We start from the raw sequence: 52,150 nt of genomic DNA, 5'->3' as shown, positions 1-52,150 counted from the left end.
TTTAAGGAAAATCCGGCAGAGTACCGGCTAAAAATGGAGAAAACAGTTCTTCGGAACCTGTTAAAAACACTTCCAATATACAATTTCATTCATTCTCCACTCCAATATCATCAATAAAATTCAATATCAATATCTCAGTAATTTGTCAATTTCAGGTCTCAACAACCTTTTCATTTTTCAAAACATCCCTTTCTCAGGGTTCTCATATATAAACAACCATTAAATACTCAAATTAATACCATACATAACCATAAATCTTTATTATTTACATGAACCTCAAAATACATTACATAAATCCTAAATACATATGAGAAAATAAAAAGTTAATTACAAGATGACAAAATGGCATCTAGTGCCCTACCGATGCAATCGCAGTAGTGAGGTGACACGGACATCGAGCGGAATCGGATGGACTCACCTACCGTGGTCTCCGGGCTCACAATCGGGATCTCCAGTACCTACGCGTGGCAAAAGCAACGCGCTAAGCAATAATGCTTAGTGGTGCAATAATATAATAGAAGAAAATAGCAAGAAAATAAATGTGTATACAATGTGTATGCTTTCTTTGTTTGATCTTGGTATATTCATTAATTCATTAACTTTGTTCACTTTTATTCATTTGGTTGCCCCAAGTAACCTACACTAGACGACTGGACTGGATAATGGGTAAACTGGCACTGGGTACCTAGTACCTCGGGCCGTCACACCATCGGTCACATATGCATCTCCGGCAGGCAATGAGCGCTAACAAGTCAGAATGATATCGTGCACAAGGCCAAGTCTCAATGCAAAGTCGAATGGCTAAAAGCCATGAAATCAGAATGACATTTTTGCCATGTGCGATCGCTAATCGAACCCTATTGGCATGCCAAACTATCCAAACCAATCTTGTTAGGTATACTAGGGCATTTGAAACTCTTAAATTCGTCAATTTGTGAATTTCAACTTTTTTAGTGTTACTATTCATCATTGGTCAACAAAAATGTTGACTTTTAGCATAAAAATGTGTACATCAACTTTGGCACTCCCAACATACCACATTTGGTGTTTAAAACTTGTTGGCATTAAGTGTTTTTGCAATTTCAAAGTGTAACCCACACTAGCAGAAAATTTCAGTTTTGGTGCCCTAATTTCACTGTTCCATTGGACACTGTTACTGTTGGAATTTGAAGAAATGTAAAACATGAAAGTTGTTCCTTATTTTGTCTAGTTGAATTTCCTTTTTTGAATCACTCCATTTGGAGTTTTGTAGCTCCAGATATGGCCCAAAAACCCAAGCTGCCCGGATTGCATTCTGCAGAAAATTACCATATCTACAGTGCATGAACAGTGACTTGAGTCACTTGGTTGAATGGGTTCTGGCCATAATTTGGGGTAGGTTCCTTCATGAAAGTTGTTTGTCTATGTCTTAACTTGTTGCTGTAAAAATTTCAGACCAATTGACCAAATATACAGTGACTTATGGCCAAATGAACAGTTACTGTTCATTTGGCAAATTCTGCAGAATTCAGTGCAGGGTATCCGGATTGGAGCTGGGTTTTGACCCTTTTGCTTTGGTCTTTTGGGCATGGTTTCTTCAGCAAAAATGTGCCATTATAAGCCTAGTTTCATGTCCAATTGGCCAAACATCAATTGGACAAGCACAGCCCAAGTTATGGCAGTGCAAAGTGACTGAAATTTCAGTCCCTATGCTGCTGTCCATAGGGCAGTTTATACCTTCACCTTTCCATCCCATTTTTCAGTTCTAATTAGGGTCAACCTACCTAAAATGGTCACTAATTGACCATTAAAAAGTCCTCTAACCATTTCCAAGGCTAATTCACAATTTCACCATCCTAAACCCTAATGTTCAACTAAATTTACTCATACACTTTGATTAACATACTTACTTAAGTCTCCATGCATGTTAATACTTTAACCATGATTTCCAACCATTCTAAGCTTATCAAACAATCAACCTCAATCTCCCATAGGGCTGCCTAAATTCTTGGTAGAGATACACATGGATTTGTTTCATTATTTCACAATTTTTCATTCATTGCAAGCATAGATCATGGAACTAATGAGTTTTAAACTTCATATATGCACTAACCTCACTTAGGGCATATTTTTCCAAGCTTCTAAACCTCACTTTCCTTCTTCTTCTTGGCTGCCAAGAGCTTCTCCAAGTGATATGGTCAAGGTTTAATGAAAGGGGTTAGGGTTTAGTGGTGAAATGAAGGAAGAAAGTAAGCTTTGGTTGAAAATCAATGGAAGTTTGGCTATGGGATTTGAGAGCTACGGGTGAGCTCTTTGTGAAGGTGAGGGCTGCTGGAAATTTTAGTGATTTTGGTCTTATTTTGACTCTTTTAAGTGGTTTAAGAAGGCTTGTCAAATTTTGATTGGTTGGGGGTATGTTAATGACATCACATTATGTCAAAATTGGCTTTTTATTTCATTTTTCTTTCCTTTTCTTTTCTACCACATTTCAATATAATTTTTAGCAATATTTATTCATATTTTGGGTCATAATAATTATTTACTTAACTGGACAAGTCGGCCAAAAATCACCTCTGAAGGCGAAATGACCAAAATGCCCTCCGTTTGGCTTAACGGGTCAAAATTGTCTGTACCGATTGAAAAATTTTTCTAGGTATTTTCTTGGCATTCTAATGCCATGGAAACCTTAATAACCTTTCTCTGGAGTCCCAAAAATTAATTTATAATTTTTCCCCCAGGTCTAGGGTTCCTCGTTAGAAGCAAGAACTTCCCTCCGGTTACCCATCGCTTGGGCACCGGCTCGTTTTGCTTGGTTGTATTTTATTTCTAAAATTTTTACTAAATTTTTCTTATTAATATTTGAGTTAATTATGATTCCCGACTTTAATTTAAATATTTTTCCGAACGTTCTAGCTGTCCGGACCGACACCGGTCACCGGAACAGTAGAATGTACGGAGTGGTTACCGGGAGGGTGTTACAACTCTTCCCCTCTTATTTAAATTTCGTCCTCGAAATTTACCTGATGCAAACAGTTGAGGGAACTGTTGCCTCATCGTCTCTTCATTTTCCCAAGTTGCCTCCTCGGTGTTGTGGTGCCTCCAAAGCACTTTCACCAATGGAATCTGTTTGTTCCTCAACTCTTTCACTTCCCGAGCTAGGATCCGTAGAGGTTCTTCTTCATATGTCAAATCCGGCTGTATTTCAATTTCTTCTCTGGAGATGACATGTGAAGGGTGCAGCGTACCTTTCCGAGCATGGACACGTGGAACACATTGTGGATCTTGTCCAGCTCTGGTGGTAAAGCTAGCCTATAGGCCACTGGACCCACACGTTCAATGACTTCATATGGGCCAATGAACCTAGGGCTCAACTTACCTTTTCTTCCAAACCTCAACACTTTCTTCCATGGTGACACCTTGAGGAACACTTTGTCGCCAACCATATATTCTATCTCTTTTCTCTTGGTCGGCATAAGATTTACATGCATCGAGGCAACCTTCAAGTTGGCTTTGATTGATTTCACCTTCTCCTCGGCTGTTTCACTGTGTCCGCCCTACCGATTGTCTTCGCCCAATTCAGTCCAAAGACACTGGAGTTCTACATTTTCTCCCATACAGCGCTTAATAGGGGGCCATTTGAATGCTAGCTTGGTAGCTATTGTTGTATGCAAATTCTGCCAGTGGGAGGTATCTATCACAACTTCCCTCAAACTCAATGACACAACTCCTCAGCATATCCTCAAGGACCTGGCAAGTATTTCACGTTTTTGTTATCATTTCAATTCAATCTTTGTATCAATTTCATGGGTTTCAATTGTTTACTGGATTACTCTTTACGATTGCCCATCCGTCTCGAGGATGGAAAGTCATCTTTGAAATGGAGTTGTGTACCCAAGGATTCATGCAACTTCTTCCAAAATCTCGATGTAAACCTTGGGACTCGATCAGATATGATGGAAAGTGGGATTCCATGCAGTCTAACTATCTCACTAATATACAATTATGCTAACCTCTCTAGTGAGTAGTCATCCTAAGCGCGTAAAGTGTGCTGACTTTGTCAATCTATCAACTATCACCCATGCTGCATCATGTTTCTTCTGGGTGAGAGGCAAACCACTTACAAAATCCATGGTGACCCGATCCCACTTCCATTCAGGTATGCGTATAGGCTGTAGCAATCCTGATGGAACTTGATGTTCTGCCTTGACTTGCTGACATGTCAAGCATTTAGTCACATAGTCACCGATATCTCTCTTCATACCAGGCCACCAATACTGGAGTTTCAGATCATGATACATCTTTGTACTTCCTGGGTGCATAGCATATACACTGGTGTGTGCCTCTTTTAGAATACTGGTCTTCAATTCCCCATCATCTGGTACACACAGTCTTCCTTTGTAATACAGACACCCATCTGCTTTCACCCCATAGTCAACTGCTTTTCCCCCTGGGATCTTGCTCATAATAGCCATTAACTTTTCATCTGCCTTTTGCCCATCTAAAATGCCATGTTGAGTTTGGCCTCACTTGCAACTCAGCCAAAATAGCTCCATCTCGAACCAAGGATAGACGGGCATTCAATGATCTCAAGGCTGTCATGGATTTTCTGCTCAAAGCATCAGCAACTACATTTGCCTTCCCAGGATGGTAGTCAATTACACAGTCATAATCCTTCAGGAACTCAATCCATCGCCTCTGTCTAAGGTTGAGCTCCTTCTGGGTTGGCAAATATTTCAGGCTTTTGTGGTCTGTGTAAATGTAGCACTTTTCACCATACAAGTAATGCCTCCATATCTTCAGTGCGAAGATAATTGCTACAAGCTCTAGATCATGGGTAGGGTAGTTCTGCTCATGTGGCCTTAGCTGCCTGGAAGCATAGGCGATCACTTTCCCCTCTTGCATCAACACACACCCTAACCCATTATGAGAGGCATCACTGTAGACCACAAAGTCCTTCCCTGACACTGGCTGTGTTAACACTGGTGCCTCTGTCAACATAGCCTTCAATTTCTCAAAACTGGTCTGACACTTTTCATTCCAACAAATCGACATTCTTGTGTAACAACTTGGTCATTGGAGCACTATTAGGGAAAATCCTTCACAAATCTCTGTAATACCTACTAACCCCAAGAAGCTTCGACCTCGGTTGTATTCTGGGAGGCTTCCATTCCATCATCGCTTCTATTTTCTTGGGATCCACCTAATCCCATCAGTGGTGACACTATGTGTCCAAGGAATGCAATCTCATTCACCAAAAGTCACACTTGGACAACTTAGCATACTGACTTCTTTTCCCGCAGGTTTGCGAACAATCCTCAAATGTTCATCATGTTCTTCCTGGTCTTGGAGTACACGAATGTCATCAATAAAAACCACTACGAACCGATCTAGGTATGGATGGAAGATACGGTTCATAAGGTCCATGAACGCCATGGTGCATTTGTTAGGCCAAAGGGCATCACGAAACTCATAATGCCCATACCGGGTCTGAATGCGATCTTGGGCACATCTACATCTTTCACCCTCGGTGATGATACCACGATCCGAGATCAATCTTAGAAAATACTCTGCTCCTTCGGTGATCAAGCAGATCATCAATTCTAGGCAACGGATACTTGTTCTTCAGTCCACTTTATTCAACCGCCAGAATCAATACATAGCCTCAAAGTCCCATCCTTCTTCTTTACAAATAGCACCGAGCTCCCCATGGTGACACCTTTGGGCGTATGAACCCCTTATCAAGCAACTCTTGCAACCGAGTTTTCAACTCCTCAATTCTGGGTGCCATCCTATAAGGAGCAATGGAAATGGGTGTCAGTGCCGCAGTTGTCTCAATAGCAAATTCGACTTCCCTTTCTGGTGGCAAACCAGGTAACTCTTCAGGAAATACCTCTGGGAAGTCTCTCACTGTGGGTATGTCACTCAGGTTTGGCTTAGCCTGCCTAGTATCCACCACATGTGCTAGGTAGGCTTCACAGCCTTTTCTCATCATTCTTCTTGCAACAGTGGCTGAGATGACATTGGACAAGAAATCTGTCCTTTCCCCCACAACTGTGATCTCATTACCCTCTGAAGTTTTTAGAGAAATCCTCTTCAATTTGCAATCAACTATTGCCTGATGACGTGACAACCAGTCCATTCCCAAAATCACGTCAAACTCATGGAAGGGTAACTCAATCAGGTCTGCCAAGAATTCATACCCCTGAATCCTTAACGGGCAACCCTTGTATACCTTGTTCACTACCACACTGTGACCCAATGGATTAGTGACCAGAATGTCTTGGTCACTCTCCCCTACCAGTATCCCCCTTTCTACGGGTAGATTGATGCAGATGTATGAGTGAGTGGATCCTGGATCCACCAATGCATGCACAGGAGTAGTGTAGAGGGAGAACGTACCCCTGATGACGTCCGGGGCATCTTGCTCCTCCTGAGCTCTAATAGCATAAGCCCTTGCTGGTGGTCTACTGTCAGGCCTCTCACGGCTCAGATGCAGGCCTCTGTGATGGTCCTACAGCCTCAGACTTGCCAGATTTTCTACCCCTCTGTGGTGCAGGAGCAGGTCTGTCTGCTTGTGTTGGAGCAGCTGTAGTAGTTTTACGCGGACAGTTTCTCAGCTGATGCTCTGTTGACCCACACCTCAAGCAAGCACCAGTCACTCTCCAACACTCCCCCTTATGCCATCTTTGACAGTGTGGACATGCAGAAGATGCCGGGGCTGGTCCCCTGAACCCCATCCCTGGAGAGCTGCCCACTGATGGTGTGGACTGACCTCTCCTAGGGGTGAACTGTGGCTGGGCCCCGAGGTGACCACGGCCCCGTGGTCGACCCGAACTCTGTGCAGGAGGACCCTTGAACTTCTTCCCTGATGCAGGAGCTGAACTCGACTGACCCGGTCCCCTCTTCTGCTGCCTCTCTCTTCTAGTCCACTCACTAATTCTCACTTTTTCAACCTTTATGGCAGCTTCCACTAACTTGGTAAATTCTGTGATTCCCAAGGCAGTGAGCTGGATCTTGATGTTGTCATTTAGTCCCTCTTCAAATCTCTTGCATCTTTCAGCTTCATTTGGGACTATCTCCCTTCCGTAGCGGCTTAATCGGACGAATTCTTTCTCATACTCAGCCACTGACAATTGTCTCTGCCTCAGGTTAATAAATTCTCTTCTTCTCTCTTCCAAATATACAGTACCCACATACTTCTTCTTGAACTCAGAGAGAAAGAAATCCCAAGTTACAGCTTCTGGCTGCACTTCACTGGACACAGTGTCCCACCATTCATAGGCATCATCTTGCAACAAAGAGATGGCAGCTTCCAGGTTTTGCTCTGGAGTACAGTGGAGCTGTTTTAGTACTCTGCCCGTTCTGTTCAACCAGTTCTCGGCTGCAACAGAGTCATCTTCTCTCTTGCCATAGAAATCCACAGCTCCAAACTTCCTTAACCTTTCCAGGTGTGATTTCTGCTGTGGAGCTGGTGGTGGTGGTGGTGGTGCTGGCATTACCCCAGCCATCTGTCTAAAGAAGTCGGCCATTTGTTGGAACATGGCCTGTGGAGGCTGAGGTGCTCGCTCGAGCCGGGTGGAGCAGATTCTCTCATGCCCCCGGGCCTCACCGCTGCAAGTGGAGCATGACTCTCCACTTCCTCCTCAACGGCTCTCTGAGAGGAAGGATCCATATCCTATTCAAAATAAGAAAGATAAACAGATCTGCGTTAGTGTCACCTCGACTCTTACAAATGCAATGCATGGTATGGACTCAATCTAGGCCCAGAAACGCCTAAACCAGGCTATGATACCACTAAATGTGACACCCCTTACTCGTGTACAGTATACCCGAATAAGTAATGCCACACGGTGTACTGGCACACTCTAATATACCTTACTTAATTTGTGTCATGCTTTTGAAATTAATTTATGAAATATGATTTATTTTAACCATTTATCAAAAGTATTATTTCATTTGAGGTTCAAGATTTTAAGGAAAATCCATGAGTACCTGGCTAAAAATGGAGAAAACAGTTCTTCGGAACCTGTTAAAAACACTTCCAATATACAATTTCATTCATTCTCCACTCCAATATCATCAATAAAATTCAATATCAATATCTCAGTAATTTGTCAATTTCAGGTCTCAACAACCTTTTCATTTTTCAAAACATCCCTTTCTCAGGGTTCTCATATATAAACAACCATTAAATACTCAAATTAATACCATACATAACCATAAATATTTATTATTTACATGAACCTCAAAATACATTACATAAATCCTAAATACATATGAGAAAATAAAAAGTTAATTACAAGATGACAAAATGGCATCTAGTGCCCTACCGATGCACTGCAGGTAGTGAGGTGACACGGACATCGAGCGTAATCGGATGGACTCACGGTCACTGTGGTCTACTGGGCTCACGATCGGGATCTCGGTACCTACGCGTGGCAAAGCAACGCGCTAAGCAATAATGCTTAGTGGTGCAATAATATAATAGAAGAAAATAGCAAGAAAATAAATGTGTATACAATGTGTATGCTTTCTTTGTTTGATCTTGGTATATTCATTAATTCATTAACTTTGTTCACTTTTATTCATTTGGTTGCCCCAAGTAACCTACACTAGACGACTGGACTGGATAATGGGTAACCGCACCGGGTACCTAGTACCTCGGGCCGTCACACCATCGGTCACATATGCATCTCCCGGCAGGCAATGTAACGGCTAACAAGTCAGAATGATATCAGGCACAAGGCCAAGTCTCAATGCAAAGTCAGAATGGCTAAAAGCCATGAAATCACAGAATGACATTTTTGCCATGTGCAGTACTGCTAACTGAACCCTATTGGCATGCCAAACTATCCAAACCAATCTTGTTAGGTATACTAGGGCATTTGAAACTCTTAAATTCGTCAATTTGTGAATTTCAACTTTTTTAGTGTTACTATTCATCATTGGTCAACAAAAATGTTAACTTTTAGCATAAAAATGTGTACATCAACTTTGGCACTCCCAACATACCACATTTGGTGTTTAAAACTTGTTGGCATTAAGTGTTTTTGCAATTTCAAAGTGTAACCCACACTAGCAGAAAATTTCAGTTTTGGTGCCCTAATTTCACTGTTCCATTGGACACTGTTACTGTTGGAATTTGAAGAAATGTAAAACATGAAAGTTGTTCCTTATTTTGTCTAGTTGAATTTCCTTTTTTGAATCACTCCATTTGGAGTTTTGTAGCTCCAGATATGGCCCAAAAACCCAAGCTGCCCGGATTGCATTCTGCAGAAAATTACCATATCTACAGTGCATGAACAGTGACTTGAGTCACTTGGTTGAATGGGTTCTGGCCATAATTTGGGGTAGGTTCCTTCATGAAAGTTGTTTGTCTATGTCTTAACTTGTTGCTGTAAAAATTTCAGACCAATTGACCAAATATACAGTGACTTATGGCCAAATGAACAGTTACTGTTCATTTGGCAAATTCTGCAGAATTCAGTGCAGGGTATCCGGATTGGAGCTGGGTTTTGACCCTTTTGCTTTGGTCTTTTGGGCATGGTTTCTTCAGCAAAAATGTGCCATTATAAGCCTAGTTTCATGTCCAATTGGCCAAACATCAATTGGACAAGCACAGCCCAAGTTATGGCAGTGCAAAGGGACTGAAATTTCAGTCCCTATGCTGCTGTCCATAGGGCAGTTTATACCTTCACCTTTCCATCCCATTTTTCAGTTCTAATTAGGGTCAACCTACCTAAAATGGTCACTAATTGACCATTAAAAAGTCCTCTAACCATTTCCAAGGCTAATTCACAATTTCACCATCCTAAACCCTAATGTTCAACTAAATTTACTCATACACTTTGATTAACATACTTACTTAAGTCTCCATGCATGTTAATACTTTAACCATGATTTCCAACCATTCTAAGCTTATCAAACAATCAACCTCAATCTCCCATAGGGCTGCCTAAATTCTTGGTAGAGATACACATGGATTTGTTTCATTATTTCACAATTTTTCATTCATTGCAAGCATAGATCATGGAACTAATGAGTTTTAAACTTCATATATGCACTAACCTCACTTAGGGCATATTTTTCCAAGCTTCTAAACCTCACTTTCCTTCTTCTTCTTGGCTGCCAAGAGCTTCTCCAAGTGATATGGTCAAGGTTTAATGAAAGGGGTTAGGGTTTAGTGGTGAAATGAAGGAAGAAAGTAAGCTTTGGTTGAAAATCAATGGAAGTTTAGCTATGGGATTTGAGAGCTACGGGTGAGCTCTTTGTGAAGGTGAGGGCTGCTGGAAATTTTAGTGATTTTGGTCTTCTTTTGACTCTTTTAAGTGGTTTAAGAAGGCTTGTCAAATTTTGATTGGTTGGGGGTATGTTAATGACATCACATTATGTCAAAATTGGCTTTTTATTTCATTTTTCTTTCCTTTTCTTTTCTACCACATTTCAATATAATTTTTAGCAATATTTATTCATATTTTGGGTCATAATAATTATTTACTTAACTGGACAAGTCGGCCAAAAATCACCTCTGAAGGCGAAATGACCAAAATGCCCTCCGTTTGGCTTAACGGGTCAAAATTGTCTGTACCGATTGAAAAATTTTTCTAGGTATTTTCTTGGCATTCTAATGCCATGGAAACCTTAATAACCTTTCTCTGGAGTCCCAAAAATTAATTTATAATTTTTCCCCCAGGTCTAGGGTTCCTCGTTGCGAGAACCGCAACTTCCCTCCGGTTACCCATCGCTTGGGCACCGGCTCGTTTTACTTGGTTGTATTTTATTTCTAAAATTTTTACTAAATTTTTCTTATTAATATTTGAGTTAATTATGATTCCCGACTTTAATTTAAATATTTTTCCGAACGTTCTAGCTGTCCGGACCGACACCGGTCACCGGAACAGTAGAATGTACGGAGTGGTTACCGGGAGGGTGTTACAAATATTGCCAAAGAAAAAATTGTGGGAGAAGTTGATGGACCCCAACGCTTTAAGATTTGTAATTTCCATTGGAATCTCCCCATCTAAATTGTTGTAGGAAACATCTATGCTTCTTACCAATTTCAATATGGTGTTATATTCAACAGTCCTTCCTTGCATCACAAGCAGGGCATTTTCAATGAATGATTCTCCACCACCAAAAAAAATGTAAATTTGATTTTCACGATCATTCCTTGTAACTATGGCAGTAAAATTATTGATACAGCTCGGCAAGGATTCATTGAGGTAGTTATCATGAAGGTCCAGAATTTGTAAAGAGCTTAAATAGCAAAGCTCCTTAGGTATAGGGCCTTGAAACTTATTTCCATGGAGATCAAGAATAATCATCTTTGAATATCTTTCTCCCATCCATGTTGGAATATTTCCAACCAATTCATTTTCACTGAAATCCAATGAAACTAGTTGAGAACAATTCTGAAGTGATGCTGGTAATTCACCTGATAGGGGGTTATTGCCAAGATGCAATGACTTGAGAAGACTCTGTTACAATTATTTAATTGGAAAAGTTATATTTTTATTGAACTTCAAATTGCAAATATATAGAGTTACAGCAGAACTGAAAATAGCTAAAAATACTGCTATCATAGCTAAAAAATCGTGACCTCTACTGCCACTATTTGCTTATGTAAATATAAAATATCTTCTCAAAAAAATGACTAAAGACTAGGACAAACTAAAGACCAGAACCATTGCAGAACAGGTCATGATCCACTCGTCAACATTCTCCTCCTGGATCAGGAACTGCATACTCCCAGCTTCTCCCTGAGAAATTCAAATCTGCTAACATGAAGTGACTTTGTACATATGTCTGCGATCTGATTTTCTGTTTTGCAGTACACTAACATCACTTCACCATTCTTCTGGACTTCTCTTAAGTAATAAAACTTAATATTGAAATGCTTAGTCCTTCCATGGAACACTGGATTTTGAGATATAGCTATGGCAGCTTGATTATCAACAAATATCACAGTGCTATCATCTTGTTTCAGCTGTAAATCCACCATAATCTTCCTGAGCCATAGTGCTTGATTAGCAGCAGCTGTTGCTGCTACAAATTCTGCTTCAACTGTTGACTCTGCCACTATTTCTTGTTTCTTTGAGCACCATGAAAAACACCCTGATCCAAAAGTAAAACAATAACCAGAAGTGCTTTTCATATCATCAAAGGACCCTGCCCAATCACTGTCAGAATATCCATGAAGCTTGAAATTCTGACTTTTGCTGAACTTGATGCCATAGGTTTGAGCTCCTTTGAGATATCTAACAACACGTTTGGCTGCCATCATGTGCAATTTGCTAGCACAATTTAGAAACCTGGATAAGACACTTACAGGATACAAGATGTCAGGTCTTGTTGCTGTAAGATACACTAAGCATCCAATTAGGCTTCTATACACACCTTCATCAACTCATTCAGCTCCATCTTCTTTCTGCAACTTCTCCTTTTGATTCATCGGAGTGCTCACACTCTTGCATTCATCCATTCTGAATCTTTTTAGAATTTCCTTCAAGTACTTCTTTTGGCATATAAAAACTTCATTCTGAGCTTGCTTGATCTCCATACCAAGAAAGTAATTCATTTCTCCAAGATCTGTCATGTCAAAAACCTTCATCATCTCCTTCTTGAATTCTTCAATCTTTACAACATTATTTCCTGTGACGAGTAAATCATCTACATAAAGAGAGATAATAACAATGTTAGAGCCAGCTTTCTTGACATACAGAGTTGATTCACTTAAGCTTTTTTCAAAGCCTAGCTTCAGCAAATGATCATCTATCCTGCTGTACCAAGCTCTTGGAGCTTGTTTTAGCCCATAAAGAGCTTTCTTTAACAAGCAAACCTTCTCTTCATGTCCTGGCACACTGAAACCTTCTGGCTACTCAACAAAAATTTCTTCCTGCAATGAACCATTCAAGAAGGTTGATTTCACATCCAGCTGAAAAATCTTCCATCCTTGTTGTGCTGCCAATGCCAACAACATTCTGATTGTGTCCAACCTTGCTACTGGAGCAAAGGTTTCGGAGAAATCCACTCCCCACACTTGTGCGTAGCCTTTCACTACTAACCTCGCTTTGTGTTTGTTCACTGAGCCATCAGGATTGAGCTTTGTCCTGAAAACCCATTTCACTCCAATTACTTTTCTGTCTTGAGGTCTTTCTACTAGCTCCCATGTCTGATTCTTTTCAATCATGGCCAGCTCCTCCTTCATTGCCTCTATCCAATTTTGGTCTGTTTTCGCTTCCTCATATCCAGCTGGTTCAAAAACAGCAACATTGCATCTTTGATAAATATCTGAGAGTGTCCTCGTTCCCCTGACAGGTTGATCATCTACAGATTCATCAGGAACAAGAGACACAATCTGCTTTTTGGTTTGAGACTCCTCATTCCAGTCCCACTGTTCATGTTCAAGAAATTGAACATCTCTGCTGGTTATAATCTTCCCTGTCTGAGGTTGAAAAATTCTGTAGGCTTTCGAAACTGAACTATAACCAACAAAAATTCCTTGCTCAGCCTTCTCATCAAGTTTGTCTCTCTTCACCTGTGGAACATGTGAAAAACATAAACAACCAAAAATTTTAAGATTGTTTAGGTTAGGTTTGACACCATGCCAAGCTTCAAATGGAGTCTTCTTTCCCACTGCTCTTGTAGGCAGCCTATTCAGCAAGAAAACGGCAGTATTTGCTGCTTCTGCCCAAAACCTTTTTTGAAGATTCTTCTCATGTAACAAGCACCTAGTCATCTCCATAATGGTTCTGTTCTTCCTCTCACTAACCCCATTTTGCTGTGGAGAGTAAGGGACAGTGAGCTGGTGCTCAATTCCAGCCTCTTCGCAAAATAAATTGAATCTTTCTGATGTATATTCAGTGCCATTATCCGATCTAATGACCTGAATCCTGCAGCCACTTTGGTTTTCAATCCAGTTTTTGAACTTCATGAAAATTCCAGCAACTTCCGATTTAAACTTCATAAAGTATATCCAGCACATTCTTGTTAAATCATCAATAAAAACTATGTAATACCTGCTGCCATTTAGTGAAGGAGTTGACTGCGGACCACATAGATCAGTATGGATTAGCTGCAATTTCTCTGTAGCTCTCCATGTAGACGTTATGAATGGAAGTCTAATTTGCTTCCCAAGCATACAAGCCTTGCAGCTTGTGAGATGCTCCTCCAGGTTTTGTAGACCTCTTACAAGATTATTTCTTTGCATGAACAGCAAAGCTTGATGATGAAAATGCCCCATCCGTTTGTGCCAAGTGTCTGTGGAAGTGAGTTGACATGAAAATGCCACTTGCTCCTCCTCCAAAGGATTCAGAGAAAAACTTCTTTGCCGCATCTTAATTCTGAATAATTCTTGACCGCTTGGATCAAAGATCAAACACATTTTATCTTCAAACAAAAGTTTGAATCCTTTCTCCAGTAACTGTCCCACTATCAGCAAATTCTGATCAATTTCAGGAACATACAAAACTTCAGAGATTATTTTTATACCTGAAAGACTTTCTCCATTGAATTTGTTTTTGCTTAATTTTATGACTTCTAAACTTCGCCAATTCCTCCAGCATTCCGGTATCTCACCAGAAAATAGATTTTCTTCAAGGTTGAGAAATTGCAAAGTCTTCAACTCTTGCTTCTTGGAACATAACAAGGTAGATATGGACCCTGAAAATGAATTTTTGGAAAAACCTACTGCGCTCACATTGTAGAAAATATAAGGTAGAGGCCCCTCCAAGTGATTCGAACTAAAGTCTATTAATGAAAAATCATAAGAAGTGGCACTAACTGTTAACAAGTGGATCATGACCTGTTCTGCAGTGGTCCTGGTCTTTAGTTTGTCCTAGTCTTTAGCTGTTTTTCAGCAAGATATTTTATATTTCTGTTAAGCAAATAGTGGCAGTAGAGGTCACGATTTTTTAGCTATGATAGCAGTATTTTTAGCTATTTTGATTCTCTTTGTAACTCTATATATTTGCAATTTGAAGTTCAATAAAAATATAACTTTTCCAATTAAATAATTGTAACATTGGTATCAGAGCCCTATTTTCTTAAGGGACCTGTGAGAGACTTGTGAGTTTTTTGACTGAGTGTTTACCCAAAACATTAACCAATCCTCGCTCAGAAACACCTTTGAAAATGGAAGGTGAGAGTTCTTTTCGTAGTGGCTCCACCAAAGGTTTGATGGAGAAGACTACCAAGTGTGGGCAGTGAGAATGGAAGCTTTTTGGATGCGTGTGATTTGTGGGAAGCTGTAGAGGAAGATTATGAGGTACCTCCTTTACCAGGAAATCCAACAATGGCTCAGATCAAAACACACAAGGAGAAAAAGACCAAAAAATCCAAAGCAAAGAATTGTCTCTTTGCTGCAGTTTCTCCTACCATCTTCAGCAAGATCATGTCGCTTGGCTCAGCTAAAGCTATCTGGGATTTTCTCAAGAATGAGTATAAAGGAGATGAAAGAATTAGAGGAATGAAGGTGTTGAATCTGGTTAGAGAATTTGAAATGTAGCATATGAAGGAATCAGAAACCGTCAAGGTGTATGTAGAAAGGCCATCTGGCATTGCAAATAAGGTAAGGATACTTGAGTGAACTTCTCGACAATAGAATTGTTCAAAAAATACTTGTATCCTTGCCTGAAAGATATGAGGCAACCATTGCTTCTTTGGAAAACACTAAAGATCTGTCAAAGATCAGTTTGGCAGAATTAGTAAGTGCACTGCAGGCACAGGAACAAAGAAGAATGATGAGGCAAGAAGGAACTACTGAGGGAGCCTTGCAAGCCAAATGGCAGCAAAATTCTGGAGACAAAAACAAGAAGTGGAAAGGAAAGAAAGGAGCAGCAGGCAGTTCAGAAAATGCAGCTACTGAAAGCAACTCCAACACTAGCAGCAAAGGAGGAAAATATTCTCCTTGTCAATATTGTGGCAGAAAGAATCATCCTCACTACAAGTGTTGGAGAAAACCTGACATGAGATGTAGAAAATGCAAGAAACTTGGGCATGCAGAGATAATTTGCAAAGAGAAGGAGACACAGCAGCAGGGTGAGGCTCAAGTTGCAACTCAACAAGAGCCAGAACAACTCTTTGTTGCTTCATGTTTCACGTCAAAGATATCAAGCAAAAACTGGCTTGTTGATAGTGGTTGTACAAACCATATGACCAATAATGAGGAGCTATTCAGAGAGCTCGACAAATCTGCAAGTTCAAGGGTCAGAATTGGAAATGGAAAATACATCACAGTAGAAGGAGAGGGGACAGTAGCCATTGAAAGTCTTTCAGGTATAAAAATAATCTCTGAAGTTTTGTATGTTCCTGAAATTGATCAGAATTTGCTGAGTGTGGGACAGTTACTGGAGAAAGGATTCAAACTTTTGTTTGAAGATAAAATGTGTTTGATCTTTGATCCAAGCGGTCAAGAATTATTCAAAATTAAGATGCGGCAAAGAAGTTTTTCTCTGAATCCTTTGGAGGAGGAGCAAGTGGCATTTTCATGTCAACTCACTTCCACAGACACTTGGCACAAACGGATGGGGCATTTTCATCATCAAGCTTTACTGTTCATGCAAAGAAATAATCTTATAAGAGGTCTACCAAACCTGGAGGAGCATCTCACAAGCTGCAAGGCTTGTATGCTTGGGAAGCAAATTAGACTTCCATTCAGAACGTCTACATGGAGAGCTACAGAGAAATTGCAGCTAATCCATACTGATCTATGTGGTCCGCAGTCAACTCCTTCACTAAATGGCAGCAGGATTCAGGTCATTAGACCGGATAATGGCACTGAATATACATCAGAAAGATTCAATTTATTTTGCAAAGAGGCTGGAATTGAGCACCAGCTCACTGTCCCTTACTCTCCACAGCAAAATGGGGTTAGTGAGAGGAAGAACAGAACCATTATGGAGATGACTAGGTGCTTGTTACATGAGAAGAATCTTCAAAAAAGGTTTTGGCGTATAGCGACAAATCGCTGCTTTTCTTTTTGAATAGGTCGCCTACAAGACCAGTGGGAAAGAAGACTCCATTTGAAGCTTGGCATGGTGTCAAACCTAACCTAAACAATCTTAAAATTTTTGGTTGTTTATGTTTTTCACATGTTCCACAGGTGAAGAGAGACAAACTTGATGAGAAGGCTGAGCAAGGAATTTTTGTTGGTTATAGTTCAGTTTCGAAAGCCTACAGAATTTTTCAACCTCAGACAGGGAAGATTATAACCAGCAGAGATGTTTAATTTCTTGAACATGAACAGTGGGACTGGAAGGAGGAGTCTCAAACCAAAAAGCAGATTGTGTCTCTTGTTCCTGATGAATCTGTAGATGATCAACCTGTCAGGGGAACGAGGACACTCTCAGATATTTATCAAAGATGCAATGTTGCTGTTTTTGAACCAGCTGGATATGAGGAAGCGAAAACAGACCAAAATTGGATAGAGGCAATGAAGGAGGAGCTGGCCATGATTGAAAAGAATCAGACATGGGAGCTAGTAGAAAGACCTCAAGACAGAAAAGTAATTGGAGTGAAATGGGTTTTCAGGACAAAGCTCAATCCTGATGGCTCAGTGAACAAACACAAAGCGAGGTTAGTAGTGAAAGGCTACGCACAAGTGTGGGGAGTGGATTTCTCCAAAACCTTTGCTCCAGTAGCAAGGTTGGACACGATCAGAATGTTGTTGGCATTGGCAGCACAACAAGGATGGAAGATTTTTCGGCTGGATGTGAAATCAACCTTCTTGAATGGTTCATTGCAGGAAGAAATTTTTGTTGAGCAGCCAGAAGGTTTCAGTGTGCCAGGACATGAAGAGAAGGTTTGCTTATTAAAGAAAGCTCTTTATGGGCTAAAACAAGCTCCAAGAGCTTGGTACAACAGGATAGATGATCATTTGCTGAAGCTAGGCTTTGAAAAAAGCTTAAGTGAATCAACTCTGTATGTCAAGAAAGCTGGCTCTAACATTGTGATTATCTCTCTTTATGTAGATGATTTACTCGTCACAGGAAATAATGTTGTAAAGATTGAAGAATTCAAGAAGGAGATGATGAAGGTCTTTGACATGACAGATCTTGGAGAAATGAATTACTTTCTTGGTATGGAGATCAAGCAAGCTCAGAATGAAGTTTTTATATGCTAAAAGAAGTACTTGAAGGAAATTCTGAAAAGATTCAGAATGGATGAATGCAAGAGTGTGAGCACTCCGATGAATCAAAAAGAGAAGTTGCAGAAAGAAGATGGAGCTGAACGAGTTGATGAAGGTGTGTATAGAAGCCTAATTGGATGCTTAATGTATCTTACAGCAACAAGACCTGACATCTTGTATCCTGTAAGTGTCTTATCCAGGTTTCTAAATTGTGCTAGCAAATTGCACATGATGGCAGCCAAACGTGTTGTTAGATATCTCAAAGGAGCTCAAACCTATGGCATCAAGTTCAGCAAAAGTCAGAATTTCAAGCTTCATGGATATTCTGACAGTGATTGGGCAGGGTCCTTTGATGATATGAAAAGCACTTCTGGTTATTGTTTTACTTTTGGATCAGGGTGTTTTTCATGGTGCTCAAAGAAACAAGAAATAGTGGCACAGTCAACAGCTGAAGCAGAATTTGTAGCAGCAACAGCTGCTGCTAATCAAGCACTATGGCTCAGGAAGATTATGGTGGATTTACAGCTGAAACAAGATGACAGCACTGTGATATTTGTTGATAATCAAGCTGCCATAGCTATATCTCAAAATCCAGTGTTCCATGGAAGGACTAAGCATTTCAATATTAAGTTTTATTACTTAAGAGAAGTCCAGAAGAATGGTGAAGTGATGTTAGTGTACTGCAAAACAGAAAATCAGATCGCAGACATATTTACAAAGTCACTTCATGTTAGCAGATTTGAATTTCTCAGGGAGAAGCTGGGAGTATGCAGTTCCTGATCCAGGAGGAGAATGTTGACAAGTGGATCATGACCTGTTCTGCAGTGGTCCTGGTCTTTAGTTTGTCCTAGTCTTTAGCTGTTTTTCAGCAAGATATTTTATATTTCTGTTAAGCAAATAGTGGCAGTAGAGGTCACGATTTTTTAGCTATGATAGCAGTATTTTTAGCTATTTTCAGTTCTGCTGTAACTCTATATATTTGCAATTTGAAGTTCAATAAAAATATAACTTTTCCAATTAAATAATTGTAACACTAAAATTAACTGTTTTTGGAATCACTCCATGAATTTGATTGTGAGAGATATTCAGGTGGTCAATTCGATAAAACAGGTTCCAAAACCAAACCGGAATGGTACTTGAGATTCCTGAGTTTGACAAATCTAAATATAACAAATACCTCAGAGAGTGAAGCCACATGGGGAATTGAGGTCCAATTTGCCAGGATCCTAATCCTATTTCTTCAACAAGTTGAAAAGAAGGAACCCAACCAGGACTAACTCTCAATGTTAGTTTGTTCCCAGAAGCAAAAAACATATCCAAGTTTGTGAGATTTGCGAAGTGGGTTTCAGAAACATCACCCTCCATTGAATTGTAAGAAAAATATGCAGACACTAAGCTTCTAAGCCCTCCAAATGAGATGGGAAGAGTTCCATTCAGCTTGTTATGGGATACATCAATAGCTCTTAAGGAATGCAACTCTCCTAGAGAGAAAGGAATTGGACCAGAAATCATATTGTCTGATAGAGAAAGAGGGAGCAGATTCTTGAATTGCCCAAGATGGTCGGTCAAATGACCAAACAATTGACAATTATCCAAGACCAATGAATCTAGCTCAGGTAAAGCACATCCTGACAAAATTTCGAAGATCTCAGATATGCTTTGATTCAATTTAACATATGACAGAAAAAATGACCTTAAATTGCAAAAATTCCTGAAGGTTCCTGGAATCCCTCCCACAAGTTCGAGTTGATTATAAGTTGACAAGTCAAGATGCATCAAAGAAGTCATGTTATCAATAGCATTTGAGATTTCGCCTTTCAAGAAATTACCGCCAAGGTCGAGGAAATCAAGACGGCTAAAACTATAAAACCAATGGGGTATCGAAGAATTAATTTCATTAGAAGACAGATCGAGTTCCCTAACTGATGAAGTCACGTTCTGAAGACCACTGGGAATTGGTCCTTGAAATTTATTATTTGCTAGTTTAAGAGGAGTTTGAGATGAAAAATCCAACTGGGTGCAGAAGAGGGAATATCAAAGCTGCTCTACAAATCAAGGATGGAGAGGGACGAAAGGTTAACGTCGAGGAGTGGAGGAGACTGAGGAAGTTGACAATTGGACAAATGTAACTCTTCTAGAGAATGAACGCTGTTTATGGTCTTCAGCCAATTGAAGGCTTTGCTGAGGTTCAAATAGGACAAATCAAGAAATTTTAATGAAGAAAGACCAGAAAGCCAATTGATGTTTTCAACAAATAAGCCACAGTTATTACCACAATGGAGATCAAGATAAAACAGGCTTGAGAGATTTCCAAGTTGAGGAGAAACCATTCCTGAAAATCCAGCTCCATAGAGGTTAAGATATCTTAGACTTCTCATAAAGCCAAGGAATTGGGGAATGGGAATTCCTCCAAAATCATTGTTACTCAAATCCAAGTACCTCACACGTTTCAAATTGATCAAATAAGGATTAATCTTACCGCTGAATATGTAAGCTGCATGGGGAGTGGTGGGATTGGAGGCAACATATTCCAAGAAAGAAAGACTTCTAAGGTGGAGCTCAAGGACTTGGCCAGTTAAATTATTGCAAACAACCAGACCATGAACACCAATTATCTCCATCACCAATCCAAGATGCAAGCCGGTTTGAAGGATCAGAGAGATCATGCTTGAACTGCATAAGTGCTTCTCTTACACTTTGGATGCTACTCTCACTAAAGATTCCATTGCCAAGACTACTGATGGCAGCGAAGAGCAAACAGTAGAAGTTGGCAGTACTCATCGGTCTTTTCATGACCTGAGCTTGAAAGTTGAAAGTATTGAGTAATATGTGGCTGTAAGTAACAACCTTAATTGCCAATGTAGTGATATTTATAATGCTTTCCACAGAATAATTCTAAGATTTTTTGCACTTTTCTTACGGACATATTCCTAATTGCTGGGCACTGCCAATTGCTACAGACCGAGTTTTTATGAATACAAGAAAAATCCGAGTCTTTACTTGATTTCCAGGCAGTGGGCAGCCAGCTTCCTTCATTCTGATTGTCCTGATATGAAAAGAGAACCTCCTGTTTAATCATGTTTGGATTCCATCAGAGTCTCTTAATTTTTTTTTTTTTTCTTTCGATAAGCAGAGAAATTTTATTATGCGTTCAATCTGTAAGCAATACTAGATTAATCATCTTGATTCAAATGCTAGGATCTTTTCTTTCTTTTGCTTAAATTGATTATTTTAGGGGGGTCGATCTTACAATGTGTGAGATTTTTATTTAGATTTAATATATCAATCACTCTACATATTATTCATAAGGACAACTAAAAATCAAATTAATATATAATTATATAAATATGAAAAAATAATTAATAATTAAATTATCCAAACTCAAAATATGGACTAATAATACTTGTACTGAATTTTCCATATAACTCAATAAGACAAACACCAATAGAAGTATCATCTACATAAACTTTACTATTGTCCTTATATCAATAAAGTTTATGGTTGTCGCATTCAAATAGAGCCATTTTAACTAAATAAAATAAAATTTATGAAAATCTCAATAATTAGTATAAACATTACTTTTAAAAGTATAAAAATTCAGAAAAATATAATACCAAAAGTATAGTAGTATAATGTGAAAATTAAACCAGTCTATAATCGAATTAATTAGATTACAACATCCTTATGTGAGAATATAAAGCCTTGTGATCAATAAGTCACCCCAACAATCTAACCAATAATGTTAATTTCAGAGAAATTATGTGATTCTATATTAGCATATGATATGAAATGATAAATAGATATATAAGCAAATTATATAATATCACTATCCTCTGGACTATCCATAATGAAATCATCAGATTTCAGGCAGGATATATATGCGTGAAATTTCTCCCACTTACATATACTTCATGGATACACAAAGAAATCAATATTAGCATGATTAGATTTGTGGAAATAACCTTTATGTTTGGAAAATGACTGAATGTTTAATTTCATCCTATGCTTATATTGGATAGTTCAATTTAATCTATTTTTAACTTTTATCAAAATTAATGTAAAAATTTTAATTTAAACTCAATTTAATTCAAAAATTAAAATTTTTAGGTTAAATTTCTTACTTTCTTGATTTAGAACAAAAATCAGTAAGTTTAATTTATTGATTTCTTAGTTAAATTTCTTAATTTTTTAATTTAACACAAAAATTAAGAAATTTAATTTTTTAATTTTTGAATTAAATTAATTTTAAATTAAAATTTCTAAATTAATATAGATAAACAAGTAGAAGGATAGAGTTGAGCATTAAGCCTTTAGAAATTGTTGAATATAAACCGCATTAGAGCTCCGTGTTCTTGTCTTGAAGCATTTTAGTATAGTTGAATTTGGTTCGTATGAATTGGAGAATTACAATTATCATTCCAAAAACAATATAAATAAAACATAAATGTCTCTTTCAAAAAAGGAAAAACCATAAATGTCACCAATTAGGATAATTTAACTGCCCAATATCTTAATTTTAAGATTAATTGATAAGGAGTTTCAATTTGACTACTTATAAAAATTATAATATTTAAGTGATTTATATTTAAAATAAATTAAAAAATATGAGAGTGCTTTACAACTAATCAATTATCAATGAAGACTTCTTCGATAACTTAAATAAATAAATTATTAATGATGACTGATAATGACATGCCCTTAATCAATGGTATTATTTTACTAAATAATATTTCTTAACGATATAATCTGTTTCACATTCTTAACCTATTAAAAAACTTTAAAAAAAATTTAAATAAATAAAACTATAAGAATTCAATAAAGAAAAATATTAAAATTGAGGGACCAAAGTAAAATTATATTATGAGTACATACTTTGAACTTTTATAACAGCGCTCAAGCACAACAAAAACTAAATGCGAAGTTATCCATAGAGATGCTTGAGCCTATAGAGTGGACTAGGGTGGTCCACTCCTCTTCCATGATTGCTATATCTTTCTGCTATACCTTCCCCTATTTCAGCATTTTCAACTAGGCCTGCCATTTGCCCATCCTCTTCATGCCTCCTCACCACCACCCATCAAAAATTACTCCATAATTTTAATCTAAATATAAATCTATCTAAATATATATAAACTTCATTAATGTAATATTCCTTGTTTAAATATGAAATAAGTCACTTGCCTCTCATGTTATCTAAGGGAGGTCTTCCTCCTCACTATTGAGTGAGATGTAACTAGTATTTTGTTAGGTTATTTAATTGTAAATTTGAATCTTCCTTCTTATCATTGAGTGAGATATAACTAGTATTTTGTTTGGTTATTTAATTGTAGATCTAAGATTAGAAGAAAGAATCTTGTTTGCTCGATATGTTTATGTTACTTTTTTTCTCCTTGTGCAGATGAGAGCTTTGGTATCTGAGGTTAATTCTCCCATTGGTGAATTCGATTCGAAGGAAGTGGGATATTGAGGGTAGACGTGCTAGCCACCTGTCTGTATATCATGGCTATCCCTCTGTCTACATGAGAGTTAGGGGTACTTCAATATGTAGTATTCCCATCCGATGATGGTCTTCAATGATGATGCGAATCTCCTTCTACAACAATGAGTTTCATTGAAGATGTGGGTTTTGGTTTTGGGCATAATTACTCTTTCCTAACTCGGGTTTCTATTCAGGGGTGTACATTATTCAGTTATAATCAAATAATCGAATTAAACCAGTAAAATTCAGTTATTATAAATTCGATTCGATGTGGTTTCAGTTAAGAATAATAAATTTTTTTTGTTTTTGATTATCGATTTGATTGTCTTTATAACCGAAATAATCAAAATTCAATTAATTAATTTATTAATTATAATTTTATTAATATTATATTATTTATAATTATTATGTTTATAATTTTATAATAATATTTAATTTATAATTATTATCTTATTAATATTAAATTATATTTATTATTTTTTTAGAAATAAAAAAGAATATAAATATATTTTTATTAATATTTTATTAAATATAATTTATTTTTTTATTAATTCGATTATAATCAATAATCGATTAAATATTTTTTATTTTGATTAATTTTAATTTTTTTTTAATTTTAATTCGGTTAACTAAATGCTCTTTTGGATCAATTTTATAGGTTGGGGTGGGTTGTTGGTGCTAAGATTGTATTAAAACTCTGAGCCTGTCTATGTTGGGCCTTTTATTTTATGTTTATGTGAATGTAAATTATTTTATGTTTATTTTATGTCTATGAGCCTGTCCAAGATTGTATTATTTTATGTTTATTTTATGTCTATGTTTATGTTTATATGATGGGCTTTAAGCCCAGTTTTCCAAGGAAACAATTCCATCTTTCAAAAAAAAAAAAAGTCTAGGGAGGCTACATAAGATACGTAATCATCATCATCAAGAATGCAAGTTAGCATTAAATCTTTTCTCAGATAGAAAACAATAAATCCATAGGAAATAATCGTTGAAGTTGTAGTCTTTACAAGTAGAAATAGTTCAGTCCACAGGAACAGAGTCCTAGTAGCAAAAGCAACTTCTGCAAAAAAAAATCTCCTCTCTCACTATAATTATTTCATGTTACGTTGGCAGCTTATCTATCTTTATCGCTAGATTGACATTACATTTTCATGTTCGCTTTGTATATGTATCCAAACACTTCATTTATCAATCCAATCCACCAACTGTGGCCACCCCAACTCGAACTGCTCTCTCCACCACCACCAAAACAAAGCCACCGCCTCCACCACCCACCACCACCTTCTTCACACCTGACCACACAAACATGTTAGGCCTCCACAATGTTTTCCTCACAGCTCCACCGCCTTATTCTTCTTCTTTCCAACAACAACCCATTTCCTCTTCTCACCAAATAAATAGTACCATCCATGACCAGTGCAACATTTCCAACAATCAAGATTCTTGGACGACTTTTAAGAGATATCATCAGCAAGAATCAAGCTTTGCTAAAGGACATGCGTTTAATGTTGGTGAGGATAATGAAAATACCACTAATACCTCTTCTAGAGTCTGCGGAGGTTGTGGAAATAGAGCCAAAAAGGAGTGTGAGTATAGAAGATGCAGAACTTGTTGCAAGAGTAGAGGGTATGATTGTGCCACTCACATTAAGAGCACGTGGGTTCCTGCGGCGAGGCGGCGAGAGAGGCAGGGAACTGAGGGTGGCGGTGCTGGTGGCTCATCCGGTTCTTCTTCTGGTGGTGCTGGTAATAAAAGGCCAAGAGAGAATGTGACCACTAAATCTAATAGTTTTAGCACTTCTCATAACAATGCTGCTGCTTCTTTCAGTTTTGACAACGGCTCTAATTACCAGGGTACTCTCTCTATCTCTGTTTGATTATGATTTGAATCTTAAGTCAAGATTGAGTCTTTCTTGTTCTCTCTTCTCTTTCTAATCATTTCTCATGTATTCCCTTATAAATTCAAATAGAAAATTGTTTTTTTGTTGAGCTTTTGATGCAATACTGGCTTTGTTTTCCTTTCCCTGGTCTCTGTTTTAGGTATTTGTTGCTGAGAATGGAATTATGACACTGAAATTTTGCTGATTTTTTGTTGGGTTACAGATGCAAGCTTCAAGCAGTCCTTACCAAACCAAGTTCGAGCACCGGGAGTTTTCAGGTGCATTAGAGTAACCGCCATTAGTGGTGGCGAAGCAGAGGTTGCATACCAGGCTATCGTAAATATAAGCGGCCATGTTTTTAAGGGCTTTCTCTATGATCAAGGGATTGATGAGAAAAATTTATTTCCATGTATTTCAAAGATTCCCCCCGTTCGAAGAAAAAGAGATTCTACTTCTCCAATTGTTGATCCTCCATATGCCTATCCAGCCTCTGCCAGCTATAGATTCCTGGAAGGTATAGCCTATTCTGCCCAATGATTTTAAATTTTCTTCTGGGTTAATGACTTAATGCTTGATCAAATTGATATAATAATAATAATAATAATAATAATAATAATAATAATAACTTGTTTAGAAGCAACACTGATCAAAATGATGTTAGTTAGTGAATAAGCAACACTGTGGCATTTGCAACCCTCTCCAGTTCCATGTTAACTAGATGGTTGTTACTAATTATCAAACAGAGGATTAGCTTAATGCTTCTTAGGTAAGCAAGGGTCATTGTTGCAATGTCTCTATCATTCTTGGCAAAACAGAAGAGCATTGATGGTGCATTCCATACAGTACTTCAATGTTTCACAACTCCCTCTTATTCCAATCCATAAGCATTTCATCTATGATGCCCTTGCTTTTGGTTTTGCTTTTAACTCAATTCAGAAAAAAACTTTAGGGCCTTGTAATAACAAGCATTTACCCACTTGTATTTTTTGCTTTTTTTCAGGATTTATACTTCCAAGAATAAATTTTGCTTATCTACAAGTTTCCCATTTTGTGTTTTGTTGTGCTTTTGCACGTGAAGGAAAACAGAATTAATCGTTCTCCTTTTTTTTTTTTAATTTTTTTTTCAGCAGGTAATGAATGAAATATTCTCCTGATATTAATTTTGCTCATAATATTCAATTGGGAAGAATTGGCATGCTCTTCTCTGCTTCAAGGACAGAGTCACTGGTTTTTGCTTGCAATATGAAGCATTGTTGGCTTTTATTAATCCATATTTGTGCTCCCGGTGTTTACCCTTCTATTTGTGGGCAGAGTATAATTCTTGGGATATCATACGTGTTAGAAGTTCATTTTAAAGAAAATATATGTTAGAATTCAATTAGCAAAACTGTTCTACTATGTGAGGAATTGGGGTTTTAGAATTTGAGTGCTCATGTATTGTATACATGATAAAATTATTAAGATTGAGAGGGACAAAGAAAGAAAAAGAGTATTTCAAGCTTATTATGGGTGTGTTTGGTATTATTGTTAGTTTGTTGAAGTTAATGACAAAAAATTAAAAATTAATTTAAAATTAAATTTAACATATTTTAGTTATAAAGATTTTAAAATAATTAGAATGAATTTTTTTTAAAAGATCATTTTTGGTCTCTTAACCCTAATTTCAACGGGGCCTATGTCTCCTATTAGAAAAATAACATGTCAAAAAACATATTTTACATTTTTTTCATCGAGAGCTCATAACTTTAGAGATGATGATTCTAATATTATTGAACTAAAGCTTAGCAGCAATTTAGGTTGATTGTAGTCAAGGAAATGAAAGATTATTGCACCAACATAAACAAAATTAAATTTATTGGACTGACCAATTTTTTAGCAATTTATTTCATCATTTCTTGGAATAAATTTCTATGGATTTTGCGTGAGAAGGAAACAAAAACTATGCAACCCATTAAAATCCAGATCAATACCATATTGATGTGTCCGCTGATGGCACAATTAGGGGTGTAAATGAATTAAGTCACTCGTGAGCTATTTGAGGTTCGGCTCGATAAAAGCTCGGTTTGGTTCGGCTCGATAAAAATGAGCCGAACTCGAGCTCGAATTTTAAGTTTGTTTAATAAATGAGCCGAATTCGAGTTCAGCAGTATTTCACTCAAGCTCGAGTTCGAGCTCAGCTCGTTTATAAATTTTCAAGCTGACTCGTTGAACAGGTTCTTGAGTTATCTCGTTAAATAAGCTCGTGAGCCTGCTCATTGAACAGATTCACGAGCTAGTTCGTTTACAAAAACATTTATATTAATTATTATATTTTTATAATATTATAAATATATTTATTTTGTTTATGATTATTTTTAAAATAATATATTCTTTAAAAATATGATATAAATAATATATAAAATATATTTATAATTATATAGTTATTCATGCTTTAGATTTTTTTTTTAAAAGTTAATTTTTATATGAAAATAAATTTAGAATATTGGATAATAAATACATAAAAATTATTATGAACTATTTTATCTATATTAAATTACTAAAGAAATTAAAATTACATAATTTTTGGCGTTAGTGTGATTTGAAACATGAAACATATATCTCTCCCTCTCTATTAAAATTTTAAACTTTTAAAAAATTAAGTTTCAAAATTAATATTAATATATCTAATCATTATTATTACTTTCTTTCTACATGTAGTCTCACTTTCAATCTCTTGATTAGTTTTTTTATTTATGTGAATTTTAAACTTTTAAAAGATTAATATTCAATTTTGATACTAAACTATTTATCCATTATTATTATTCTTTTCTTTCTCTAAGCACTTTCTCTTTATGCATAGTTTAAAATTTTCTCTCCTAAATTTTTTCCTACTTAATATTATCCACTTATTCCCTAAAAATTAAATTGTTAATATATTAAATTTAAATTATAATACTATTGAATTTAGTTAAGAGTCATGAAATTAGATTATATATATATATATATATATACATACATTTATGTAATTGAGTTTATTATAATTGTCATTAATATATTGATATCATATAATATATTGTATTTATATTACATAGTAATCTTTTTAATTAAATCATAATACTATTGAGTTTAGTTAGGTGTCATGAGATTAGATTGTATGTGTATATACATACACATGTAATTGAGTTAATTATAATTATAATTAATATATTGATACCATATAATATCTTGAATTTGTATCATATGTTAATCTTTTTAATTAAATCATAATAATATTGAGTTTAATTAAAAGGCATAAAATTAGATTAAGCATGTGTATAATATAAATATGATTTTTAATCAAATTTAAACCTTAAAAATTTTTAAATACAATAATAAATATAATAAAATTTTAATTATATATTATATTATGCTATTAGGCTTTTATTATAGTAAATTATTTAAATAAAATAAAAGTAAGTTAAAATTTAAAAATAAAAGTTAATAAATTAAAAGAAAAAAAAATAAAAATCTGACGTGGGTTGTCCCACGTCGAATAGAAAAGGGGGTGGGGACCCCCCAACTTAAATGCCTTTTTTTAATTGGCTAACAAGCCAACATGTGTGGTCTAAATGGGCTCTTTAGTATTTTTTTTTTAATTTTAAATTTATTTTAATTAAGATTAAATATATTTTAATTATAATTAATTTAATTTTTAATTTACTTTTATTTAAAATAAATTTTATTTTAATATAATAATATTAACAAACTTGAGTCGAGCTCGAATTCGAGCTTGAGTTTAGTTTGTAAAGGAGTTGAACTTGAGCTTTGTTCGTTTATATTATAAATAAGTTTAATACGAGCCGAGCTCGAATTTAATATATATGTAATGAGCCGAGTTCAAGTTTGAATATTAAAGCTCGAATCGAGCTCGAACTTGAAAAAAAATATAACGAGCCGAGCTTGAACTATTCAAAGCTCAGCTCGGCTCGGTTCGTTTACACCCCTAGACATAATCAATTAAGAACAAGTTCTCTTCTTAAAAGTGGATGCCACTTCGCACGTGCAGTGAGGAAATGGTTGACTAAGGATCAAATAATCAATGCTTTGTTCTCTTTACTCAACGACAGAAATTAAGACCATGATCTGCACCCATGCTCGCCAAATTTGGACTTTGATGGAGCAAATGTTTCCTTGCTATTAGGAAATGGTTTTCTTCACATGCCACGTCTGGGTTAAACAGATGTTAGTTTTGTGTTCGCTTGGAAACTTAAAAGAAAAAGAGGCTCTACACACTGCTTGTAACCCATCAGCAGACCATTGTTTCACATGCAGTCCAGCTCAACATCATACACTGATACAAAGCGGACCAAGGTAAACCCATATCTCAGTAATGTTGATGGCAAACTAGAGATTGATGATTAGCTAGAGAATTGCCAAGTTTTGTTTACTCGCATTTGGAAAGAAGGAAATTTTAATTTCTGCTGCAGTGCTGCTGATTTACAAAAATGTAGTCTTCGCAACTAAACTTCAGTTAAGAGTTCCGACACCATAGGATCAGTGATGATAGTGACAAAAAGCTTTATATGAAAGAAAAATGGATAATGATGCACATTCATCAACAAAGAATTTCTATAAAGATTAAAAGAAGCCAAAAGCTGTTCCCTTACAATTCCTTCTGTACATAGTATTTAATGCTGACACCCAAGAATCCTCGCTTTGTGGGAGAAAAAGAATATATATTGGCACAAAAAGAATCAATTTCAAGATAGATCCTCCACCTGGTTAACTCATTTACAACTGAAACAAGCTCAAGTAATTCTGGTTACAACACTAATCTATACCTTTCCTAGGACATCATATGTTTGTAACTGTAAACAAACAGAAATGATGAGGGGAAAACTGCTATGCTGAACTAGAAAAGCAAGTTCCTGGCAGCTGCAAATCATTCCCAATGGTAACCTTTTGACTGAAAGAACTGTTATCCCCCAAAATAGTGGCTATACACAAATGGTCACAGGTTGCAAGTTTGAATATTCAGGTCGATCTATATCGTCAAGTGTCTTCTACAAAAACTCTCAAAATGAAATCTCGAAAACGCCTTGAATATTGCTTTGGATCAACAGCAGAGATTGAAGTAGGGTCATATTGCATTGATTTGTATGCATGCTCAAGCTTTTTGCTAATATCATAGTCTTGTAATATGTCTATTATACCAAAAAATAGAATGATTTCATACAAGTCTCCAGTTGCTTCTCCAATCAGACTTCCTTCAAAATCACTTCTTCTGACCATCTTTTCTGCCCGTGCTGGCATGTTGATGCCCAGTTTTATGGAAGACCACCTGCGTAATTCATTTAAAGAGAATAAGAAAAGCATAGTTATTGTACGAATGGGAATAGCAGTAAGTAATTTATAAGTGCGCGAACAGAGTTTGGAAATAAGGAGATAGCAAATTCAGCATTATAATAAGTCAGCAAGATTGCCAATTAGCCATGGAAGCACCACGGAACATGCAAACAAAAATCAACGGATTGTTGATTTATGCAACAATGAGCTGACATATGAGATCTTTTGAGCAGCTTAGAACTATTTCTCACGTCTACTGAATTTTAACTAGTCCACAACTTACTGTTTCACACATGATAAAATTGGATTGCTAATTAACCAATTCTTTATTAATTAGCAGTCAAAACATCCACAGAAGAGAGAGAGAGAGATGAATTTTGGTTATGTAAGCTTATTTTACCGAGCAGGGTCAAAAATAATCTTATCCATGTCTACTCTAGAAAGGCGCGGGAGTGCTCCAAATTCATTATCTGGGTCTGCATTTCCTGCTGGAAGGAACAAAAAGGACATAATTTCATCAGTTCAGCAGGACTGGTTCAGAAATTACAAAGTGGAGCAAATTAGATGACTAGAAATAACCAGTAGGAGTTCTAAGTCCAGTGGGTGTGAGAAGTCCAGTTGGAGTGCGAAGGCCAGTGGGGGTCCTAACTCCAGATGTACGAGGTGGTGTCATGGTATCCTTATATGAAGCTTCTCGAAAGTGAACACCAACCAAAAGACTGTAATCCATAATTCTCTCTTGTTCAAGGAAGTCACAATCTCTGTCCACTTGCCTGCATGAGAGAACACTTTAATTTGATAAAAACAACAGATGATGCTTTTTATGATAAGATTAACAGGATAAATGATAAAAAATCTGTGTTTCCCATGAGAATAAAAGGATTTCAATATATTTGCCATAATAAATTGAGGGCAGAACAGATTCTGATGCTTGTGTCTCTCACATTGCACCATTTTCTAGCTAATTGCAGTTTTAATTTTGATAATATCATATGGAAGTTAAATTTGCAGCTAGTCAAATGCGTGCATTAACCCATAACAGCATAGTAAGATTTTTTTTCCTACACTCCCATACATTCTTATCCTGAACAAAGATATTGATAGATGAAATGTATTGCTGAGAGGCATCCTAACACCCAACCTTGACACAAGGACAAAAACAAAGGCAGAATATAACTGTAGAAGGGAATGCAGAAAGAAGACAGAGACAATGTATTCACCTGCAAAAATCTTGGAACCAAACTTTCTGCAATCGAAATATGTAATTGAGATCAAGATCCTTGAGGGTTGTTGTCGGATCAATTTCTGATTCAGGTTTAGCAGTTGTGCGACCATGGGAAGAACCTTTCAAGTCAAAGCGCCTATGAATGGTATACTCAGCACAGAACAGATTCCCCATTATGACAAATCGCACCTAATTCATATGAAGAAAATTCATGACCATGAAGAATTTTCCTACACAAAAAATCGTGGTTTTATGCCTATCACATTACCTTCTTCTGGTTCGGACCAGCTAATTTCACACAATGAAGACCATAAAATTTGGTTACTAGAGTGTGCTCAAATGCGCGAACATGATTGTAGTAAGCTGGCAGCATCCTTAAGAGCACCTGCAATAACATCAGCCAATTGGTGTTTGTAAATTTAAACTCACAAGGCAATGAGAAGAAGAAGTAGGAGAGGCTTGTTCTCAAATTATGCAATCAAGCAGAAAAACTCTGCAAATTCAAGATAAAAATAAATTGCTCATAAAACTCAATATGTTTGAAGAACTATAATTCCGGAGGGACAAATTCATTATTCACCTTAAGTTACAATAAAGATTTTCAACAAGCAATTCAGAATGAAGGAGAAGTTGAATGTAATGCTTCAAATAGAAGAATAAACTAGAACAATGAGAAGACTAACTTTTACTTCTGCCTTCTTCATCGTCTTTATCATGTAGCGGTCATCATTTGTTAAGTAAAAGAAGCTTCCACTTTTGCCCGGGGATGAGAGCTCCCTAAGGGCATCATTCCCACATATAGATAGCATGTAATCAGCTGCATCCACATTGAACAATTTCCTGAGAGTCCTGAAAATTGGGTAGTGAAAGTCAGGCAACAATTACATTAACTAAAGTTGGAACAATAATGCTATGAAATGCATATGGCATGTTTGGACATCCAGTACCATTATAAAGTTTCCCACAGAAAATATAAGATTATTATGAAAATTGCGTAGAAAACTGAACTTCTATCAGCAGATTCTTACTAGAAATAATACTACAAGAGTCTATGTCCCAAATAGATAAAATGCAGATGTAATTTCAAATAATTTTTCAGAAATATGGCTTCTGTTTGGCACTGTAGCAGTTTGGTTGAAATAAAATGATTCCTGCTAAAAGAGGCTTAGCCTTTGTATATAAAGTAGCGGTTTTCAAGCTGTAACCTGAAAACCAGAGGGCAGTAATCCTTCCATTTGAACTCACTAGACTGGTGAGGTGGAGTGTACTTGGATCCTTCTGGAGGAAATTTAGTCCAAACTTTTTCCTTGGGATCAAAAGCTGAAGCCTTCAGATCAAGAGATATAGCCGGAGCAGGTCGTCCCACTGAATGTCTGTGCAACCAGACCAGAAATGACTTAGAGGTATGAATTAGTGATTGCTGCAAACCATGTGGGGAAAAGATGCAACTTGCAGACCCTTTGAAACAGAACAATGGTTCAAAATTTGATCAACCATAAGCATAAGCTATATTTTGAAAAATTGAATCTCAAATACATAATCAGTATATCAAGTTGAAGACTCCACAACACACAGAACGTGATAAGGTTAGGACAACTTCAGTTCACTACATATAAGCATTCTATCAAATAGTGAGAGCCAATGCTAACCAAAGCAGAAAAATAAAAGGAACAGCGCCAACACAAACGTTTACCAATCCCGAATACCTGATTCCCAGCTGCAGATTGAGCATAAGGTCGTAGTTTTTATGTCCTTTTGATATTGTCTCCCCTTGCTTCTTCGCAGGCTGTAAATTCAACCTATGCATTCTTGAATCTAAATCATCAAACTGACCAAACCCTTCATCTCCATCCCTCCATTCCCCATCCCCACCACCAAAAGAAACATCATTACTTTCCATCGACGCTAGGCTATAATTACTTAATCTCCCATCCACGGACATCCGCCTAGTCCTTCCATCCTCAGCATTCCCTTTAATTGGCTTAACACTCCCTTGATCAATCCCAGACCAATTGAACGTCTTCTGTGATGGGAAAATTGACACCTTTTCACAAGCACAAATCTGGCAATCACTCAAGTCATCCAAAAACACCTCTTGTGGATCCCAATCCAAATTCCCTGACTTAGACCCAGATGGATAATAAGTCCCATTTTGCTCCTTAGGATCTTTACTCCAAACTCCCACATAGAAACTTCCATCAGACCATCTAAAAGTCCCATTTCCTTTTGGCAACCCATCTTCCCAAAACCCATCATATCTATTTCCATTACCCCAAATCATAGTTCCATTACCATTCATTATACCATTCTTCCATTGACCAATATAATGGTTCCCATTCTTCCATTGATACCTTCCATGCCCATCTTGCAAACCTCTTCTCCAATCACCTTCATAGCAATCTCCAGTGTAATAACTCTTTGTGCCATGTCCATGTCTCAAATTCATAACCCAAGAACCCCTATAAGTATCACCTGAAGAACCTGTGTAAGTCCCTTTGCCATCCATATAACCAGTCTTGAAATCACCTTCATACGTAGCACCAGAAGGCCAACTAAATTTACCCTTTCCCATTGTTTTCCCTTTGTACCATTCACCAACATACATGCACCCATCTGTCCAGAGGTATTTGCCATGGCCATGAGGAAGGCCTTCATGCCATTGGCCAGAGTAGAACTCTCCACTGGGAAAAACTCTCTCTGCATTGTAGACAGACTCGGTGCAAGAAAGATCATCATCATCTGCATGAGCTACTGCTGCTGACATCATGGTGCCAAAGATGGAGTTGGATCTTTTCTTTATAGCAGCTTGTGATTTTCTTACCGTTGCTTCCCGGCCCTTTACACAACCTCTATTCTCTTTGCTCATTCTCTATCCCACTCTCTACCTACAGAAAGACCAACTCTTTCTACCTCTCCAGCATTTCTTCTCTTTTGCCTGTTCTCCCACTCCCATTTTCTCTATGGTATTGTGTGGTTTTCAGGACAAAAGACACATTTTTGCAGCGAACCCAGAATAGGGAAAATTGGAGGGAATCAAACATAGCAAAAACAAGAACATCAATCTGTGTTGTTTTTCGTTTGGTTCGTTTTTCAAGAGTGTATTGGGTACCTTGAGCTGCTGTGATGGTTTCATGAAATGGGTGTTTATGGGACTTCGAAAAGAAAAATTGAGTAGCTGTCCTGTTAGATTAATGGGGAAAGCAAAAAGAGGTTAGCATGACTGGCTTTTTCTTTCTTTGTTTTTTTTTTTTTTTTGTTCTTCCCCTCTCCTCTGTCCTCTCTCTTTCTATTTTTTTCTCTTTTGTTTTTCTTTCCTATGATTGGATTGAATTCAAGAACACATGTTTCTCTGGTTCCGGAATTGGTTCCTATAACAACTAGCATACCAAACAATTGGAGAGAGCAGAGAAATGGTGGTGACGTGACTGCCATTTTTAGGAGTCACAAGAAAAGGCCATTAGCAAACAGCGCTAATTTTAGTATTTGATTCATAACTTATCCAGTTAATGATCTTCATAATTTGAGTTTAATGATTCTCACAATTCTATCAATTTCCTTTTTCCTCCCCATATCTAGTTTTGGAAATTCGATTTGACCACAATATACAAGTTTCTTTTTTCAACTTCTCCCCCTTTGTTTGTTGTTTATTACATCATATGCCTTCACTTAGTGAATATATACTTATCAAGCTCGATGGTCTTGTGAAAATTATTAAGATTACCAGCATAAATTACACTATGCTACCAATAATGAAATTAGTCCTTTAAAGCTTAAGCATGCTCTAATTTTAGAGTAATTTTACAGTGGATTTATTATTTAATATTAGTGTTTAATATAAAATGACAAATTAATAATTAATTAACACATAAATAATTTTAATTACTCACTATAAGTAACTATTATTTTACAAAATTCAATTATGTATATGTATTTATATTTTATTAGTTTCTTATTTTATATAGATTATTTTATATAAAATAATAGAGATACTATATAATTTTTCCTAATTTTAACATTTTTATTTTTTGTTTGAAATCCTATTAAACACTACTTAATTTCTATTCAATTTTTTTATGGAAATTTTTTCTTAATTACTAAATTATGCAAGACAAGCCTTTTAATACCCTTATATTATATCCCAACTGCCACCTTCTCTACAAAAGTGAAGAGGGCATAAATGAACGAAAATCAGGAATAGTAGTGCTAAAGATAATAGAGGGATTAGGATTAGGTGGTGTCTTAATGGGTGGCATTAAGTATTGAAGTCCGCGTCCGATGGTATGTGAGAGAGTGGTGAGACTGCCTGCTTTCATTCAGACAAGGTCAAACTCAAACTACTCAAATCCAATAACCATGGGTCCACCCTGCCCCCTTCCATTGCTTGGCAACAAAAGTTGACACTTGTCTTCTCCTCCTCACACTCCACTTCATTATGATCGATCTCCATCCATGCATGCCTGCCCCCATTTCCCATTTTTATTATTCTCTTCTCTCCCTTTCACCCATCAAATTTAATCAAATTGCCACTCCATTTCTATGCCACTTGGAGAATTAATATGTAATCAAGACTAAGCTTAACATTTTGTGATGTTTATGCTGTTCAAACACAACCCATTACCCTCTACATTTCGTTTAAGATTTTTCACAATAATTCAAAAATTAATCAAAATTATAATAAAATATTTTTTTAATTTAATTAAAATGAGAGAACCCATCTCGCAATATATAGAACCATTAATCTGAGGGGAAAAAAAACTAAAAGGAAAAATAGGCCAAAGGATCATAGAAATGTACAGAACAGAGCAGCAAACATTGGCTTGTGTTATACACGTAAATGTCGGTCAGTGTTAACAATGATGGAGATCAAACACAGCCCATCACTTGGGATATATACTATACATATGTTTTTACGTGTACCATGTTCGATGGGTTGGTCTCTTGCCCAGTTGGCTGATGTCTGACTCCAATAGTACTTTGTCTCCCTCCTTAACTTATTCTCCACTTCTTTATTAGCATGCAAAGACACACGGCTAAGCCCATTATTATTTTAACGTTTATGGACCTTCTCAATTTTTTATCTCAACAATTTTAATATTAATTTTAATCAGTAATCATTTTTCTTTTTTTTTTTTTCTTTTTTTTTTACTCTCAACGCGCCAGCTTTCTTGTCATGGGGTTTTCTTTGGGGTTGTTGGATATATATATATATATATATATATATATATATATATATATATATTTGTTTTATTTATCAGAAGATATATTTTAATTATTAAACAATTAGATTAATTATTTTTTAAATTTTTATAATAATATAAAATTATAGAAATCAAATGATAAATTACAAGATTTTAAATTAAATAACATATTTATAATTCCTTGATTCAAATATGAAATCTCTTTTAAATTTATTTTCTTATTAATTTTTATGTCAAAAAATTATTGGTTGTTGAATATCTAATAATAATTAAAAGAAAAATGAATTAATATTTCTAAGACTTTTCCCAAGGTATGTATGTATATATATTTTAACGGGATTAAAAGTGGTAGCCTATTCATAACTTTGAAAAGTTGGTATGGACCCTCTCCTTATGGCTGGTTCATTTTTGTCTTTGCTTAGAAAAAGAAAAGGTCAGTCTTGCGGGTTCCCTCATGAATTCTCAGTATCCATTTGTGCATTTCTTTTCTTTTTTCTTTATTTCCATTTCTTGCTTTTCTATAATCAACCTGATTTGTTGATTTAATAATAAAAGCCTTTATTTTATTTTAACTAAAATTGAATTCTATTAAAAATATTTTATAATTATTTATCTCAAATACATTAAATTATTGAGAGAGTGTGTTATTAAAAATTAATTCAAATATATTTCTAACTGTAAATTAAAGAAAAAAAAAGTTTTTCCATGATAAGGATGGCTAAGTATCCATTTCTAAGTTGTTATCAGCTATTCCCTTTTATGAATTATAATATTTAAAAAAATTTTATTTAAACTCGATTTATCATAAATTTAAAATATAAATACATGCGATTTATATATTTCATAGATGAAATTTATCATATATTTTATATTTTCATAACAAATTAAATTTAAATAAGAAAAATTTCTAATTCTAACAATAAAAAAATATACGTGAATAATTCTGTGCGCGCATATATATATATATATATATATATCACTTGAAAACTTTGAAAATCATGAAGAATTTTTTTTAATTAACTATTTTCCAAAAAGATCCAATTCACAAAAAAGACAACAGAATAAGGGACGAGAAGATGGGATTTTCATGGAAGACAGGGGATTTGGGGATGGTAATGTATGAAAGCAAAATTTCATGGGAAAAAGCTATCTATAGCTTCAGTAGTATGCTGACAAGCTTGATCAAATATAGAAACTTTCTGATCACTTGTCAAAATCCCCACATTTAACACCTTCACTATCCCTATACAGGAACGAAAATAACTCAAAGTCCAGCCCTAATGCCCTATCAAATGCCACCATCAATAATCATGACCCACTGGGGGAAATTAGCCCCACTGATCAGCCTTTAGGCGGCGCAGCATCAACTGCATGCATTCTAATGGCCATTGAGTAGAATTGAAGATTCATGGTAAAAGCTGTGGAAAAGAAGCTGAGAACTAAATAAATGCTCTGTTGCTAACATTTGGCAGTGTATCTATTTTGATGATATAACTCTATCAATAGTCTTTTCATTTTTCCAAGATTTTGCCATAATCTAAGCTCTGATTCCCACCCCCTTCTCTGCCTTCTCCCCAACCTTTTCTTTTCAGGAACCATTAACCTGTAAGTGTTGCACAATGGACATGCATTCTTGGGTTTGTGCTTAAAGTCCTGGGCCTGATTCAATCAGGCTCAAATCAAGCTCAACTTGGGCTTCAGCAATTCATTTCCATACGCTATACTGTTTAAGCTGAATTGAAATTTATTCCATTGCTTATCAAAGATAAGTATCAAATGTAAGAAAACAAAATGCATTACAAAAATTTTAATTCTGCAAAACCATAGCATGCCAGAAATCTATGTTATATTTCTTGATCCTCTACTTCTGAAGTCGCAGAGTGAAGTCACGCAAGGCAACAAGAATTTCTTTTAACCTCTGCTTGGCCTCAGCATCAACCAAGTTTCCATCATCATCAAACTTTGCAGGAGGCTGGAATGCATTCAAGAAAAACTCAGGTTTGTTTATGAAATGAAGGTCGAGATAAACTCCAATTTGGCGAAGATGGTAATGTGATCTCCCACCACCAAAGCTTCCAGCAGCACTTACAACAGCAGCTGCCTTATCTCCCCAACAGTTTGGAGCTAAAGATGCCCAGTCAATGGCATTCTTCAAAGGTGCTGCCAAAGAGAAAAAATAAATAAATAAAATAATTCCATGCTTATCTCGTAATGCAGAAGTTAGATAAGAGATTACCGGTAAGAGAGTAATTGAACTCTGGAGAAGCGAAAAGAAAACTATCAGCTTTGAGAAGTTTTTGGCGAAAAGCTTCAACAACTGGTGGATAAGTTCCATTGACAATAAGATCAGTGCTCAGCAATGGCAGCTGGGATATGTCTATTTGCTCAATTTGCATACCATTCACTGACTCCTTGCTCAGCTCAATTGCTAACATGAAGAAGAAAAAATGTGGAATGAGCTAGGTACATACATGGGTTTGCAATCTAAATCAATTACAGAGAGAGACAGAGAGAAAGAAAGAGGAGGGCAACCAGAACGAATGAGGCCCGAGTTGAAGGAAGCTTTGCGGAGTGATCCACTAATAGCAACAACCTTGATCACCGGATTAGCTGATGCCATATCTCTGATTCCTTTGTTTCTATTTTAAATTTGATGATTATGCAAAATGCATGTAGTAAGCTATATATACACGAGATTTTGAGGGTGAAAGGAAAGAAACAAAACAAATGGATGCAGCGGTCAAATTTAGTAAATTTCAAAAGGTTGACACTTTGGCTGCTTTGTTTTTTATAAAAAATTTCAACACGGCTCGTCCACTGGCTTTTAACCCAGCAAATGGGGAGAAATTGAAGATAAGAAATAAAGAGAAATATTTTTTTTTTATTATTTCCATATTTTGTTAAAATAGGGAAGAAAAAGATTTTTTTTAATAAAAATACTTAATGACTATAAAATTTATGTTTTATTATTATATTATGTTAAGGATATGTAAGTAATTTGAAAAAAAGCGTATCTAATTCTTTCTATTTCACTTTAAATAGAAGAAAAATATTTTGAGTTAATAAAGAAAAATTAAAAAAATATAATTTTTCTTTTTTTTTTCTCAATTTTTTCTTCTATTTACTATTCAAATAAAAAATATTAAAGAAATCACAATTTTTTTTCTTTTCTTTCAATTTTCTCCATCTAAACAAAGGTTTAGAGATTGTATTCAGTTTCACACTATGTGAGGACTATAAATTTGGTTGAAATTCATGAGTCTAAATTCATTTTATGGAAATTATTTGCAGAATGCATGGGACGGCTGAAGGAGAATCGAACATTTTTTTATCAGAAGGAGAATAAAATATTGATCATATAATAAAGTGGAAATTAATTAATAAAAGTTAATGTCCAAAGCTATTGTATGTATTAAAAAAATGGCACAATGATTGCATGCAACTCAAATATAGCATGCATGAGTACAGTAAACATATATGTCATGTCTGCCTAATCCTGTTGTGTTTAATTTTTGCATGTTTATTTTATTTATATATTAAAAAAATTCTATTTTGAATTCTTGCTTTTTTCAGATTTATCTGTTCACACCCCTTTTTTCATTTGTACTGGAAAAGACAAATTTTTAATTTTTTTTTATTTATACCATTTAATAAGTCTTCGATCTCCTTAAAAATTTAAAAATTTATGAGCTTATTAACACACGGTTGAAAAATAAGACATTCGTTAAGAAAAATCAAAAAATTAGAGAACTAATTAAAAATGGATTTTGCCTGCCATTTCTTCCAAATCATGCATATCATATGGTTATTTGTATGCCGCCATTCTTGAACAACTTCAATGAATGAGTATTAAGTATCTTGATGATGATTGATATGTATGTACTCTTAAAAACTCATCCATCATATTGGTGCAATATGCTCAGTGTAGCCATGAATTATGCCTCAATATTTGAACAAAGCTGAGAGAGATGCTAATGCTAACAACATTTTTCTTTATGTATATAGCAAAGAAATGTGGTCATTCTTTGTTTTCAAAGGCATCTTATATCCTAGAACAAGTATTACAATTCTTGCAATGTTTTTGCAGAAAAATCTGGGTTGATACATCCTGAAGCCACATCATTTTCATCATAAGAATGTAAAAAATTTCTCTCGATTTTCAATCATCCACCTCTAAGGGTAGTGAAAACCTTGGAGTTCAGAAAAGCTAAAATGCACATGCATGAAGACTAATCAAGTCTGAAATCCGATTCACACACAGAGTGAAACTAAAGAAGCAGCTCCCAACTGATCATCAATTGTTACTTGTGGCATCATAAAGGATAAGAAGCAAAATGGCTGCGCTCAAATCAGAATTTATGTTATTAGCACTTTCCTTTGAGTCGCAGAGAAAATGCATGTAAGCTTTTAAGAACTTCCTTTATTCCCTCCTTTGCTTGTGGATCAATCAAGTTGCCATCGCTATCAAATTTTGCAGGAGGTGCAAATGCGTTCAAGAAAAACTCAGGTTTGTTGATGAAATGAAGATCAAGATAAACTCCAATTTGGCGAAGATGGTACTGTGATCGCCCTCCACCAAAACTTCCTCCAGCACTTACAATGGCAGCAGCTTTATCAGCCCAGCAATTTGGTGGTCTGGATGCCCAGTCAATTGCATTCTTCAAAGGTGCTACCAAAATGGAGAAAAAAAATAAAGAATTCAAAAATGGAAAACTAATAATGGACAATCCTATGCGTTAAGTGAGATTCGACCCTAGAGTTCAGAGATTCAATATGAGGTCTTTAATCTGTCAATCAAGGGTTTTATTAGCTTAACCAGATATTACAAAATTTAATTAAAAAAAAGAGCCAATTTGCAACAGAAATCAAGGCTTTCATATGTCATAACCTTATCTGCTCAACAATTTGGCTGGAATTAGGCCAGATGATGTAACAAATAACGCAGATTGGAGAATTTAAGTAATGCTGAAACAGCCAACATTTTGCAATTGAAAATTGGCAACCCATCAAATCAGAATGGTGTATATTCCCATTAAAAACCATCAGCAGCAAATTGATGCCTCACCCACTTGAAACTTCTAACCCACTTGAAACTTCTAACCCACAATCTCTCTCTCTCTCTCTCTCTCTCTCTCTCCAAAAACAAGACACCTGGCTTTCATCCTCCACATTTGATTTGATTACTCTTCTTTTCAATAATTGAAGTAGCAATTTGGCTAGCAATAACATCATTAACCTTCCCAACAATTATAAAGAGAGTTAAAACAACAGTAAGACACATATATATACAAAATAACTATATTGCAGTGTACAAATTGTAAAAATCTGAGTCATGATTTTCTTCAAAATATTTATTTAAAACCATGAAATTAGAAAGAATTTTGAAGAAATGGGCTTGGATCTTCCTGCCTTGAACTCTAAGCAGCAATACATATATATGTGGATTTAAATTTCCTCCCCAAGCTATTTAAGAAAAGAAAATATCCTACATTTAAAATTATATGGGAGAAAAATGAGCCATGAAAATGGTAGAGCAGAGGGAGGGGTATAGTACCAGTTACAGAGTAATTATACTCAGGGGAAGCGAAAAGGACGCTATCGGCTTCAAGAATCTTTTCGCGGAAAGCTTCAACGACGGGTGGGAAAGAACCATCGGCTCCTTCAAGATCGGTATTGAGCATAGGCAAAGGTGATATGTCAATGTAATCGATTTGAAGACCATTCACTGACTCCTTGCTTAATTCCATTGCTTCAATCAAACACCAACAACATCAAATTACATCAAAAACCCACTTCAAAAATAAAAAAGAAAATCTCAAATCACAACTATTTTATGTACAAAGAATCAAAACCCAACTCACAGATGAAGGAGAACTCAAAATACATAGAACAGATAGAGAGAAAGACAGAGGGGCGTTAGGTACCTGCACGAATGAGGCCACGGTTATAGGATGCTTTGCGAAGAGAGCCAGAAAGAGCGACGACTTTGATGACTGGGTTTGCTGCCAGAACTGCCTCCATATTTCAGGTTCTTTGTTGTGCATCGGTCCTATTGTACTGATATGGTTTATATGGCAGAGGGAGAAAAAGCAGTGAATTAAAATGATAAGGTGCTGTGCTTTTGATGGAACAAAAAGTACAGACCACTCAGAAGTTCTGAACGTTTATCGGAATGTGTTGTAATTTTTTGCTCATTTGCTCAGAGCATTCCCATGGAGAAATTATTATATAAATAAAAATTGTGTATAATTACAATATGTTCTAAGTTTTTTTTATATATTACTTAAAATCAAGTCTGATGGAAAATTAAAAAGTAAAATACAAATATTTTCTTTTCCTACCATGTTTAAAATGAAGAAAATTTGATAAGAAAGAATAATAAATGTGGTCTACAATTTATTTTCTCTTTGATTTAAATAGAATGTCGGAGAAAAATTGCTCAAATAGAAGTTTTATTATTTATAAAATAATTTTTCCTTTTTCATTTTCTCTTTAATATCCATATAGATAAAGGAAAATAATTTTATCTTCACTTTTTATTTTTTATTTTCTTTCCTACTTACATAGTTTTCCAAACATAGGATAAAGCTTTTTAAAATGAATATGACTTTTATAAGTTTAATCTTATATAAGAATGAATTTAATAATTATTAGATTAAATATTTATATTATATTTATATATTTTAATTAATTTTATATAAATTAATTTTAATAAAAATATTTTATTTATTCAATATATAATATATTGTAATTTTTTAAAAATATTCACTAAAATGAGTTACAAAGAAAAGTTTTTTTTTTAATGAATCGTTTAATATTTTAAGAGGAAAACAATTTCTTATTAGTTTCTTAATGTCTAATTCACAAATAAGTATGGAAAACATTTTATTCACAAAGACAAAAAAAATTTTATTTTCACATTTTTAATAAATATTCATGAAACAAAGAAAAGTTATTATTTTTATTTAGAAAAAAAAAAGAAAAAAGTTATTTTTTTTTATCACATTCATTTTATTTTTGTAAGAGAAAAAAAAATATTTTGTTAATGTCTAATTCACAAAAGAGTATGAAAAATATTTTTATTTTCAAAGCCAATAAATTTATTTTTTTTAATTTTAAATACATAAAATATGAAAAAGTATTTTTTATTTTTATATAAAAATCAATGAATAATTATAGAAAATAATTTAAATGATGACTAAATCTACTTTATAATTTATCACCATTAATTGAAATATTAGAGATAAGATATATATATATATGTGTGTGTGTGTGTGTAGCCATTGATCTTCTTCCACTGGTAGAGGACACAGAAGAAACACTGGAAAGCAAAAATCCTCACTTTCCAAACCTCTCTTTCACTTCTCGAACCCAAAAAAGCCATCATTCGATCTCCATGAGCACGTCACCAACTCACATCAGATCGTACGTTACTCTCCTTTCCTCCCTCTGCTTCTCTCTCTCTCTCTGCATGACGATGACCAATGGCGGTGAAGTGTCAGATGGGTGATTATATGGCTATTTCTTTAAGCTTTCATGCTTTATTCAGTAACACGATTCCTACATTGATTCTTGTTTTTGTATTTTATTCACCTTCTTTATTCAAAGCATATCTCACTTTTTTATTTTTTTCTCTTTTTCTAAGTAAATTTCGTCTCTTTTTCATTGCTATTGGTGTATTTTTCATTTTTTGAGAACCCATTTGGTTTCTTAAGGTGATTATATTATTCTACTGCAAAATTCACCATTTATTCAATTCATCTTTATTTGCTGATTGAAATTCATGATTTTCTTCTAATTTTTCTTGTGTTTGTTCAATTAATATAAGTGTTGACGGTTCTCTTTCAATTTGATTCCAAATTGGTGTTGACATTTGAGAGCTCCAATTTTGGCGGTCTTCGCTTAAACATGGCTGGAAATTTCTATATGTTGTGTACTGAACTGTTCAAGTGGAGAATTTAGTGCAATGAATTCCGTGCGATATTTTTCCTTTCCCTGTTTTAAATTTCAACATGGCAAACGTGATTATTATTGTGGTGTCTGTCAGTGATGCCTTGTTTAAATTTGCTTTTAAATTATGTTATGAACTGATAGACTGGAAAGGAATTTCAAAGTTTTGGATATATTTCGTCTGAAGTGAGAAAATTATACATACTTTGAATTTGTGTTTGTTGGATCTGATCCTTGCATAATGGTTGCTACTAAAGTCGATTTTTGGTCCTTATTCTTTTGCAGGTGCAGGTTACTGGCTGGAGCTTTCATTTGTCTGGAAAACTCCTAAATTAAATCGGAATTGTATCAGATTAAATAATGTTTATAACGTATATTCTGGGCTTGCATATTGGAAAATGTCGATAAACGGTTGCTTATAAACCTTTTATGATACTAGGATTTTTGTTTTTTGAAAATCCAATAGTTTGGAGATTTTTGGATCTTGATTTGACTATCAATGATTGAGAGGAAGGTAATGGGGCATGCTTCTCCGTTGCTTTTCATTCTCTTGGTTCTTGGCTTTTTCTTTGCCACATACAATTTGGTCACTGCGATAATCCACAATAGATCTGTTGGGAAATGGATGTGTGACGATTCAAATGGTGCTCTATTTTTTGATCCTGTTATTGAAATGCCTGAAGATGCAAAGAAACCAAAGAATGCCAAAGTTCCCTTCCATGTTGCCTTAACAGCAACTGATTCTCCTTATAGTAAATGGCAGTGTCGCATTATGTACTATTGGTATAAGAAAAAGAAAGATCTACCTGGGCCAGAGATGGGAGGATTCACATGAATTTTGCACTCAGGAAATCCTGATAACTTGATGGATGAGATTCCTACAGTTGTGGTTGATCCTCTTCCAGCAGGCTTGGATCGGGTGAGGTTTCTGCATTCTTTCTAGTTGGTTGAGAATTCTTTGGCTACCTATTTTGCAAATGCATTATTTTCAATAGATACTTGCATGTGATTTGTCTTTACTTGAGCCATATCATATTTCTGTCCTCTAATTCATTTTGTATATGTACTCTTTAGAGATGTGAAATAATAATTTTTTTTTTTTTTTTTAAATTTGGAGGGCAGGGGCTGTGGTGATTGGGTTTGCATGAGTGGAGAGGTGTTAATGGGATTAACATGAGAACAATTTGAAGAAACCATTTTGACTGTAGGAAAGGATTGCATCTTTAAGACAAATGTGTTTTGTCATTTGGATACAATATTGCAGATTATTGACATTAGCTATTGGTTTTATTAATACTGTTTGGTATGAGAATTTTCTGGGTCTTAGTACATTATTGCATGCCAAAGTAAGCTGTCTGTAGTTTGTGCTGTTGTATGAATAACAGAAGAATGCAGGAATAGTTCACAACTTATGACTGTTTATTTCTAGTGATGATCACATCTCAAGAGAGCATGGCTTATGAATGCACCAATGAATTTCTTTCCTAAAAATGAAATCTAGAAGTGGAAAGAAACAGATATTAATACCCACATGAAGCCTATACCTTCCACATCTTATTTGAGGAATGAGGACTCAATTCTAATGTAAAAGTTTAATGTCTTGGGTTTCATTTATTGAAATTTGAAGTATGCCAAAATTAAATGAATTGCTTGTTGGGTGACTTGTGATCTCTTTATTGAATTTCATCTTTTATTTTTGTTTTCCTCTCATTTTTCTTAATGAATTTTTCACTTTTTTGGTCATATGAATCTATCTCATTGATACATGCTGTGATGTGGTTTTCAATTTCATAACCAGGGATACATTGTGCTAAATAGACCTTGGGCTTTTATGCAATGGCTGGAAAAGGCTACAATTGAAGAAGAGTGAGCTTTTCTATTTTTGATGGTCTTGAAATGACACAAAATTTGCCTTTACAATTTCTTAATGCCTGTTTCCATGTTATTCATGCAGATACATATTGATGGTAGAGCCTGATCACATATTCATAAATACTCTTCCAAATTTGGCACATGGAGGGTATCCAGCTGCTTTTCCATTTTTTTACATTAAACCTGCTGATAATGAAAAAATCATAAGGAAGTTTTATACAGTCAAGAAAGGTCCTGTGACAAATGTTGATCCGATTGGAAATTCTCCTGTCATTATCAAGAAGGTGAAATCCCTTGTTCTAACTTCAGAATGGGCCAATTATTTACTGCAGTGTATGTTCTGATCATCCATTTCCATTCTGAATATTGAAAATACATTATTTTATGCTTGTGTAATGAAATTAAATTTTGTATGGTGTTATCCTTGATGTTGTCATACTTGCTTGAGTTTAGCTATTATATTCCTTGTGTTTCGGTTGGGAGAAAAATGAATTTATATTATTCAGGAATTGTTGGAGAAAATTGCTCCTACATGGATGAATGTTTCCTTGAAAATGAAAGATGACCAGGAGACTGATAAAACTTTTGGCTGGGTGCTAGAAATGTAAGTGTAGGAAAAACTTATTCACTTACTATCTACTTTGTATTAACTGCATGCTAACCTATTGATAAAAAATTAAAAATTAAAAAGGAACTCCATATTAACATACTTTTGGCACCCCTGCTTTTCTTGCTGAACTAAGGTATGCATATGCTGTAGCTTCAACTTTGCATGGTGTGCAGCACATTCTTCGGAAAGACTTTATGTTGCAGGTTCATTCTTTGCACTGAAATTAATATCCAATTTCACTAACTTTAGTAAGATTTTGAGATGCAAAATAGATTTTGTGCGTGAGTTGGTTTATAAGAGTCTCTATTCTCAATGATGCAGCCCCCTTGGGATCTGGAAATTGCAAAAAGTTTATCGTTCATTACACTTATGGATGTGACTACAACTTAAAGGTAAAATGAAAATATTTCTATTTAAGAAGAGATGCTATTACAGTTATAAAATTAAATTTTTGTTTCTCTTTAAATTCCTGAAGCAAATTGTTTTATTTTCTTTTTTTCACTCTCATCATTATCAACATTGTTAATCCATTATTTTTAATTTATTATCTGAGGTTTACTTAATGTTTAGGGTAAGCTAACATATGGTAAAATTGGAGAGTGGCGATTTGACAAGAGATCCTATCTACACAGACCTACTCCAAAAAATCTGTCCTTGCCCCCTCCAGTGGTTCCTGAAAGTGTGGTATGTTTTAAGAAATATCAATAATTCAATAGTTACATATTACTTTTGCCCTTTGCTTCTTACTAATTTGAAAAAAAACATGCTGTATTTTCCGTTTTCAAAGTGACATTTATAATGCTTTTCTGCATATAGGCTGTTGGGTTACTCTAGCTTCTATTAACATCTCGTTTTATATTGTCATTTGGTGGTTATTAACTGAGAAAACTAAGGATAAAATTGGTAAATTGTTGGCATATTGTGCGAAACAATGTTCTTGCCTTCCATCTCACCAACCTTCAACCAAAAATCTCAGTGGATTTTCAATCTCGTCTCTGTTAATATCTTAGTGGGGAGGTAAATGGTTGCAGAATTTATCTTTCCATTGTTTACTCGTTTGAAAGTTTTGAACTTTGTAACTTGTTGATTTGTCCTTTATCTTCCCTCAAGGCAATCACTTTCTGAGCCTTGTCGATTGTTTCTTTCTCATCCCATGGAATGGCAATGACAATTTTCCCCTTATCATATCTGCAGTTAACCCTTGTAAAGATGGTGAATGAAGCTACAGCCAACATCCCCAATTGGGAAATGGAGTAGATATTAGTGCAGTCCAGGTGGTCAAACCCATAAAACTTTGTTTTTGGGATGGGTGAAATTTTGATCCATAGCCATTTAGAAATATCACTGTTTAGAAACCTCAGGATAATTATATCAAATTAAGGGATAGAGTAATATAGGTGTAAATTAAGGAAGTTCTTTTATATCTCAATTTAGGATTACAAATTGCAATATTTGGCGCTAGACAAACACAGTACAAATTTTATTCTTCCTTCATTTTTGGCAGATAAATAGAGCACACTATTAAATCAAGAGAGAGATCAATTAACATAATGAATAACAGTTGTTGCTGGTTTTGACCTAGTTGAGCTAGATGATTACATGATGGAGAAGCTTAATGTTCTGAATATTAACACTGCAGAATAGAAATGAGGAATTTCTGCTAGTCAGGTCAGCCTGTAAAGTAATGAAGTGGTTTGTCCATGTATGCACACATAAGTTGCATATGGAAGGCAAACAAAAGTTCAACTCTACTAAGAATTGCAGTTATTGATCTAAGTCTTGGGTTTTTGAATCTTAGAATGCATTATTGGCAATTATAAGATGCAAAGTGAAGGGTACAAGCTTTGTTTATTGGTGTGTAATTGGATGAGGAAATTGGGATGCAGTGAAGAGTTTAATGAAGGGGATCTCAAGTGGTTAGGGAGGGGTTGGAAGTTGAATACTACTAATTGTTGTGGCGTTTCATTGTTGAACACTGTGATAGAGATGCATAGAAGTTAGAAATAAGGGATATGATGGAACAGTGAACAGTTGTGGTGGTGGGCAATGTCAACTATATCTAGGTTTGCAATAGCATAGAGGTGAGATATTTGTCTTCATGGTGAAGATGGCAGCAGGTTTCTGGTGGTGACGATTTGGTAGAGATAGTTGGATCCATGTTGGCAGTAGTGGTATTCTGGTGGTCCTATGGTATTACTGGGGGCCAATAGCATTATGATAGATGATATGCAAATGATAGAGAGTTTCTAAATGGAATTGGCATGCAAGTGTTTCTAAATAGTTCTGCCTGATGGGCATGTTTATCCACAGATTTCTAATTTAAGTGTTCAAATTAGGTGCTGAACTCAAGTGTTTCTTAGGAAAATAGCAAGTGCATTGGACACTTGGGGTTTTGATCTGGTCCAGTTCCAGGACGTGACATTGACCCTCTGTGTGTTTGTGGTACAATAATGTATAACAGAATATCCCACTCTTTTTTCTGCGAGTTAATATCTAGTATACATACAAGTTGTAAGAGAATAGTTTAAATATCAAAACATACAGGTGATTTCAAGTTGTGATCTAGAAATTGATAGCAAAGAAAGAGGAAGAGATTCAACTGATCTTCCCTAAAGAAAATTCTATTGAGAATTGATTTTTAAAGTTGATAATTGGATGCAAAAACTGATAGCCATCTAGTTGGTTGTGTTTTGAAGAGATTTGTGTTGAAATATCATGATTTGGCAGGAAAGAAGGGGTATAGAAAAAGCAGAAAAGCACATTATACCTTATCTCTAGGATATAGCAAAAGACACTTTTTGGGCAAATCAGGAGATAATCATGTCTTTTATTTTCACAAGAACGAGTGACATGATTTGAATTTGGAGGTTAAAAATGTTGATTTCTCTTTCCCCTTATCTTAATTCTTTAATTTATAAACCAAAGTAGAAGGGATAATATGTATTGCAAGCAAGAAAAAAGAGGAGGGGGGACTGGGTAGCCATTCGTGGTGGAACCGACCACTTAATAATGTTAGGTTCATGAGGCTTTCTAATACGCCAATACCTGACACACGGTCCATGAAATGAGCGAATTTTCCATTTCTCCATAGGGTTGTGGTCCCTTGAGGAGGAGCTTCACTTTAGGGCCATAGTTGGGGAGATCCCCATATCGTTTAACCTATTTCTTTATCGTCCATGACTATGCCCAAAACATCATGTTACCCTTACCCAAATTCAAAGATTAGTTTTTTCTGATTTGACTTACCCCATTATTTATTTCTTTAATTTTATTAAGAAAAAAATAGACTCCAACATTTTTATTAAGTGTTGAGAGATATACCTAATTATCTATCACCAAACTAAAATTTTAAGTTTTAGATTTTAAAGAATAAGAATATTCAAACTCCTAATCTTACAAGTAAACTCTGCTAAGAGATCAATTCTATGTTACTGATTCAACTATATTTCGATGATAAGAGCTATTTTTTAATTGTATACTACTGTTAAATTTACTCTCGCAAAAGTCTACATTATTAGTGAATTAATGTTAGTCTTGTGATATGGCTTGAAATTTTTAGTTTATCAGGAATCATAGTCCTACTAATGAAATAGATTCGTTTGAGAATTCATGAAAATAAAGAATTAAAAGGAATAAAAGTTAGAGAGTAATGATGAAGAGTGACTGAGTGAGAAGAAAAGGAATAAAGCAGAAAACATGCCGGGGGGGCGTGAATAAATCTATGGTTGTCGGCAAACAAGAGTGACCCATCATCCATGCAAGCACCTCACGTGACACATATTTCGCTATTATCCTCACAAAGCATACAGAACAAGTACAGAATGGAGGGGAACAGAAGGTGGCGAGTGATGAGTGGGTGAGGAAGGGCAAGAAAAAAGTAAGCCAAAGACTGCAGCAGGGTGCTCATTTGCTCATCTCTTCACTCTGATATTTTCCCTGAAGCAGATCAGTAAGAGTTGTAGATTTCACTTTGTTAAATATTGTAATAAGTTACTCGTGATCTCCTTTCTTTCTTTATTACTTAAATACTTCAAAATTGTACCTACTTCTATATCCTTGTTAAAAATTAAGTTTCTTATTGCAAATTTGTATGTATTAACTTGATTTGGAGTGGTCACTGATTTACTGGTTCGATTTCTGAAATCAAAGGCTTGAAATTAGGATTCAAGACTTTGACAGTTTTAACTAAGAAGTTGAACCAATCTAATTCAATTTTTCAGTTCGATATTTTGGTCTGTAATTTGATTTTGATTATAAAATCATTCGATCAGATGGGTGTAAGTAAAAAAAAAAAACTCTTGAAAATGGAGGTGTCCAATTAAAAAGAAAGAAGGTATCATTGAGATCATGTCATAGCCAGCAGGAGAATCATAAGTTGGCTCACGAGAATGTAAAATGATTGTACATTCACATGTCTGCTCACTATTTCTATTTACTCCTTTGATTTTAGCCAATGAACATTTCATCATCAATCACTTTTTCTCCATCAAAACTTAGCTAATTCCATGATTGATTTTGCGT

The 52,150-nt window shown here is 35.4% G+C and overlaps 5 protein-coding genes and 1 pseudogene across 8 annotated transcripts; 2 read left to right on the top strand and 4 right to left on the bottom strand.

Moving 5' to 3' along the window:
• Positions 1–19,019: 19,019 nt before the first annotated feature.
• Positions 19,020–20,727, bottom strand: LOC110666557 (probable leucine-rich repeat receptor-like protein kinase At1g35710). The gene is made up of 3 exons (XM_058148093.1): positions 20,434–20,727; positions 19,284–20,119; positions 19,020–19,077 (listed from the first exon to the last, which is right to left on the bottom strand). Exons 1-3 carry the CDS (start codon positions 20,725–20,727, stop codon positions 19,020–19,022), a joined length of 1,188 nt encoding a protein of 395 aa, XP_058004076.1.
• A 3,501-nt stretch (positions 20,728–24,228) lies between these two features.
• LOC110641878 (protein SHI RELATED SEQUENCE 6) lies at positions 24,229–26,967 on the top strand. Of its 3 annotated transcripts, none has more exons than XM_021793744.2 (3): positions 24,229–25,444; positions 25,694–25,984; positions 26,598–26,967. In XM_021793744.2, the coding sequence occupies exons 1-3, from the start codon at positions 24,898–24,900 to the stop codon at positions 26,609–26,611; spliced, it is 852 nt and encodes a 283-aa protein (XP_021649436.2). In that variant the 5' UTR covers positions 24,229–24,897; the 3' UTR covers positions 26,612–26,967. The 3 variants fall into 3 exon arrangements, with proteins under 3 accessions (XP_021649436.2, XP_021649438.2, XP_058005178.1); XM_021793746.2 differs by having other exon boundaries at positions 26,601–26,961; XM_058149195.1 differs by lacking the exon at positions 26,598–26,967 and having other exon boundaries at positions 25,694–26,551.
• A 3,416-nt stretch (positions 26,968–30,383) lies between these two features.
• LOC110641844 (phosphatidylinositol 4-phosphate 5-kinase 6) lies at positions 30,384–35,461 on the bottom strand. Of its 2 annotated transcripts, none has more exons than XM_021793705.2 (8): positions 33,706–35,461; positions 33,205–33,372; positions 32,683–32,848; positions 32,268–32,384; positions 31,995–32,188; positions 31,354–31,547; positions 31,175–31,259; positions 30,384–30,769 (listed from the first exon to the last, which is right to left on the bottom strand). In XM_021793705.2, the coding sequence occupies exons 1-8, from the start codon at positions 34,863–34,865 to the stop codon at positions 30,481–30,483; spliced, it is 2,373 nt and encodes a 790-aa protein (XP_021649397.2). In that variant the 5' UTR covers positions 34,866–35,461; the 3' UTR covers positions 30,384–30,480. The 2 variants fall into 2 exon arrangements, with proteins under 2 accessions (XP_021649397.2, XP_021649396.2); XM_021793704.2 differs by having other exon boundaries at positions 31,175–31,262; positions 33,706–35,459.
• A 3,462-nt stretch (positions 35,462–38,923) lies between these two features.
• Positions 38,924–39,866, bottom strand: LOC110641879 (NADPH:quinone oxidoreductase-like). Its single transcript, XM_058149334.1, has 3 exons — positions 39,730–39,866; positions 39,434–39,625; positions 38,924–39,357 (listed from the first exon to the last, which is right to left on the bottom strand). Exons 1-3 carry the CDS (start codon positions 39,815–39,817, stop codon positions 39,059–39,061), a joined length of 579 nt encoding a protein of 192 aa, XP_058005317.1. The 5' UTR covers positions 39,818–39,866; the 3' UTR covers positions 38,924–39,058.
• A 1,303-nt stretch (positions 39,867–41,169) lies between these two features.
• LOC110641856 (NADPH:quinone oxidoreductase) lies at positions 41,170–43,439 on the bottom strand. The gene is made up of 3 exons (XM_021793713.2): positions 43,122–43,439; positions 42,752–42,946; positions 41,170–41,866 (listed from the first exon to the last, which is right to left on the bottom strand). The coding sequence occupies exons 1-3, from the start codon at positions 43,216–43,218 to the stop codon at positions 41,562–41,564; spliced, it is 597 nt and encodes a 198-aa protein (XP_021649405.1). The 5' UTR covers positions 43,219–43,439; the 3' UTR covers positions 41,170–41,561.
• A 1,039-nt stretch (positions 43,440–44,478) lies between these two features.
• Positions 44,479–51,714, top strand: LOC110641855 (hydroxyproline O-arabinosyltransferase RDN2-like; annotated as a pseudogene).
• Positions 51,715–52,150: the final 436 nt, after the last annotated feature.

Source organism: Hevea brasiliensis, chromosome 6 (assembly GCF_030052815.1).
Source record: "Hevea brasiliensis isolate MT/VB/25A 57/8 chromosome 6, ASM3005281v1, whole genome shotgun sequence".
NCBI lineage: Eukaryota > Viridiplantae > Streptophyta > Magnoliopsida > Malpighiales > Euphorbiaceae > Hevea > Hevea brasiliensis.
Note: the sequence above shows the minus strand (reverse complement) of the source record. Positions and strands in the feature narration are given on the sequence as shown.

What these genes read in the sequence shown, in the direction of transcription:
- LOC110666557 (XM_058148093.1), bottom strand. Translation starts at nt 20,727, where the DNA reads ATGGAGATAATTGGTGTTCATGGTCTGGTTGTTTGCAATAATTTAACT. An exon ending in GAGCTGGATTTTCAGGAATG is followed by an intron (nt 20,120 to 20,433) that starts GTTTCTCCTCAA and finishes TTCTGCACCCAG; the next exon opens with TTGGATTTTTCATCTCAAAC. An exon ending in ATGTGGCTTCACTCTCTGAG is followed by an intron (nt 19,078 to 19,283) that starts GTATTTGTTATA and finishes GCAAATATATAG; the next exon opens with AGTTACAGCAGAACTGAAAA.
- LOC110641878 (XM_058149195.1), top strand. Translation starts at nt 24,898, where the DNA reads ATGTTAGGCCTCCACAATGTTTTCCTCACAGCTCCACCGCCTTATTCT. An exon ending in CAACGGCTCTAATTACCAGG is followed by an intron (nt 25,445 to 25,693) that starts GTACTCTCTCTA and finishes GTTGGGTTACAG; the next exon opens with ATGCAAGCTTCAAGCAGTCC.
- LOC110641844 (XM_021793704.2), bottom strand. Translation starts at nt 34,865, where the DNA reads ATGAGCAAAGAGAATAGAGGTTGTGTAAAGGGCCGGGAAGCAACGGTA. An exon ending in AATCTGCAGCTGGGAATCAG is followed by an intron (nt 33,373 to 33,705) that starts GTATTCGGGATT and finishes CTGGTTGCACAG; the next exon opens with ACATTCAGTGGGACGACCTG. An exon ending in TACTGCCCTCTGGTTTTCAG is followed by an intron (nt 32,849 to 33,204) that starts GTTACAGCTTGA and finishes CCCAATTTTCAG; the next exon opens with GACTCTCAGGAAATTGTTCA.
- LOC110641879 (XM_058149334.1), bottom strand. Translation starts at nt 39,817, where the DNA reads ATGGCATCAGCTAATCCGGTGATCAAGGTTGTTGCTATTAGTGGATCA. An exon ending in CTCGGGCCTCATTCGTTCTG is followed by an intron (nt 39,626 to 39,729) that starts GTTGCCCTCCTC and finishes TCTTCATGTTAG; the next exon opens with CAATTGAGCTGAGCAAGGAG. An exon ending in GTTCAATTACTCTCTTACCG is followed by an intron (nt 39,358 to 39,433) that starts GTAATCTCTTAT and finishes TCTCTTTGGCAG; the next exon opens with CACCTTTGAAGAATGCCATT.
- LOC110641856 (XM_021793713.2), bottom strand. Translation starts at nt 43,218, where the DNA reads ATGGAGGCAGTTCTGGCAGCAAACCCAGTCATCAAAGTCGTCGCTCTT. An exon ending in CCGTGGCCTCATTCGTGCAG is followed by an intron (nt 42,947 to 43,121) that starts GTACCTAACGCC and finishes GTTTGATTGAAG; the next exon opens with CAATGGAATTAAGCAAGGAG. An exon ending in GTATAATTACTCTGTAACTG is followed by an intron (nt 41,867 to 42,751) that starts GTACTATACCCC and finishes CCATTTTGGTAG; the next exon opens with CACCTTTGAAGAATGCAATT.